Source organism: Streptopelia decaocto (genome assembly GCF_964273445.1).
Source record: "Streptopelia decaocto genome assembly, chromosome: 10".
Lineage (NCBI taxonomy): Eukaryota > Metazoa > Chordata > Aves > Columbiformes > Columbidae > Streptopelia > Streptopelia decaocto.
The window spans coordinates 5632161-5693108 of NC_138665.1; the positions used below are offsets into that span (position 1 = coordinate 5632161).

A 60948-nucleotide genomic window follows, 5' to 3' on the forward strand; every position below is an offset into this window, starting at 1 on the left:
TAAACTCTGAAAAAGCAAAATGTGGGACACTGCATGCAAATTTTTGTTTCACATTAAACATGAAACAAACCTGCTATAAATGGGGAAGAAAAACAAAACAAAACAAACAACCTTGAATTATTCCTGAAGAGGCTTTGGCCATATGTGGTGCAGTGTTCAGAAATTTCTTATTAGGCTGCTATGGCATTGTTCCATTTGTTAAATTATTTTATGTTAGTGAGAATGATTAGGTTTCTTGTGCAGTTATGGGGACCCGAAAGGCACCTTTATTTACCTCATTTATCATGTGCAGCAGCATTCAGCTGAAGTGTAGAGGTAAACAATTTTAAACAGCAATACTCTAGCTAGAACACAGTCGTCTTGACCACAGGAGCTTTGGAAAAATGCAGATTTAAACTGTTCACGTTACTGTTTTATCTGCATTTCAGTCTGAATTACTAACTTATCACCAAGCTCAGCAATAAAACATGGAGGGAAGATATTAAATATTTATGCCTACAGTACCTTACAAGTTTTCATCGAAATATTAATTGTAAAACAAAAGCACAACTGTTCCAGCTACCAGGAGTGGGAAAGGCAATACTCAAAGCCAACCCGAGAGTGCCACAGCCAATTTAGTTTGGAGCACTTCAAGAATTGTTAGCTCAAATTAAATTTGGGTAAGAAAATACTTTGAAAATCTATACTGATAACACTTCTCAAGCACTCTGAAATCAGAATCTGCTAGAACTGTTAAATTGTTAGCATGTTACAGGATAAAAGTAAACTAGGGGTGTATCTCCCTACCTTGACTGCCCAGTGTTACACTGAATTACCATCACAAATTGCCTCGAAATTTAACCCCAGTGACACCCACTTGGCACAGGCTGCACTCCCATGCTGGCTGTACCTCACACACCTGGGTGCACCAAATCCAGGTCCCCACTGTGTCCCCAGCAGGACAAGGAGCTGCTGGCACAGACCGGCAGCAGCACAGCTGGCAGCCCCTGCTGATGGTCATCCCTGTGGAGCAATGAACAACCAGGAAAGACAAGGACCCAACCCCTCCTTGCATTTCATCTCTCTAAGCATCACCGTTACCCCTTATGCTGTGCTCAGGCAAACCTCCACTTTCTTCTACCTCTCCTGCTGATCTATGTGGCATCTCCTGTTTACTTCCAAGACTTCTTGTTATTTTTTCAGCATCATTCAATGTCTTAGGCCTGAACTAGAGAATTACTGGAGAACTGCGCATCCCTGTTCTAGGACTGACTAAAAGCACACTTTGGAAAAAGGGCCTGGGAAAGGGGAATGTTCTAGCACCCCTTTTAGAAATACCAGTTCTGAGGTCTACAACCCCTGTAATTCACGTTGTTATCACTTACAGCTCTCAGACCTTTCCTTGCTCGTACCTGCAACAGTCCACTGGTGTTACTGCATTTACCTTCAGTTTACCTGGTAGAGTAAAACCTACCAGTGCTGAAACCTCTGTGTACTCAGGCACCGGTAAGGGCTCTGACTCAGCAGAGGTCACCAGGACACCTCAGCATCAGGTCTGTCACCCCCAAAATCCCAGGTGCAATTCTGGGTCATTGCCCATCAGCCAGCTTGCTTCCCTTGCATTAAGATAATGAAAGAAAGGGTAAAAAAAACACAAGGTTGTACTTGTAATCAGGAGATTTTTCATAAGCCCCTTCGACCACTGATGAAAAAAGCAGCAGTGGCAATCCAGAGAAGTGACTACCTAAAACAGTGACCCATTGTCTGCCTGTGCTCCTATTAAAGAACACATGCAGAAGGAATTCAGCAATGTTCTTTCTAAATACACTTCCAGTACTTTGGAATGAGATTTCTTTTTTATTATTTCATAATCATATGATCATTCTGAACAATCAGCCCCATTTAATCATTTTTTATGTCTTCCTGTTTATCCTCCACTAACAGTTTTGACCCCCATTGTCCAGTTTCACTCAAATAACAAAGGGTTAGTAGTGAAAGCCCTGTTTTAGACTTGGTTAAGAAATCCCCGAGTGCTTTGCTGATTTGGTTTATCTTGTTTGGGGCAGATCTAGACAAGCTATGCCATCAGAAAGACTATGCCCAGCATAAAGACAGGAGGTTGGTGTATTGCAACAGGTCAGCATGGAGGGGGTGCAGGCCAGGACCTTTGGGTGTCAGCCAGGACCACGGCTGTGTGGCAGACTTGAAAGCGCGGAGCAGAAGCAAACAGCAAATTAACTCACTGTGATTCTCATCAGCTTTGCACATGCACACAGACGTTCTGACACGTTAGCCCAGGTCTCCACAGCCTGGCCTGGGAACGATGGTTATAGCAAAGCAGGTACCACCGCGTACCAGCCCCAGCAGCGCCATCTTGCCACCGTGCCATCTTCTGGTCTGTTCAATCCGAAAATATATTTTACAGTAAGTCACAATTATTTTTTACAATAAAAGCTTAGTGCCATTTGAAAGAAATAAAGCTGGTCTTGACTGGAAGAGCTTATTATAAAAGCAACCTGTATGGTTGAGGAGGGGAGAAAGGGAGAGATGACAGCTAAAATGGGCTGAAGAGAAAAATCAAAGAGTAGTTGGGATAAATGAAGTGCAACCTCTGCTTCACAGAGACTAAATTATTAATTAGTCCTGAAGAAAGCCCTGTGTTTACCTCACGTACGTTCAATGCCTTAACAATGGCCACCATCACCGCTGCATTGTACCAGCTCGCCACACACTGGGCTGGAGCTCAGGCTTATCACATAACAGTGGATTTTAAATACCGCTGCTCCTCAAAGGCAATGATATGGGGTCAAGAACATAATACCCGTTGCAGAGAAATCTAATTCCGAAGCTGGGAAAGTCTCTTCCCACCCCAAAATGGCTTTAGATATTGAAATGAATCCCACATTACAGCTCAGCTTTGGTCAAAGTAGAAATTCTGACAGATTTAGTACTACCTTATCAAGTGACTTCAAGGTTTCAAAAAATACGTACATTCTCCTAAAATCCATTTATCCAGATGGAATTCAATAGTTACATGAAGTATGCTCATTTAATTGAAATTTGCTTCCAGCATGTGACTCCAGGGCTCTCTGGATCCGCAGCGCCCCACTGACGCGTGCGGCCTTTTATTCCCGCCGCCTATCTCCCGCATTCACAGGCCCACTTAAAATCATGTTCAGGCACCTTCCTTTATGCCTTCCCATTCTCAGAAAATTGCTTTTTAACTTGGGTCAGCTTCAATTTTAACTTTATTTTTTAGGAAATGTTTTTAATCTGCAGCAGCCCAGCACTTATATACCTCATTTTACAGTGCTGCTCTTGAAGAAATGAAGCAAGTGCCCAAGGCCTCATCACCCCAAAGCAGCCGCTCTGTTCATGGAACACACTCCGAGACTCTGGGGGAGACACAGCAAATAGGTTGTAATTTCATCCCAGACCCTCCTCAGCCTCCAGCACGAGGCAAAAATGCTGCTTGTTAATGCCGGATTTTAGGACGTGCTCTCCAGCACGCACGTGTCCACGGGCCCATTGGACCAGTTACTATCTCAAAGCATTTTACTGACACAAACCTGCTGATGAATTAAGAAAGCTAAAAGCCCTTCCAAGAGCTAAGGACAGCCCAGGAGAAGGGCAAGCAGAAATCATCACTCAGCTAAAAGCTTTCAGTTATAGTAGTACATGCCTGAAATAACTTGTTCGTTTCAGGTCACCTCAAAACAAGCTGCCGAGGTGCCACAGGAGTGTTGGGCGAGCAGGGACTGCACAAGGGGGTCCCACTCCAGCCACAGGGGCTCTGGAAGCACTCACACACACCACAGCGGGAAGAAGAAGGTCTGGTGGAAGGGAAACCAGAAAGGGAAACTTCAGAGATCCAGACCAAAGTTTCAAGTCACTGTAACTGCTGCACGTCTCAGCTCGTTATCTTCCTTCAAAGGTTTGCGTTAGTATTTACAATACGCTTCTTGGCAAGGGGTATAGCAGGACCATTACAGAAAGAAAAACGCTTGATTTGGAGCAGCTACCTACCATCCCCACGCCTGTCACCACAATACACCAGCAGAGGCCGCGTCCACCTTCTAGCAGAATATATTGAACACGGGTCGCTCTGTGCTAGAGACAGAAGAAAGGAGTCCAGAAGTGGGAACAGGAGAGCAGCCGTGGTTCCCAACCAGCTATTCACACTATAATATATTTCCAGTAAACATTTCATATCAGGATGCAACAGCCAGTGCTCATCTTTGTTTCAGACTCACAACAAGGAGGTATTCATTGCAAAGAAATAGCACAGAATAAGCAGGAATACTAAGAAATCAGTGTTGCATATAAATGAAGGAAGACTCCAAATATAAAACAAAGCTCTGAGTAAACACACATTACTAAAGAAAATCCTGATGGTTCTACAAATGATTGAATATAACTGATCTGAGGGTGTAGGCTACAGAATGAACTTTTAAAAGTTAGCTAAGAAGTGTTTTAAAGACATACTTTACTGGGTTTGGTTCCTATAATATACTACTAATGTAAAGGAGCTGATGCTTCATATTTCTTTTTTGTCCACTTCCAATCACAGTGCCAAGTGCACTTATCTGAAGGACATTATTTTAATGAAGTCATTTATGCCCTTAAAAATTAATATGTCAGAGCAGTTAAAGTCTAGTGACTGTAACCAAACCAAATAACGTATTATGGAGAAACGTAATGAGAAAAAAATACAGCCTGAAGTCAAGGTTAAGTAGTTAACCTCAGGAAAAAAGTGAGAGGGAAAAGAAAAGCCAACACCGATTATATATCCCCTTGACGTGCCATAAAGGATACCATTACATTGTCATCACCCCACTGTATACAGCAGTGAATTGAGATCTTTAACTATCACTGTACTGTACACTGGAGGTACCAGGAGTTTCATCTTCATTTGAGGAGATAAAAAATGATGCTCTTGTGGTCTAGAAACACTCGAGCTAAGAGAAGCCTCTTGAGCTGCACAGGACCAGAACTTCTCTGAGCCATGACTACAACTCTTACTTTTCCAGTGGAGTTTCATGCAAGCTCAATACATTGCAAAAATATGATGAAACATTCACTCTTCCTGTTCTTTAACCTAAGTCATACAGAGATTGCTCTTTAATTCCGTCAGCACATGAAAATATTTCACTCATCACTTGCATAAAGCCATAATAGGCTGTTATTGCAGCAGCTCCTTAAACTAGAACAGCACCAAGACAGTGCTTCCTGCCTGTAAATAATTCAGCTTTTCCCACATTTGGGTAAATCTGAACCAGTTACAACCCTCCAGCCCTAAAATGCCAACAACATGAGTAGCAAGAATACGAAGTGCACATGTTGATATGCTGCTACTAAATCTCCTTTCTTGCCATGAGATTTTTTTCATTGAATGCCATTATGTAATTATTATAATAACAGAAGTAGAGTTCATCCCTTGTGACATGAACGGAAGACTTTACAGCCAGAGCTGAGGTTCCTCCCTGCAAGCTCCAGCAGATGTGCTGCCTATGAATTCACTGGTGACCTCAGGCAGTGGCCGGGGATTCCCAGTTAAACACACAAGAAGTCTAAATAAATCAAGAATTGGAAATCTGGGTCTCTGTCCACGTTTCCTAATATCCAACATCCTCCACCCCACTCCCAATAAACTGACAATATTTTTCTCTCCCACAGTGAAAGATCATGTCCACTGGAACACATGCATAGTCAATAATCTAATACCACAGCAGTTCTCTTAAGCTACTGCTCACACTGGGGTTGATTTCTTCATTATTAGCTGCAAATGCTTCCAGACAAGAAAAGTATAATCAAGTTTGCAGAACCCATCACAGTTATTTACATGTTGTTCTTCTTGGCCCATGGAATTCACTGGTTTGATTAACTTTTTTCTCCTTTTAAAGCAGCTCAGCAGTCTCAGAGGTGCATCTCCAAACTGGGTTAGCGTACATCCAGAACATTCGTAAGGTAAAGGAATGTAATTTAATTTGTGATTGCATAAACCAGTCACGGAAGCCTCCCAAGAAGCCTAAGTTTTCATTTCTTTCATAGTAGACATTTAATTATATGATAATTACTTGCAGCTTGCAGCTCAGCTTCTACTTTTATGAAATATAAATTGCACTTCACTCAAAAGTGCAGGATGAGCATTTAAAAGGCTTCATTAAGTAGGTTTTAAGATTTTCCTGACGACTTTCTTTAAGCCATGGAATGGAAAGCAGATGTACCTGTAAACTGAAATTTGCTTCACAGAAGAACAAAGTACAATTGCTAATGTAATACCAGGACGAATGAGCCTTTACAAGGAAAAAAAAAAATAACTTTTAACAAATACATTTTTTTTAAATAGCAAACAAAATATTTCTGTCAAGCTGCATGATAAAAGGGCCCAGGAAGGAAGCTCTCAGATATGAACAAGGCTCTTTATTCCAAATTCTGAGTGCTTGGAAACCTGAGGTTGTGTCAGACCCACCCTATTATTAAAGCAGACAGACCAAAAAAAATTCAACTCACTGTAGCTTCCTAAAAGCCCAGAAGAACAGGAATTACAAAAGCAGAAAGATAAAGACAAGAAAAATAACTTCACCTGAATTTATGTATTGTTAATTCTGTGACTGTTTTGGCCTTCCTCTTCACTTTGAGCCATTAGAAAATGACGGTGCTGGTAATTCTGCTCTGTCACATCTTTACAGTGCTGCAGGCTTGGATCTAGAAAATAAGGATGAAGACACAAAAATCACCAAAGGGAGAGGCCCCGGCTCCTACAAAACATCCTGCAGTCGTTACTGTTACCTGGTGGCCATGCCGATACCACACAGCGATGGGACAAAGGAACCTTTTGAACCTCCAACAGGTGGGTTTTTTCAGTTTAGTTTAATAGTGTTGACATACCCAACTACTAACTATATGCAGATGCATTAAACATGAATATGCAAAATGGGATAATAAAATTAGCGTACACGACCTGCCTGTAAATTCTTGGAAGAATTAGTCCCTGGAGAAAACAGAATGCACAGAACCACACAAGCCCTCTCTGCAATTGCATCAGGGTGCCATAGGACAAGCAATCTTGTACAGTTGTTAAAATTTGTCACTTTCAAATATTGCCAAAAAAAGAAATAACAAGGATTAAAAAGCCAGAAGGGCTTACAATGGTTTTCACCAGCTAGAACAATCAATCCCAAATAAATGTGGACACAGAGCTTCTTGCTTAACTGAAATCAATCACATTCTGGCATTAAATGTCACTGTTAATGGAATAAGGCACAGGAACAGAAATTTGCACAAGAATTATTAAATGGTGCATCCCCCTCCCTATAATGATGGTCTCCCAGTGACTTTCGCAGGAGCTTTTAATTGATTTGTTTAGAAGCAGATCTAGATAGTGCAACTGTTGAACTGAGACATCAGAGCAAAAACAGACTATCGGCTTCAGCTGACTTGAGTCATCTATAAATACGTACACTATTTCATAGCAGCTAAGTGTGTTAAGTTCTGATATGTTAAACTTAACATTTAACACACTGCCAAAGCAGTTTAGTGCTTTTGTCTATTCTATATTTAAGACTGAAAAACTGCTTAAAGTGTGTTGCCCAGCATCTTACTCTCCACAGCAAACCTGAAGGCTGAGCTCAAGTGACAGCTTATTGCAGATAAGTCTGGTGCAGCCTCTGTCTGCCACGCTCCAGGTCATGCCAGATTGGGGAAGATTAATTCACTCTGAAACAGAGGAACACAAAACTGGGGACTTGCCTAGACCAAAGTACTCTTAAGAAAGCTAACCAAGCCTTTCAATTTGTGTTTTTAGATCTGGTTAAACTGCATTAAGTCCTTCTATTGACACTCGCATTCAGAATTAAAGTACCCTAATTCAATTGAGGTTTCTTAATTTCCAAGGGAAAGCTAAGCTTACCAAAATGTTAGTCACTTAAATTCAGAAGAAACAACTCTATCCAGAACTGGATGATTTGGTTTAAAAGCTACTTTGGAATAATTTTCTTAAGGGCTCCCATCTAGAGCAGCCTTTGCAGAGACTGCAGCACTGAGCACTCACATTACCGCAGAGTCACCTCTGTGCAGTAAGTGAATTCCCTTTACTGTTATACGCTTTTCCTTCCTCTGGAGATGATAAACCCCAAAGAGACACTTTTAAGGGCCACTGTGGGCAAGCAGCCCCACAGATGCTGATCTCTACATACAGTTTGCAAACAGCGCTCCTGACTTGCTGCCATCTGGAGTCAGCCACGATCCAGTGGAAAATACAAGAGCCAACACCCGCAGCAAGGTGTGCTTTGTCTGAAACAAGCAGAGAGGTTCATCTTTATTTTCTATAGTTTACAAAAGGGCATTAAATGCCACACGATTTCATTCTGAACAGCTTCTTCCATTATCTACTGCAGCACATAGCACTTAGCAGCTAAATAACAGCAAAGGAAGGAAATTAGGAAGTACAGAGGAGAGAAAGGAGTTGTATTTCCAGCTGAGATGTGAAGCAAGTTGAGAGACAAGTGCAAGGCTGCTTCACATAGGATTGAAGATATCTTCCGTACCCTTAATCACTCCAACACAGTCTGCTGGGGTCAGGCTCTCGTGCAGATCAGTAACGTCTCAACCTGTGAAAATCAACTTAAAGCTGAAACAAAAGCTGCCTGCTAGGCTGAACCATATAAAAATGTAAAATATTATGTGAGCACAAAAGCTGTGCTGAAGGGCAGTGGCCTTGTGAGCTGCTGGTAGCCTGGAAAGTTCTTTTCCACAGGGAAAAGGCCACCGAGAGCTGCTGTGGCACGTGACACACTTTTGGCTGTACACATTGCCCTGGAAGGGGACAATGACTTGCAAGGGCACCAGTGTGGAGCCTCACATCTCTGGAAGTCCCTAGACACAATGGCAAAGCCGAGCGTTGGTGCATGAGCAGGGACCCCACAGCCACCCCAGGGCCAGAGCTCAGGCTTGAGAAAACAAACACGCTATGGGCACGCACCTCTCCAAAACCTCATCTTACTTTCTCAGGTGAAGCAAATGCCCACATTGTCCTTCACCCAGTGTCATATCTCCCCCCTCACATCTTCCACAGCTGCTTTTCTGGAACATGCCTCATGTCCAGAGAGGTGTACACCAAGGTTGTACACCAAGGTGTACACCAAGGGACATCGCCATCTTCTCTGTCCTGGCCTCTCTGCACCGCTCCTGTTCCATCATACATAGCCCGTGAGCATATAACAAAATTGATCCTTCACCGGAAGGATCATTCAGTGAAACATTTTGAAGACAGTGAGGAGGCAAGGAGAAGGTTTCTTTCGATCTCAGCTGCTGCAGTTCCATTGAATCCAGCTGAAATTTTGCATCTGTGGCAATTGCACAATTGAGACTATAGGAGATAAAGTTGTAATTTAAATCTACAATTAAAACTTCTAAAGAACGATTTTTTATTCTTCCCAATATGTGCTTCTACCGTTTTATCAGTTCAAGGCATTATTAAAGCCCATCGCCAGGCGTGACGCCACACCATTGCCAGGGAGTTCAGTGGCAGGGCCTCGACAACATCTGCATCAGGCAGGTGCACTTTGTGCTCCACTGAAGAACATCCCATTTTTCATAGTTGGATACTGCTGGGGAACCTCATTAGAAACAAAATTACTACCTGCATCAGGTTTACACTAATGTATTGACATCTACAGCACTTGTTAAATGAACCGTAAATCCAATACACTAAAGTCATTTTCAACTGAATCGAATCAGGTTTCAGTCAAAAGAATTACAATTGTTATATACTTAATGCTTGGCACTTTCCTGGTGTCTCCAGCTAGATCATTTTAGACACAGAGAGAAAATTGTAAATCTACGAAACAGCGCAAGCTAAATTGGACACACTACAAGCATACTAAACATGGTGCTAGGAGTTTAAGGATGATAATTGGCTCTAATTGACTAGTTGGTAAAGCCATCCAGGCATCCACAGGCACGCTCCTTACTAATCTGTTTTCAACATGCTGCTTTCTTCTCCTTAGTTAATTTATACTTTCTTATTATAAACCATAATGTTTGCATTTCCTAGAATCTTCGCTTTTTAAATGTTTAACTCTCTGTTCCCCTCAGAAATAATCCTTTATGGGAATATGGTCCCACTGCTGTACATGAGGAAAAGGCCAAGCACAGCACAGACCACATCAGTCTTGATAGGAATCAAAAAGCCTTCCAGGCCTTGGGAAGCAAATACACACTCATGGGTTGTCTCTTACCCTCGCGGCCACAACTGGTCATCTTTTAATACCGATTTAGAAAACCTTGACTCATGTCTGAGGACAGAATTAACCCCATATTTCCTTTTCACTCAGGGATATATGGTTTCCCTATAAATCCAGCACGACCATCCAGTGCCTGGTTGTGGCCGTGTGCACAATAGAAAAGGGGATGGCAGCAGCTAGGACAAAGCCAGCTTCCCTCCGCCCTGCTCCTCCAGCCTACCCCCACAGCTGCGTTACACAAAGATATTTGAAAGACCCAATTCAAATTCTGTACAGCTATGAATTTGAACCAGCAGATTTGTCCAACTACATTTTCATCCAGCCTCACACAAACACTTTCCCTAAGTGGCCTTAGCTCTGCTTAATTCATTTCCCAGAAATGGAAAAGAGCAAAATGGAAATTAAAAAAGGAAAGATGTATGAGCCAGATCCTCTATCAGCATAAATCCATCCTGGTACCAGTGAATTACACTGACACTTGGTGTCTGAGGAACCTGCTCCTGATCAAGAGTTTATAGAGATTAAATTCATTTACTAGGCCAGACTATAAACAACCTTCTCTGGTCTCTGGCTGTCTAAATCCCAGCCAGATTATCTGTGTGTGTTCTCCTCCTCCCCTTTGCTTGGAGCAGTGCTGTCTCCATGGTATTCTCCAGCAATAAAGAGATGCCCCTTGAAGGAAGTAGCCACACAAAAAAATTATAAAAGACCACATTAAATTTATGCAGCCTGGAAACAGTTCTGCTGATCCTGATCAGTCAGAAATCAATTGGTGACCTCCTATTACATGAAGAAGTAACCTCAACAGAAAGGGTGGAAACCACTTGCTTGCATTGATGCACAGAGCTGGTGTGTCTGGGGAGCTCAGCTGTCCAGCTGGACAGTGCTTCACACCTCTGGCCACTTTCCATCCCCATTTACCATTTTCCACAGTGCCTGTGCTGGTCTTGGCAGCCCACTGTGCTGCTCCTGGAGGACTCTAGCAGAAAGTCATCCTGTCAGTGTATTCACCTTTTCAATACACTGATACTCACCTGACACATTCATAGGCTGATGGTGAAAGTGCAGATCGCACACACAGCGCACCCCATTCCCTTGTCATTGCTCAAATGCTGGATCTGCCCCTTGAGTGGTGCTTCTGAACCCCCCACGCCAGCCAACCAGTGGTTGGGCTGTCACCTGAACCAACCAACACCAGAGCAGGGGCCACGTCTTCAACCAGGATGAGCTGAAACGGCTCAGCAGAAGGCAGTGGGCTGTTGCTCAGAATGTTTGCTATCAAGTGCAGCGTCAGCAGCTCTCTGTGGAAAACAAAGAAAACAGCCTCCAGCAGAGTGACAATAGTCAGAGTAGAAGGTGACACTCACAGAATTACAGACTTGGTTGGAGTTGGAAGGCACCTCTGGAGATCACCCAGTCCAACCCACGCTAAAGCAGGTTCAGCAGAGCAGACAGCACAGGAAGGTGTCCAGGCGGGTTTGAATGTCTCCAGAGGAGACTCCACAACCTCTCTGGGCAGCCTGTTCCAGGCTCTGGTACCATGAAAATAAAAAGGTTTCTTCTCATGTTCAGATGGAACCTCCTGTGTTCCAGTCTGTGCCCTCATCCTGTTGTTGGGCACCACTGAAAATTATCTGGTCCATCCTCTTGACACCCACTCACCCTGGAACAGATTTGTTTTCAGCCGCTTCTTCCCTTTTATTTTCAAACTCCTTTTTGTCCCGCTCTGTTTTCCAGCATATTGTTAGTTTCTCCCTCCCCTGCGAACACGTGTCACACACACTAATTTCACATAGTGTAAGTCTTTTATGTTGCTTTCCCGGACAGCTTGCAGCAGTGACAGTCAGGAGGTGGATGAGAATGACACAATGCTGCAGGAGTGGCAGCAATAAACCCCAGCCATGGCTTCAGAGACGAGGTACACGGGAAGGCTGTGCACTCCTCACAGAGCTGTCAACAGGCACTGGTCCACAGTCAACACTCCTACATTTTAACTATAGTGTAAAGTGGGTTTATCCCCACTTCCACCTTGCAAAATAAGAGCGTAGGTGCTGATTTACCAGCTGTACAGCTGCTTGGCACCCTACAGAGCCAGCTACAGTGGGTGCCTACACTGGATGCTCAACAGACAAGCAACACGCTAGTGGGATAACACTCCAGCTACTGCACAAGTTATGAACTGGAGATATTTGCTACTAAATACCTAAGCTGCTATAGCATGAGAAAGAATAAAATCTGGGATTTCAGTGTAGCTGAGTCTATAACACATCATCTGTGAACCTGGACCTGTCTCACATGTTCTCCAGGGGCTCAGGAGCCCAAACAACTACATTGGGCTTCACTTTACAAGCTGCAAGGCAAGTGGGGAACAGAGTTCACAGGAAGCCTGGTCTGATGGGTAAAGAGTTTCAAATTATCTACCAACCAAAGGGCAATACCAAGAAAATGAGGTTAGTTCTGAGCCAGCTACAGAAGCTCAGAACAAGGAGTGGCTACATAAGACTTTAAAAAAATAGTAGCAGATCTAAAAATCAAAGCCAATCTTATAGCAATTTGTAAAGGAAACACATGAAATCCCTATCATAGTGACAGCTCAGGAAGGTTGTTTCAGTGCAAGGATTTCTAAATATAACACAACAAACAAGCTGGCTGATGCTGTCCTGGAAGAGTTGGGATAGTTGTCTTGTAGCAGTGTCTGTACCCAACCACGGTGCAAACCAGCCAGAGCCAACGCACCAAATCACATCATCAGTGCAGGAAGATCAAAACACCTTAATCAAACATGTTTGATAGAGGCTTCTGCCTGTTGAATTAGCCGCTGTGCTTCAATTTATTATTTTTGATGACAGTCTTTTGTCTTCATCCAAACTAATTATGCCTAAATCAATGGTAATGGTAGATTTGGCATTGATTATCCCTGTAGATGCTCTCAACTTAAATTGTCCTTTTGCATGCAGATAATTCCCTTGGCTATCTCCTGCCAGAGCATCGACACCTGAGTATTTATTTAACTAATAATTTTTATATCAAATGCCAGTGATGATGTGTGCATAAACTACAGGCATACAAACAGCTTCTCCCTCCTATATTGCCCAGACCTCCATTAGCAGCGAGCCACTGTCTAATACTCCACTCAGAAACATGCACCAAAACTGGGCTGTGTTCACAAGATCAGGTTCCGCAGCCACAGACCCTGCACCAGACAAGATGTCCAAGCAGATCATTTGTGGAGTCTTACCAGTACAAGATCAAACCTACCCATGTAATAAACCAGTGTGTCTACATTTACCTTACTGGAGTGCCAACAGTTCAAAAAAAGCTGGAAAATGTCAGACTTTTTGGCAGAATAAAAAGACTTTTGCAGTTTTTTCAGCTCCATCTCTAACTGTCTGCCTCTCCAAGTCTTCCCTGGCCAGAAACAGGATATTTCATTTTAAAAAGAAGCAAAGCCCACAGTGATCGGGATGACAGCTGGGTCCAACTGCTGGCATAACTTCCACAAAATTAAGGGGCTAAGGGATGTGTGGCATTTATAGGCACAACTGTTTTCAGCCTGTTCCATCTCTAAATCAGGAAAAAAAGTTGCCTATTGGAAGCAAAAGGCTCCCACACTGTCAGAGGGAATTACTATTGTCCACCTTTTTACTCACGTAGAAGTCCTCTAGGTCAAAAGTACTCACTTGACTTTTTACAGAGAAAAGCATAACCAAATAGATGCAATTTTTTTTTTTTTCTGAGATTTGAAACTCAGAATATAAAAATAGTCTCAAATAGCCCCTCTACCTTTGAAAATCGTGTTTACTTCTGAAACAAACAGGATTAGTCTCAGTGACAGATTAATTTGCTTTTTGATACAGAAGAAGTGCTCTGCAGGATGAACGCGAGCACTCTGCGGGCTCCAGAGGATTGCAGCAGCACATTTCACCTCCAGGTCACTGGTGCAAATTCCATCTGGGGGTAGGGACTGAACATTTTTGACGTCTAATGGTTGTTCAATGGTCCGTGTGAAATGAGTTTTGTGCTTGTGCCTTCACTCCAAGTAACACTACTGAGTGTCTTAGTGGTGGGGCCAAGGACTGGGCAAGTGTAGTGAGCTGCACATCCTCACACTAACTGAGAGTTGCCTTTCCATAAAGCAAAGTTTGCTCTCGAGATGGCTGCAATATAGTTGTGCAATAACAAAGCAGATGATTTCATGGCATTAGAGCCTATCAGCTCATTCCTTGTCACCAGAATTAAATTCATTCTAAGCGAGTATTCAAGGCAGCATTTATAACCCAACGGTGGTGAACAGGCCATTCCCCTCAAAGTTTCTTCTTTTGTGCTATTTGGAGATGTGGGTTTCTCTAAAGAAATACCCACAGTCTTAAAGCCTAGGAGACTGCAGTTTTGGAGCATTTCCAGATTCACCAGATGAAACACATCGCACCTGGAAAGGTCGGCTGTGGGCAGATGGAAAAAAGCAATAAGCCATTTTTCCCATACATAGTCTCACACCGCCAATAACACAGCCCAGAGGCCTCATTCCGTACCAGATATGCATATTAAGTTACTTTTACTCCTGTGAGGTAAGGCACTTACTGGATTGTAAAGGCGGAAGGCTACTTGAGATTTTCCAAATTGGAAAACTGTTTAAGGCCAGAACTTGAGACACTTTGTCTCAGGGAGAAGCCAACTGCCACAGAGGCTGCGGCACGCTCCCGGCTTCGGGGCCTCCCCAGCTCAAGCAGCACTTACCAACGTGATCCTCAAGGAACCAAGAGCTGCGCTGAGGTTTATTCTGATCGTTTTCTCCTGCAAAGCGCATCCTTTTGGCATAGTTCTATGGTTTTTTATCAATGCTGCTACACAGTAACAACAACCTTACAACGAGTGTAAGGCCCAGCAACTGCACAAGCATACAAATGGATTTACCTTAAATCTAGACTGAAGACAAGGACAGAAATAAGATGCATCTTTAAGAGCCAGAATATTATTCCTGGGCTAAAAGTGGTAAATTGCTGTTCCATCCTGCCCCAGCCCTAATGTCGAGCCATCTCAAAGATACTAGTACCCTACTGAAAAGCCATCACTGAGCTGAGGAAGGGACTTTATTCCTCTTTGTTTCTGCTGGGCTGAATAGAAAAGTCATAGTTTTTGAGACAATAAATATTTTCCTGCTGTTAATATTAAAATGCAAAACATGGATAAAAATCCTGGCGCTCACAGCTCCCATGGTCAACACAGTAAGGATCAATGGGACTCAGACAAACGTAAGTTATAGATCTGCAGATACCTATGCCAACCCTTTTCCAGATGTGTGCCCCTTTCCAGGTGTGTGCCCCTTCCCCAATCTATGCATACAACATGGGAGAGGGGAAGGGAAAAGCAATATTACACTTTGCCTGCAATGAGCAGAGGAAGCAAAAAATGAACTCGCACGTTTGCCAGGTGTTGCTCTAACGCTAAATAAAACAAACAGCAGATAGGGAAAGGGTTCTCACCCCAGCTACCCCTCCATAACAATTTATAGCACCTGATTTGGGGGCATTAAACTGCACACACAAAATGTGTCTGTTCTTATTATTCACTGTAAACATGTCATAAGCATGGAAATACACTCAGCAAGGCTACTGAGGCTGGTACTGAAATTGTAAACAGCCCATTAAACAGAAGCAGTAAATACTCTAAAGCACTGTAGATCTTGGTCAGTTAAAAAGCACTAGACAGGCTTTAAACCTGGAAAACTAACTTGTCTCCATGTAAATCCCCTTCTTGCAATCCAATCAAACTCTGCACTGCAAGAAATTGAGGGGAAAAACAACCCGGTAAAATTGACACAAGGGCAGCAAATACACAAGCACTTGAATAACTACTGGTTTCTAGAGCAAACCCCAACAGTCAGTGTGAAAAACAGGCTCCACTAAAAGACAAGAGAGGGATGAAATGCAGGCAGGGGATGTCTATGAGCACACATCCCTGCTCAGAACAAGGGTGTAGCCAAGTCCGTTCAGGCTGTAGAAACACTAAAAATAAGGCTCAATTGGTGGTAACTAGTGATTGTGCACTGAACACAGGAATATGGAGCAGGCAGAAACAAAGATATGCCAGCAAAACAGTGGTAAAAGAAGAAGAAAGCACAACATATATAGAAATATCATCAGATGACTCCAAGTGAAGAGCCAGAAAGAGAACAAGAGCTTTTGGAGAGGTGCTGGGCTGCCAGCAGCAGGCTCAATGGAGCACTGCATAACTGCCTGCCTTGTCCCACCACCCATTTCCCCTTTGAATGGATATAAACCCATCAAAACTTGATTTCTTTGGCTATCAAAAGGAGTAAGAACACTGCTTGTGTCTGAGAGGCATTGTGCTCAGGACAGGTGCAAAACACAACTGCAAACCTGCCATGAATACAACAGCAGGGATCGGCCTCCAAATGCTCAGAGCAGCCACACACAGCCCCACAAAAACAGAGGCAGAAATCTCCTTAGGTCATGCCTGTCCCCGCATTACGCCAAGCGCTTCAGACCAACATGTAGCTTTAAATGACTGGCACACTCAGGCTCTTTCCCTCTCCATTAACCACGTGTACATTCCATCACAGAAGAGCTGTATTGCCTTACAATTTCTTTCTTTAGAGCAATTCTTTTACTATCACAGAAGTAAAAGTGAAGAGTCCCAAAGTCTTGACAGCACATCAAATCAAGCCCAGTAGATCGGGAGATCATGTGGGGGCGCTCAGAGCTTCGCTGCTACACACCCTGTTCGGTACCAGGGCACGGCTGGCACTGACACAGTGCTGCCAGACCCAAACCTACTCCTCTCAGCAATCCCAGATCCATATTAATAAGGACACTACAGAATCTAAGACCGTATAGATGAATGCACTGCTCTTAAATCTTGCATAACTGGTGAAAAGTTAGTTTACTTGAATTTTAAAGTTGAGTAATAGGCTTAAGTTCCAGCCTGTGAGAATGACCTCAAGCTGAGTAACCGAGACATGATTCCCTCTGTGCTTTTTTAGCCTGACTTAAGCACACCTTTGTTTTCCTGAGGTTGAGATGTTTGGTGAATCTGCCCCGTGGAACTGAGAAGTAAATTTTTCATTTCAAGGCTCCCCATCTGATAGAAATAGCATCTCTAAGGGTTTTGTGTCTAGTTCATAGGAATATTTTTGCTAACAAGAAGTCACAAACATGCAATGCAGCTGCCCCGTGTAACCCAGTCCATGGACCAGCGCAGACACGGGGACAGGACGGGGACCTGTGTCTCACCACCACAGAGGAATTACCTGAACTGGTTTTTGTAGGGCTGAAATTCAGCTGTGTCTCATGGTAATTTACACTGCTGTCAAGGATAGAAACCACATGCTGCTTTCTTTACCAAAGACCACAAAACCTCATTTAGTCCCCTGATTGTATTAGCCAATATGAAACAAAGTAACTTTTAATAAAGAGTGCCATGGCAGAGAAAAATTGATACAATCACAGAGCTGTTATAATAGGATTTAATTCTGCTTCAGATGTGCTAGTTTTAATAAAAAAGGATTGAGCAAATCTAAAATAAATTACACTGAAAGGTCAGGCTTATTGCTTGTACAGTTATGTTAACTCTTCCACAGACATTTTTACAGACTGTATTTATGAGACCTTTTGATTTTCAGAAGAGGTATAAAACACATCTGCAATTTTCCCATTATTTGCAGCAGTGTTTCTTCTACAAGTACCATTTCTCGGTGCTTCAATACAGATTTCTTTAACTGACATTTATAAAAAAATGATGAGTTATTTATGGGGGGTTTTGTTCAATTACTGAAACTGTAATTCCCAATGGAAAGTTAAACCTGACTAGAAAAAAAAAAAAAGGGAATGATGACTCCCATTTGTGTGCCAGTGACGATCCTGATTTCTTACTCATTAACTACTCCACTGGCACGTCATTTATTCAATAGGAAGCAAATAAATTACTTATTTTTTTATGTAGCTAAGGCCCTGATACTGTGAACTACTGAGAACAGACACAAATTGGGAAGAACTGTAAACACTGAATCTTATTACAGGGCTCTTATTAATATTACAGCAGCACCTAGAGACTCTCGCCAAGGTCGCAGCCAACTTCACTCAGCACAGCTGTAACACAAATACCCATTCTAACCCTAGAGGAAATACACAGCATCAACAGACCTTAGCAGTGGAGACAGAGCCTGCAGAGAAGGCAGCTGTCGGGATGGCCAAGGAGAGCTGGAACACACGGCAGCACCGCAGACCGCGCTGCCGCCAGCACCCTGAGCACGCTGACCGTGCCCGTCCTGCCAGCACAACCAGGGGCCTTGCAAACACACCAACAAGCTGAAATTACACCGATCCCAGGCTTACAGAGTTCTTGCCATGGCTGTGGCTGCACAAGTCAGGTGAACGCTGATGTCCTCATTCCTATGTGGTTTTGCCCAGCTCACGTGTGCATGAGACCTCAACACTCAAAAAAGGAACTACAGGTTCTGCATCAATCTGGAGATGACATCTTGACACAACAGCTCAGTTCTCTATGGCTACCACCAGAGAAATTCTGCCGAATTTGATCAAAGGCACTATTGGAAAGAACAGAAAATCCAATCCACTCCTGGTGTCCGCCTGCACCCACACTTTCAGAGAACCTAGGTACATCCCACCAGCAGCAAACAGAGGCAAAGGAGGCTGGGCTGTGTCGTGGCGCTTAAAAGTAAAATTAAGTCTTGGGTTCACTGTGGAGTGCTGCTCAATGATCTCAAGCCAGCTACGAGTAGCTCCAGAGGCAGGACCACACTGCAACCACCGTAATAAGGACTTGCCACAGAAGCCAAGGAGGTTTAAGAATCACTTAAGAATTCCACTTAAACTCAGGGGGTTTAAGAATCACTTCCATTCCAAAAAACTGATTTTTATTTCATTCTGGTGAAATCAACATGAAACAATTCCCAGCCACTACTATTGAGGAGCAGAGGTGATCACTTGCTTTTTTGTGCAGCACAGAGAATTCAACTAGAAATCTGGCTAAATCTCTAAAAGGCAGGACTCATTTCTATGTGGTGTGTTAATAGGTGTTATTAGCTCTGTATTACTTTTTGTTTCTCCACTGATAAAGACTTTCTGAGCACATGAAGACAGACTACATCCAACACCGCACTGAGCCCTTTGTCCAGAAAAAATGCCAATTGCTGAAGAGTGATGCAGTCAGCCTATGTGCAATATTCAAAAGGCAGATATAAGGAGCAAGTTAAAGGTAAGTATTCAGTAGATGAGGTAGACTTTAAGCCACTTGAATACCAGCATACATAATTTTCCAAAGAGTTTTGCATCTCAGAAAATAGCAATGTAGTAGATGCTATTTACTGATTCATTTTTTTTCCACCTACTACAACTCAGTAGCATTGTGCTCCTGTTTACAGTGAGCTATTGCCTATAATCCCTATTTTCTGCCTCTGCACCCAAGATTAAGGTAGGACTTGAACACTCCTTACTTTGTACACAAAGCACACAAATGCTCATAGGGCTCTGCAAATGGTAAAAATGAAACAGCGAGCAACATGCAGTAAAGCATCTGATGCAGAACTATGGGACCCGTACAAAAACGTCAGCAACACTCTGCTTTAGGTTACATCTGACTCTAGAGTCCTTAGGAGAGACATTTAGTACATATATCAGAGAAGGAGTATTAACATTGTTGGTTTTAAACACAAAGCAACTGTGGCAATTGGTCAGTACAGAAAAAAGGCCTTTAGGGTTGGAGGCAGTTCTGCAGCTGGAAAATTTAAAATAAAAAAGCACCACCACCAATGCACAGAATATTATAAACCAACTTACAGCAATCGAATTAATGTCTGTGTTCTACCTCCTGCCAGAGATTGTCTCCTCATAAAACCATTACACATCTTTCCAATTCAAATCAGCTCTATTATTTAAATGAAACACTGAGCATCAGGAGAGAACAAGCTCTGCCACATTGTACAAGAACCTTGTGCTTTTAACATCAGAAAAAACGATTATGCAACCATGTCCTATTTTTCAGTTGGCTTTGGCCGATTTCTTACTCAACCATCAAGCTACTTTCTTTAAGGATCCATGGAAAGAAAAGGCCACGCTCACCTGTTGGTACGAGGGTTGCAAAGTGCCTGACACCACGGGCACAGAGGAACCTGCACTTCAGAGCCACATCAGCCACTCACCTGAAACAGGCTCCACCGCTACCTGACTTGCCCAGTCTCACCGCTACGGCACTTTAAGGGATTGTGGAAATAGACGACTCCTCCAGCCAGTATCAAGTTGAAATATCATTGTCCAGAGGATGAGTGAGAACCTGAAATCAGCCCTGAACTGCTGAATGGGCACAGCACGGTCATGGCTCAACCAGCACCTGTAATTGAGCAAATTTACACAAAAGGCACAAAACCACAGTTAAAAGGATTGTCCACAAGGTTCAGCCAGTCCCTCAGAAGATCAGATGGGCTTCAGGGCCTCTCATCAGAGAGCAAACCCCTACACCCCAGGTTTCTAAATAAACTTGTAGAATAGGATGCCGGTCAGTCAGCATTTTAAGAAAATCCTATCAGCATCCAAGAGATAGACAGACTAACATTTTTCTTGAGTTTCTGATTCCACCTCAGGCTCACTACAAAGTAACTTGCAGCTCAATAAACCTTGACATGTTTTCATGTTATAAAAACAAAGACAAAAAATGTATTCACTTTTTACCTCATGCATCCTAAATCAATAATTGCACCTATTGATCAATGACATAAATTCAAAACATTCATTTACATTGAGTACCGTAACCTAATAAGAAGGTAACAACTGAATTTGTTGAAATTGATTTTCCTTTTGTTTCTAACAGAAAATCTTCAGACCTTCAGAAGTCTTACTGGACTGTAAACCCTCGCTGTGAAGCGGCCTCCTGAGCAATATCCACCTGTCAAGCTAGAGAAAGAAGAGACACCGTGAATGCCATTTACCAAACTGCTCAGTGGAATTCAAGATCTTGTGGCCTTCAGCGGTGTCCACCCAATTAACAAATGAGAAGATAAATGAAGGTGACTTTTCAGCCTGTTTTCTTATGGCAAGAAACTGCCATGTAGAAATAAAAATGTCTGTTCGCTAAAAAAACATGTCTAGAGCTTGACCTTCCCAAAACCACTGAATGTAAACAGCAAGAGCCATCATCCTGTGACAATACCAGACAGGATCGCTGCTCCCATTAAAAGTCCTGACCTTTGAAGAGAGCATCTTCTCCAGAAGAGCTGGCAGGTACTGCGCCTTCCAAGAAAATCTTGAAAATAGACTTTGGTGCTGGCCAAACACCACAGAGAACATGAAGCAGTAGAAACCAGCTGTGGGCTCATGCTCCAGCACCACGCAAAGCAGTCGGAAGCACTAGAGTTTTGTAGCGAACCCAACAACTGTTCTGCACTACTACTGAGGACAAGGTAAAGCGATCCACATCTCTACTCCCAGATCCTTCTTCCTGGTCTAGGTGCCTCACCGGAAAAAGTCTGAGGTCTATCAAAAGGCGCTGTGGGGCAGACAGAATTGTTACCAGTCAATGCCAGGGCAAACCGGTCTTCCACAGCTCCTAACTGCATCTCCTTTTTATTAGGGGGTCATCCTGAGAAAAAAGTGGAAAACTGAACATCCATTTAGGACATGCACCTCTCCGAGCAGAATATCCAGCATGCCCACTAGTGATGAACAGCTGCAACAACAAAACTCCTGATCCCTACCATTCTGCATCTCCAAGACTTAAGCTCCAAAGTATTTTATTTTAGTAACACGCCAGAGGTATAGAATAACAGAAAAACAGTAATATACTTTAATACATGATCAACATACATTGTATCATACCATACTAAGAGACAACACAGGCAAGGCTGTCATAAAAACACAGGCACTACTAGTACTTTATTTTAGATTACAGATAATTAGAAAGTTTGAAAGCAGATATGGAACAGGCACACACCCCCCTTACATTCAGCTACCACAGCTTGAAGGTTACGAGAGGCATAAGAGCAACGAAAACAAGTCAGATTATTCTGAACAGTCCCCAAGTCTGTGCCAGAAGTATAATTACCAGAAGACATCAGGTTCATATTAATTTTTATTTTCATATATGTACAACTTAATAAACAAACGTCAGTTTTTAAAAGTTCAGAAGTTATCTTTCAACAACACAATGTAGACATACCTTTGAGGCAGCAAATATTACTCCTATTAAGGCTCTTATGAAAGGATGGATATCATGCAAATGGAATTAAAAAGTACAATGCATTTCAAAATATGCAAACCAAGTTCAACTTTAACTCTCTCAGAAAAAGAACATATCAAACATTGTAACTGTGACCCACCAAAGCATTTACATACATGCTTGAAGCTAAGTACACAGACTAGATAAACTTAAGTAAAACGTAACAACTGTCAAATTATCTTAACCAGATCAGAACTAGTCAGTGAACAATCCTTCCAGCATCACAAGGGCCCACGTCTAAACCAATCACGTCATTTTACATCCACATAGATCGCTGCCGACTACAAAATTCCATACGCTTTTCCAACCTGTAAGGCCCACCCACATTTTTCAGCTTTGGCATTGATGTGCGACCACTGAACGCCCTAAATGCCCCCGCTGAGGCTGAGGAAGAGGCGTGCGCAGGGAGCGCCGGCACCACAGCACAACTGCTGACGCTGCACAACACAAGTTACTTCCACCAGGCATCTAGAAAGGTTCTGATTCATTTCCATATACTGCACCCCTTGCTTATGATCTCAAAGAATGAAAGTTGGGTTTTTTTTTTTTTTTAAACCATAACCAGGCATTAGCACTAAATCAAACAAGCAATGCTAATCTACAAGAAAAAATTCTTACTTGGTATTTCAGTACAGTAATGCTACCTATGCAGAGTATCTAAGGATGGTGTAGTATTACCAGCAGGGATAAAGCTTCATTCCTTATGTCATTATAGTCAATTGAAATTAGATGTAATGAGGACGGTCAGCTGTGTGAGTTTTTATTATTGTCACCACTAACTGATAATTCGAAAGCAATGAATATGTGAAAAGGAAAAGAACACAACAACTGTTGTGACCTCTCCCAGGACGTTCCGTGCACTGCCCAATGCGTGAAGGTGCCAGTGACAGCTTTGTCTTTCTTCAACCCTAATGCTAACACAATCAAATTTTAGGTGTCTATGCAAAGGAAACAAATTATTTTCTAAATTTTATATTATGTCATTTTTTGGCAACTACCACATTGCCTAAAGGCCCAGACTTTTCATAAGTTTTGTATAACATTACATTCAGTGCTTACAAACTTCTTACAAACAGGATTCCTCACCTAAGAAAACAGTAGTTAAAAAAGAGGAAGGTTTCTTTACTTCAGTCCACCTAATTTTGAGTCACAGCAGCATATAAGTTAGATAGTGCTAGGCACATACTGTGTATCTGCAACTAGAAGAACAAAAAAGGAAAAGAAAGATCCATTTGACTTTAACCCTGACCAGCAGCTGTTCGCAATTTTCTTTAGTTATCACTGTGGGATGTGATGGATGAGAAGACCCAATATGCTGAGGAACTAGTATAGAGGGTACAAGTGCTCTCAAGGACTGTTGTTCAACAGCACATTCAGTTTAACTGGGAACTACAGGCTGTAAGAGAGAACAGATAGTTCCTGGGAGCATCTGTCATTCTTCAGAGAAGCTGTCTGATCAAGAGGATAATATCTGGAAGAACAATTGCATGATCTTTTGCTGTGCAGCTAGTATATCATGTCATTGAAGGAGGAGAAAAGTGAACATTAACTCAAGTGGTAACTCAGGAAATCTGCATGAAAGAACAAGTTGAGATATTACCATTTGAAGACTTTCCATACACTTTGTAACACAGAGAAACGGAATACACAAAAACATGCAAATCAAACCAAACTAATCTACGATAAACAAAACCAGAATACACTTCAAGACTTAACATTAATATTCACCTAAAGCTAAACAGAAGCACTAGAATAAGGTCTAGACCTAGCCATGTAATTCAATAAAAATTCAACTGGCTCTTCCAGCCTTTTTTTCCCCTCCTCATTGTACTTAACAGTTTCGGCCCATAAATTTACATGGGAGCCAAAAAGCACATGTAAATAAGGCATCTTCCTCTCTCTCTTAATAGTAATGCTCCAGGGATTTGTGATTATGCTGCACAGCCTTCTTCCAGCCCATAATTACATGGGATGTCCTTGTCCCCAGGATAAATCAGGATGTCAACTGCTCCATTACCAAAAATATTTTTTGAAAAGACAGGCTTCTTTTCTGAGCAGACCTATCCCATCTGGGCTGCATTTTCATTTAAAAGCACGCATTGACACCCGTCACTAATCTTCTGTCTGAAAACCATGCCCCACCGTTATTAGATGTAGCTCTCAACTCAGATGAATCTCAACCTTTTTCACACTACAAGTCTTACAAACAAAAGCCCAGTGAAATAATTAATAACCTGGTCCTCAAACAACAGCTCCATTCCAAAATATCAAAACAAATTACTGATCTTCCAAAATGCTCAAGCAAGTCACACACCCATTTTGCCCTAAATCTTAAACACTATCAAGAAAGATTCAAAATTATTCATCGAGCTTACAGAGATCAATCCCAGAAAACTTCAAAGACATTCCAATATATTTTAAGTGACAGAAAAGAATACAGGCAGAACTCCATCCTAAGACTCAAGAACATTATAAAAATTCCTAAATTTTATAAATACAGAAGGCAGCCGATGCAAAGCATGAAATACAAAGAGTTTGAAGAGATTTTTTTCATCTCAAAACAACTCAAGCCGCAGAAGGAAGCAAACTGCACTAGAAGACATTTACAAGTAGCCTTCAAGGGAAGCAGCACATAAAGCACACTGCATTAATCTAGGCTTGACACGACGAGGGCATGTCTCACTGCAGCAAGGTCCATACCAAACACCCGATGAGAGACACAAGATTAAAGTAAAACATTAGATGTCACACTCGCTGTTCTACTGATCTGGGAAAGGCAGAGACTCCAAAGTGAGCAGAAACTATGAACCTGCTTAAAAAAGGCCATTCTTGCAAAGTCAAAAAAAATCATAGATCCAACACTTTCATCCCTTCATTAAAACAGCAATACTAAAAAGGAGCACTCCGTAACATATCCCCATTTTTTCCGACTGACACGGCGAATCAAAGGTAAAAGCAGAAAGTCAGCAGAGATCATTAGAGCAACAAAGGTCCTGCAGCACAAGGCAGCACAGCCAAGCGGCCCACCAGACACAAGAGGAATTAGTTTGCGTTATTTAAAAAAGCTGTTAGCTGACTACTTCAGTTTATTAGGCATAGAAACGTTTTCATCTAGAGACCATTCTGAAAAACACCTCACCTTGTGTATAAGCATGTATGAAGCCCAGCAGAAACCAGTGATAAAAAAATAACAATAATTATTTGCTGGCTTTCCTTCCAAACATTTCAGAGAAAAACGTCAATTGAATGCTGACAGCAAACAAGGATGCCAGTCTAGTTACATTTTTTTGTTCTGTCATGCTCCTGATCCTAGCTAAGCACTCCTCTGGAAAACAAAATAAATCTGATCAATGATGAAGGCACAATTATACAAACCTTAACATTCACTCAGTGTAGCTATGCAAAGAAGGGAGAGAGGGTGGGGAAAACAAAGGTGAAGTATATTTCTCTTCAAATCATTAAGTCAGTTTATTTTCCAGCCGCCATATAAATTTAAAATATGAACCAACAATAATACAGCTATAGAATCTAGGTTTTCTTTCAAAGCAGCAGCATATAAAACATATAAAAGCTAAAACCTCAGCACAAGCTTCAAAAAAACAAGGACTGAGTGAATTTTGCTGAAGACGTGAAACTCACAAAATACGGTACACAAAAATACTGGAATGCATAAGATATAAAGCTACATATTTTAGGTAAAGAAAGACATCGTAAAGTATACAAAATCTGCAAAATTCGACCATGGGGTTTGGGGAAGAGTACCATGAATACAAAGAAGTTGGCAATTAATACTTGAAGATGGAGAGAAGAAAGTGGCAGTTTTACAGTCAGCATTCCGTTTCCAGGTTCACGACTTCACTTTCTTAGCATCTTTTTTTCCAGAGTTCTCAGTGGCCAAATCTGCTTTTCTCTTCTGTGACTAAAAAGGGGAAAAAAATATATATATATATTCAAGAAAAAAAGTTGGCATTATAAAAAAATATTAAGTCAACTACTAATTATTCAAAAAGAAGATAAGTGACCCCCCATGTATTATATATTTTAATTTGGCTCTGTATAATGTGAACACAAACAAAACCATTTAATTCTGCTGCCCTTTTTCTCTTCTTGAAATCATTACATGGTCTCAATGGTACAGGTGCCACACATACCAAAACTGGGTGAAAACATCAGGACCTTGACTTATACCCAATGCTGTTCTAAAGATGACAACTCTTCAAAATAAAAGAAGTACTTATTATTTCTTCTTCCAGAAACTACTACATAGGGGAGGAACAACAATCTGAGATTAACTTAAGGCAAATATACAATGCTAATATGTAGGTAGAAAGGAATCTACCTCTGCTAAACAAGAGAGTCTCCTCAAAAAGAAAAGCCCCAAAATACTATGAACTGAGAATGCCTACGTAAAATCTAGACAAGCTGTGAATAAACAAATATTTCCGTTTCGTCTCTCAACTAATGGTTTATACTTAAACAACCAGTGGCTACAATTCTCTTTTTCTAAAAAGATATAATGGAATTCCACCCCCCTAGAAATCAAGTAGGTGCTGCTAAACATACTGCTGTGACTTTTGCTCCTCTTTTCTTCTTTTCAGCTCTTTCTTTTTCCTCAATTTCCATATTTTCTTTTTCTATTAATGATATGAGAGTATTGCAGCGTCTCTGAAACTCCTAAGGAAAAAGAAAACATCACATTCCCTACATAAATTATACAAATCTCTCATTTACATAAACATGTTCAAAATTCTTGAATTCCAAAACACTTAAGTCTTCCAAAAACATTCAATATTCATGTACTAATAAGATTAGCTTAGTTATTGTTCATCTGTTTTTACCTCACTGTAACCTTCTTTATAAACAGTGAGAGCTGTATTGAAATACTCAGCTTCCTGACAGGGAGTTTTCAGGATTGTCTGTATCTTCCAAACTGACACCCCAAAAGACTGATGTGATCTTTCATCTTGCTTAGATGAAGCAAATTCTAGCCTGCCTGCATACTGTGCCAGACTTGAGGAAAACAGCTCTTGGAGCATATCTTTGAAGCAGAGAGAAAAGGAATCAAAGCTACCTTAAGCAACACTCCTCTGTGGCACATGGACAAGGGTTTTGTGACAAGACACTATAGAGCTCCAAACAGGCAAAAATCTCTCCAGTCCCAAATCATTAACTTGCTGCTGTATATTTAGTCAAACAGCAGCCAAAAAGTAGCAGGCCCTAAATGCTTTTAACGTCAAGGTTTCCACACCATCTCAAAGTGATCAAGATTAAATGCTGAAAGGTCATTTATACAATTAAATATTTCCAATACAGTTCTACAAGTATCTGCATTGCAGCTAATAAGAGCTGGCTCGGTTAACAGAACTCATCTCACTTGGACAGTTTATTGTATTCCATCTCAAAAAAAAAATCTCTTACCCAATACATAACAGTACTCATTTTTATTGCAATTATTCAATATGTTGTAGCTATACTGAAAACAGCGATTCCATGGGCTTTTCTTTCCCACTCAAAGCAGGAAGCTTTCTTCTGAGGGGAAAGAAAAAGGCCAGAAAAATGTCTTATCTCCATTAAATTCAATGAAGGCATTTTTGAACCACAAGCTATCCTAGAATTACCTAGTAATATAAATCTCAATGTACAACTGGTCTATTTGCAATGAAGGGAACAGGTGACCTTTTCATCCAGGGATTAGTCTCTGTTTCCTCAGCACCTGTAACCCGCATATTGCCTCAGTCATCATGTTACATGATGGAAGAAGACACAACCTGCACGCTTTCTTGATCCTGAACGTTCTGAACCAGTCAGAAATATGACTCATCTTCGAGACATTAAGACCCTCAAGCTTAACCACATTCCTTAAGTTCTATAGTTTCCACAGATCCCCCAATGAAGGGTGCACCAAGGCCCTGGGTGAAAGGTGTGTGATTCAGAACAGACACAGAGAATCCTGCCACTACATGAATTTTTTTTGCTTAAAAAAAAAAGTCTCCAGGACATTTTTCTCTACAACTCCCTGCTGGAAACACTCCAGCCTCATGCATGTAGTTTTGTAGATAGATTATTATAATGAGTAATCTCTACCACATCCACGTAAAAGAAACCCCACACCACCTGGTACAGGTTCAATCATAAATGAGGGTGCCACATTTGCACCCTAGAACGTGACAGTCCTGCTGGAGCTAAAATACTCTCACTTCAACCCATAAAAACTCTCAAATTCCACCTGCACAACAGGCTTTAGATAAAAAGGCAACAAGTCCAAGAAAACTTGAGTGCAAGACATCCCAAGATACCTTGCATCCCCAACACAGAGCAAAAGAGAGCCTCTGTCCCAAAAACCTACGCTCCATAGATGAAAAGAGATGCTAAAAAGACTGAAGTAGAATGATGATTGTCAATACATCAGAAGCAGTTTCCATCATTTAAGTTTGTGTACATGGCACTCAAAGACTTAAGAGCTGTAAGTAAAGGCTGATGACAAACTGTTCCACAATAACCATCAGCTAAATCTTTTCTAGTATATGAAAAACCAGTTTGTGTTGAATTCAAGACAAGCAATAAATCAGAAAGGGCTAAGAAATAACCTTGATCCTTTTGCCTAAGGCACTAAGAAAAATCCTTGTCTTTCCTGAGGAAAAATGCTTGCTTGAAGTGCACAGGTTCACACTTAGGCTCTGCAGGTGGACCGCTACTCCAGAACAACATGCTGTGGACAGAGCATGGACTCAAAAGACAGAGAACCACAGAAGCAGTTGGCAGTAAGATGTGACATGCAAACAGGTTTCTTCTACACCTACCACCAGAAAGAATCCGCATGATAAATCCCGCTTTTGAGCTACTGCAATTTCTATACGGACTGATCCATGCCTTTTTATTACCATAGAAATGCCTTGCACCTTTAGAGATAAGATTTTATTCAGCGTGGCCTGATACTATTCTCTTTAGGATGGAAAGAGATAAGATGTACTTTGCTCACCCCTTCACAGCTATAAAGACTAGGATTGCACTAAATAAGATGGGAGCACTGAACCATCACCTTCTGCATGACTGACGGCGGAGATGCTGACTTGGGAGGGAATGCAGTCCTAAGCTCTGTCAACAGGGCTGTGGATTCCTGTATTTACAAAGGAGCCATTTGTCTTACGCTGGGTAGGGTTTGCAGAAAGGTAAGAGAGAATATGCATGATTTATGACTTCAGAAAACAAATACATGATTCACTACTGCCATGCTATTTTGCATTCTTCCTGCATGGACAGAAATACAAGAACAACAACAACTCAACTTAAAAATCTGAACCTCTATGCCCAGTTTAAAAAAAAAAAAAACACACTACAATTTTAGGCACTCTCAGTCTCTTTGAAAACTTATATTTGGGGTAAACCATCTGGTTTTGGAATAAATAAATGAAGCAGAATTTTTGTTTTCCAAAGAGAAATCTTCAGAAGGACAAGGAACAGAAATCGGAAGATGGAAGATAAATTGGCTATTTACATGGAATTCAAGAGACATCTAGTGGTTAGTAGAACACAAAGTTCCCTCGAAGAGCCTTTTCAGAATTATGATGCTCTTTCTATCTTGTTTCATATCAGCTTGAATGTAATCAGGGGTAATTGAGAGCACATGTGAATTTCAGCATTGCAAGAAGTTTTATCCACTTTCACTGAACTTACTATTTAGCCCTTCATAAAGATTTGTACTTATACTTCATTCATTATTCTTCGTATCAAGTGACTTTCCAGCACATTTTTTCATAAAAACTGCCTAGCTAGTGCAAAATGAGCCCACAGGAATTAATACTTCCACAAGTGTCAGATTATTTGAAAACATAACATGTATCAGCAATTAGCAGTTATAAACTACTAACCCACGGGTGTCAAACTCATTTCAGCCTCGCGGTTGGAGTAGTTACATTTAAACAGTCTCAAAAACCACACGGGGCCCTTTGAAGGCAACTACAAGGCTGATGTGGCCCCCAGTGAAAATGAGTTTGACACCCCTGTACCAAACACCATGCATTTCATGGCAATTTCAAACATTTAGGAAAATTAAATGCATGTTGAAAGCAAAAATCTTATTTTAGCTTTGTATTTTTTGTATCATTCTTTTTCAACCGCGTAATAGCAGAAATAATATTCTATCTATTCATATTTTTAGTAAGACAAAACATAAGTCAAAATATTTACTATATTCCCAGTGCCTCAATTTCAGCATTAGACACCACAGAACATATTTCTACACTTTAGCATATGATTCTTATCCCCTTTAAAAAGAAAATTACTCTGAACATAAGGATCTGCAAGAAGATTTAAGTTGTATATTCAACTTTACTCCGACTTAACTATATGTCAACTAATATTAAAAGTTGAACTACACTTTTAGTTTCTAGTACTCATTTCTATGATTTACTTGAATGGATTCCTCCACAGACAACTTAAAAGGAACTTCATAATAGACTAAATATTGGAAGTTTCTCTTTATGGACATAATTTTAAAATCTACTATTACTTCAAATAGCCATTTTAGCAAGTAAAGCTCATAATTCTTTTTACCTAAGGGCTAAGTGCTGCACTATCCAGAACCACTTTAATGGCTGAAATATCGAGGAGAAATTGTATCGCATAATTATAAGTAGCACTGGGAAAAGCAAATATTGTCACCTGTTCAAATACACATTTTAACAATTTTATGTTTTACTTATTCTTAGTACAGTACCCAGAACTCTGAAAGAACATTTTATAAACAAATCCTGATGCCAGGAAATGAAGACAGTAAATAATAATGCACAGTGGTTCTGCAATTGCCAGACTGAACTACCAAAACAATCCAGATCTGTATACAAAGTTACATTTAAGTTACATGACTGCAGCATAGCATTTAATTAGAAATTTGCTTACAAGACAATGGGGAGAATCTATGACAGCTGGGTAAAGGACCACATGCTCCACTCTTTTCTAACACTCATGAGCAATATGGTTTTGTATTCAAGCAGACAAAAAAGGGTCCCAGCTCTCGCTCATCACGAGTAAGATAAAGTTACTTCTGGTATTACAAAAAAAAAAAATGGAAGTACATTTTTCCCATATAAATATGCTCATATGGAAATGGACACAGGTATTTCTTATATACGGTGCAGAGACTTACAAATTTTACTCATAGGAAAAAGGAACTGAATCTGGGGAGATCTGAACAAAAGTTCCAGGGCAGAGCTAACAGCTTTTTATCATTACAAGTCCCATGCTCTGAGGTTGGTACCTACATCAGTTATTATTTGCAACCACCAAAGCTTCTGTTAGTGTCACCACTTCCCACTTAAGGACTAGATTTAAAAAGCATGGCTCTGCTCATCAGACAGAGAAAGAAAAACAATAATACAGCTAAAATTCAGAGTACCAGTCTACTTGCTACCAAACTCGTATTATATTCTCTAAGTATGAAAAGAATCTTCAGAAAAGTATAACTAAAAAAGAATTAAACACTTGTATGTGATAATCCTTTTTCACAACTATGAACTGCATTTTAAACCAATTATTTCAACGATTAATTCTTACATTAATCACTGAATTTCCTCATGCTTTTACAAATGAAGTACCAATATTGAAAAGTGTTCTTTTCTCAAAGTTTATAATTCAAATGTTTTCAGTCTTTAATACTGTCCAATAACTCTGGAAAGCAGTCATATTTTAATACGTTGTTTGGGAAAACTTTTAGTTTGCAATAAAAGTACCAGGGTATTTATAAGCATAGTCTACCCCTCCATTAATCCCTTTGGGTAACATGGGACTTCAGCCTGGCAGGTTTTCTAATCTGTTTGTTTCAGCTGTATTGTGTTTGCTGTACGAAGCGAAAAGGTTATTTTATTAAAAACTATAAATGAGAATAAAAACCTAAGTTATTCTTTCAGCACTTGTTTCCTAGACTCCAATAATCTGGCACAAATCCAAATTTTATGCGACGGTGCCTAAAAAAAAAGGAACAAGATACTTCATATAACAACTTAGTCCCCGTAACTGATACCTACCATGGCAGTTCTGGATTTGATGAACCAGTCGAATCTGAACTGCGGAGCGTTGCGCACACACTGCCGCAGCTCCTCGTACACGTTTTCCTTGTCAAAGCCCATCTTGTGTAACATGCATATCAAAAATCTGTCTTCCTCTTCTGTGTAATTTTTCCCTTTGTTTGTTCCATACTGAATACGTAACTGATGAAAAGGTGCTTTATACCGTGCAATCTGAATGCAAAACAAAAATAGGGACTATCAAGCATACAATACCACACCAAGGATTTATTACATATTAGTGTAGATTACTGATATATAGTTTTCTACATAGGCTACATAAAAAAATAGAACTCCCATCCCCAACTATTCCTCTTCTGAAAGAATCTGGAAGAAGTCAGCTGCCGAGAATAAAAAACTTGTAATTACTTTGGCATCAAGGGCTTTCTTGATACTGATCCTCCGTTGAATCCTTGCCTCTCCTCGTTCAATTTGAGCCATAATCCTCTCAATGTCCTGTAGTTCATTACAACGTTCCCAAAAAACAGCTAAAAATGCAAAGCAGAATTTTTAATGACAGCTTTTTTTCACAATGGTGAAACAGGTTAGAGCTGCTAGTTAAGCAGTGAAACATTCATATTCCAGTTTTCGCTGGCTATCTCTGAGGTCAGAGATTACTTAGTCTATCTGTTATAAAAGCTACTAATTTGTGCCTTCTCCAGTGACATCTTTTAACCAACCTAAAATAAATACAACACTTCAAAGGGAATTTTTGTGCAGCTCTTCCGTTTTAAGCTACAGGAAGAACATTGCAAAGGTAATTTTACGAAGGCATTTAGTAAAATTAAATCCAAGGATGAAAGAGGAAGAATCCTGTACAAATTTAAAAGTACTGCATAAATACAAAAGACAAAGATACAACATACTAGCTAAAACAGCATATATACTCACTGAATTAACAATCGTGTTGCCACCATAAGGCAACTTCATGATTCCACAAGACCATGTTGTCAATGTAAATTAATTATGCCAAGTTCTAAATTTTGACCAAGGAGGGACAAAAGCAGCTGAAGGCATATTTAGATGCAGTACATTAAACCTTTTTAACATAATTAAGTCTTCTGAATAGAACCATCATGCACTTCTTATACACATTCAAATTTTACATCTTCTAATTTTTAAAGAAAATGTAGCAAAAAATGACAGTGATATCATATGATTAAGAAATACATTTCAAAATTTCACACCTGAATATTCAATGACCTCCTCAGGTGACTTTCCCTCCACCTCTCGGGCAATATTGTCTATATCATCACGACCGTATTTCTCATTAGCTTTAATAAACTGGTTAAAATCTCTTTTATTCCAGTTGGTAAAACCCTGTAAGCAGCAAGACATGGAGAAAGCATTACTAGGTAGAAGGGAATCATTTTGCAAAATTTTGTCTCATGCATGTATCACTTGCTGCAACTGACAATAGCTCTGCAATGTCACATCGTTGCAGCGGTTAATGGTATTTCAGGATTTCCATAAACTTCTGCTATTCAGTGTTTATTACTGAACCATTAAAAGTCTAAAGAGTCACTTTGGTGCATCACTCTAGATGCATTAGTAAGAGCTTTTTACTCTTCCTTCTTTACAAACTTTTTACATGGTATTTCTCCAGAGAAAGCAGCTCAGTGACAGGTTACCGTAATTTTATGTAAGTCACCCTTCAGCAGATAAAAGCAACAAATGCATTAGGAATACAGGGTGCACCAATGCAAGCGTCATTACAAGGTCTTAGAGTAGTGCAAGTACCTAAAGCCAGAGCTCCTACTTTGGACACTTACAAACCTTGAACCAGACAAACAGTTGGATGAAAGTATAAATGTGTCAAGAAATGATCTCCAGTCCAAAAAGATGAAAAAGGAAACTCTATAGCACTGTCACACAGAAAATTTGTTATGTACTCAAGAAATTAATCCAAAACTGAACAACAGTTAAAGGGATGCACAAAAACATCATCCAAGAATGAGACATTACAATTTAAAGACAGAATTGAGAAAACATCAAGAACAAACAAGAAAATCACAGGCCTGAACAGCAATTTGTAGTGCATTGAGTGTCCTTCATCACAGAAATACATTTACATGGAACTCTTGCCAGTTCTCCAGCTGAATAAGCTCACTCCGCAATCAGATAGCATCCTTACAAGAAGCCAAACATGCACAATACAAATATTTACTTTTAATCTTTAATAGCAGTACTGACATGCATGTCAGCACCTGTTACAAAGAGGTGAAATGAACAGTCAGATTGTGACCTTGCGTATTGCTTCTCCAGGTCCATTACATCCAATTATTTCACAGAAAATCTTCTGAATCAAAAAACCTGTTACTTTTTGAGTCACACCTTTTTCCTTAACAACTAGCTTTTAATAAGCCTACTCAGCAGGGTAACAGTCCAAAAAGGCACGAAAGTAGCCAGTGATAGAGATTCAGTCCGAGTATAAAAGGAACATGCCCAACAACCCAAGGGGCTCAAAAATCAATGCATGAGACATCTTGTCCACCTGTGTAAATACCATATATATGTCAACAGAGGCCTGTCCTCTCTGATACAAACTCTTTTGGATGAAAAAAACATGCAAGGTAGATGCATACACGAGAAACCCACTGGCTGGATTTCTGCAGGTATTGCTGGGTGGTGCATCTGCTACACGAGGCCTTGTCTCAGAAACAGCGCAGGCATTCAGGGTAATAGCAGGTGACTAAGACAAACTTGCTCAAGAACAGGGAAGGTCCCTCAAAGCAAAACCAAGAAAAGTTATTACACGTTGTACGCTTTCTTCTTTCTATAACATCGGTGTATTTTTCCTGTGCATATTTGCCATTATTAGTATTTATATTCCATACTAGCGAAAAAAATCATACAGTGAAATACTTCAGCTGGTTTTATTTTACCTGTGTTAGAAGCTTTTCCTTCTCTTCAGTTTCCTCAGTATTCAGAGGCATAGACTCATCTATCTTCTTTTGCTCCTCTTTTTGTACCTGAGCTGCATTCGGGAGGTCAGGATTCCTGGGGACCTAAAATCAGGGGTGTCAATGAGCAGTAGTGCAGCCATGTTATTAAAAAGACTAAACTTTTCAATCAGCCTTGGTTTACAACTTATAAGCACACATTAGATCCCACAGGACTGATAAGAGTCCACAGCATTTGTCATCACGGAACACACAAAAAAAGCTCCACCCCACTTCCTATTTAAAATAACTAAAAATAACTATCAGAATATTTTCATCAGTGTCTACAAAACTGTTGCAAAATGTAAGCAACTATCCTCCAAGACAAGGTGATGTATCAAAGACTGTCATTTGTCTGTGCTAGTTCCTTCCTGTCTCACAAGCTCCTAATGTAAAGTTCATCTTCATCTGTAAGTAACAAAAGGGCCCTATTCACTTTTTGTTAAGAAATTTCAGTGAAAAACACTGCAGAACACGTGTAAATGGTAAAATATATTTTTCCAACCATTAAATATTGAAGCACTGATCTGTACAACATTTACCAAATGTGTTTCACCTCGATTTGAATCTTACTGCTTTAACCCTTCCTCCCAAAAAGAGGACTAGCTTGTCAAATGTACGTTATAATTTTGCTATGCCCTGTACCCCCCACTTGTACACACAGAGTCCTGGGGATACTGCAAGAGGCAGAGGCGCACCCAGTGTGAGCCTCACAGGCCACCAATTTCAGTGGCACTTTTCATTAGCAAGGGTTCTGCTCTCTTATATCCAACAGCTTATAGTGTTTTGTAACTACAGGGAAATGCTGAGTTCTGCCAGGTTTACTATAAAGATACACACACTGCCAAAGGACAGAGCAGACAGACAACATTATGTAAACAAGGCCAAGCAACACGTTCCCTGTCCTTCTCCGCACTGACACCTATTTAATATTTGGGACCATTAAACTGTGTATTCCAATTCCACACTGCACAACAGCAAAACACTCAGAAACCAGGATCCAGTAAAGATTTTGTAGGCTTTACATTTTTCTACCACAAAATGCAAAGGAAGATACGAGCTGTTTTAACATCTGGCTAAGAAATTGGCGGTTGAAGTTAAGACTGACACAAAGCGTGGTCTCTACCTATTCCATACCTCTGATATTATTTATGGCAGCCTTCAGTTTTACTAATAAACTCTCTTCAGGTGCAAAGTTATACTCCCATTCCAAAGCAGAACAAACAATCATATTCATGATTTTAACCACCAGTAAACCGTTGTAAGTTTTTAGGATAACAAGCATTCATTTTTAACCTATCCAATCTGACAGATTTCATTAACAGGACTGAAACACCTCTTTTTACATGCATATTGTCAACATCAGCAATTCTCTCATCCTTATTTGTTGGAGCACTAATTGAATAATTTCTTTCCCTAAGCTAATTACACGTCCTTAAATTCTTATCTTAATTCTACCCTACCATCCACGTAAAATTACTTCTGCTTCAAACAAGAATCTAAGACACCTTCTGCTTTTTCTTAAAAATATATTTTGCTAATATTAATTCTACTCTTTTTACAACACCAATTTCCTATTCATTGTTTTGTTTGACAAGTTTATGTTCCCCAACACATTTTACACACGATTTCTTCTTGCTGCAACCTGTCATGAAACATGGGGCTTTTTAAAGTAAGTTACATGTCTGGGAGTTGGGGATCCATTTGATTTACTGAGCCAACACTGATGCAAGTAACGAAAATCAACATCAAAACAGAATCTGTGTTCAATGCTTGCCCAGTAATGTCAGCAGAGAAGAGGCAGAAATTCAGCTAAGGCATAGTAGGCAATAAAGGTAAGTCTACTGACTAGGTTTCTTTTTGAAATAGTAATACACTCAGACTTCTCCACACCTTTAGGCATTTTATATCCCAGCAAAATGCAAGGAAAATTGGTGTCACTTTGCTTATTGTCATATCAACACAAAGTCAACTTCAGTATTTCCTTAAGTTACTTTCTGCACAACATATACAAAAGCTATAACAAAAAAAAATATCATACCCTGGAAGGTGATATTTTGTTCGCCAAAAATTATTTTCTCACCTTAGACCGCATATCACACCTCTGGTTTTGAGGAGAAGTATATGAAGTATCAGAACTGTCTTTTTTCTACTCTACTTTATTGTTAGGAACCCATCACAAAGCTACAGAGATATGAAATTGTTAACAAACAAAGGAATTACAGGTTACTTTTTCTGTTCCACAGTGGAACAGAAAGAGGGGGAATAAAGGGCTTAAGCCAGTTCTTTTACAACGATAAGCACTTTGCAAAAAGCATGACCAGAATGATACGGTTTTTAGTTGCAATCTCGTTTGCTTCATTTAGCTCTTGATAAGGTTGCAATAATCTGCAAAGAGGAATACAAATACAATTCACTCATTTGAAGAGAAAAAAAAAAGCATTACCTTATATCCTATAGTCTTACGATAATACAGAATTTCTTTTTCCAGAAGTTCAAATAACCGTGGTGGGAAAAACTGGAAATCCTGAATATTTGGTTGTTTTGGAGGTCGTGGAGCCTTCAAAAATACACAGGTCTATTAACATCATATAAGCCTGATTTCTGTGCAATTAAACTGCTATAATTCAGCAGCAGTGACAACCTATCACTTACATCCCTTTTATTACCAGTCCAGGGTAGAAGCAGGGGATGCAGTTTGGGAGAGGAGAAGGGCAAAAGAACAAGAACCTCTCCATACTTGCCAACTCCTTACCTTTGGCACTTTTGGCTCACTAACACGCAGGGCTTCTCTAAAATAAGCATCAACTGCGTAATTAGCTTTGCGTTCTCGTTTTGGCGGCTCTATCCATTCCATCATGCTCAGCTACATGCAGAATAGAAAATAAAAAAATAAATTAACTGGATGCTTTCCTAAAGTAGCAAAAATAACGACTAATGTGGCACCACAAAACAGGAATGTATTTTTGTGTGGCAAGTCCTCAATAATTCAGATACTACAAAAGAGCTCAAAAATAAGCTAGAAATTACAGCTGATTATAACATGTATTTAAACACACAAAAGATAATATACAAGTAAGGGAGTGCAGTGACATGGATAGATCCCTTTATAGTATTCTACTTATTTCAGACACCCAAGTAAGGTTATGAGTCCATCCATCAAATGAGAACGGAAGGACTGGGGCTCTGAATTCTGTAATACCTTGTGATACAAATTAATTGTTTCTCCTCTAAATGTCATAATAAATAAACTCCACGAAGGCTACAACACTGGCAAAAAAAAAATCCACTAGCAGCAAATAATCTCAACTAAATTACTTGAATTAAGTATACTTCAAGACTATGCTGTATTTAGCTGCCTTCCTGAAATAGAATTATCGACAAGAAAAGTCTTAGTTATATACACACACACCCCCAACTCTGTTTTCATTAAATAGTTTATTTTTCTAAATGTTTCTTCAAAACTGATAAGAAAGCTGGGTTAGAAGTGCATTCTGTAGTTAACAAATAGGAGTTCACATATCCGATTCCAGATAAGACTTTAATGATATCTTGACTATACACCCCGTACAAAACACAGACACGCAGGGGTGACCTTGTCGGACCCCAGGCAACACCTCTTTGTTTGGATGAGCCTTCTGTGATTAGGTAAATCATTGTACAAACAGTTCACACTAATGCTTGTGACTAAAGGCTTCAGTGCAAAAGAGACTTAAGTCCAGGTTTCACATACAAAATAATTATCAGGCCTGGTTTTTGACTCTAGGTTATGTAGCAATAAAATATCACTGACTGTAGCAGTATAGGAGGGTGCAACATAGTATTTTAGCTGCAGAAAGGAAGGAAAAAAAATCTGAGCAATATTATCAGATTTTACCATTAAGTAGAACAGTAGGGCTGAAAGCTAATTCAACAAAACTTCAGAAAACCGATGCTTCTGCAGAGCTAAGTGAATTTTTCAGTGGCTTCTCACTTCTCTAGAATAACGTTTACAGTCATAACATTTCTATTATTGTATGGCCTTTATGGTGGCACCTCTAACGAAGTCTGAAAGACTTCAAGAAAATTACCTTTTGTTTTTCTCTATAATCTTCACCTTCAAAGTTGTATAAGCTCATTTCTGTGTCCATGGTGAAATTTCGTAAGGAGCTCTCCCCCATCTTCTGCAATCGCTCATTCATTTCAGCTGTCTAAAATACAGGAAGATACTTTTAGGCTTACTCAAGCCTATCTTTTCTGATAAAAAATAGCTCTCAGCATTATTGAAACATTCTCAATGTCTTCTGCTTTAAACTTTTACTTACCCTTTCCTTGGAAGGAGAGATGCACACAATGCTTTTCAGTTTTGAACAATCTGACTCCAAGACTTTCCATTAAACTGAATTTATTATGCTCTGACATAGCCCAACAACTCTATGATTTAACTTCTAAATTTAAATGAAATTTATGCCCAACACTTTGGAGCTGAAATGGTAGTTCATTTTTCCAACAGCTACCTATTCCCTAATAAAGTTCCATAAAGGTTTTGTGTCTATTAGGCATAAAATTTATATCTGTCTAAAAACGCACAAAATAAACCACGTTTAAGATACGGCACACAGAGTATGTACTCTAAACGCAGTTATAACTCACTAATTCTACTCCTTCAAAACTTTCATAGGCTTTAAAATATCTATGAACAGTAACGCAGTAGTTGGTCATATAAATAGGTTTCCATAATCAATTTATATTCTGTGCAAATATATCTAATGTTTGACATGTTTCAAATTCTGTATGAAATTGTTCTCTAACCTTCTTTTCACCTCGTTCTAAAATAGTGGTTATATCTTCTTCTGTCAGCTCACTGTCTTTAGAAGCAAAAACATGCGTGGCTCCATGCCGGATCATCTGCAACATTTCATCTTTTGCCAGTTTGTTAGACTGTTGGTCTATGAGCCTTCCTAAAATTGGGAAAAACATGTTGAAAGTTATAATATAAACGTACTAGTAGGATCCTGCAAACAGTGGATTTTTTTAGTTCACTGTCAGAACAAGGAAGGAAAAACAAAAGCACCACACAGAAAAAAAAAAACAAAACAAAACAAAACACATTTCACTTGAGCTGAAAATAAACAGAAATCTGGAAATTCAGGGAAAAAAAATAATTTTGGATCAAGCCATAACAAAGAAGGTTTCTCAGATAATCCAAATTTTGTCTAAGATCTTATTCCTACAAAATTAACTCAACTTTTAAATCAAAATCCTATTTCAAAATGAAAAATGGCAAAATATTCTGTAATTTAGTACTTAAGATTTTTAACACCCACTTCACTGACTTCAACCCAAACCTCTGAGTATTTTTCCCAGAGTTCTAATTTCTGTCCTAAAATCTCACTCAGCCCATCTCATCTCTTCAGGGACCACCAAAATTGTGACCATCATCCTTTCAGTAGCCCACCCTTTTGGAAATACAACCAACCTCCAAAACTTAGCTTGAGAGCCTTAGTTTTTGACAAACTATTCTTCCAAGAGCTTCTAAACAAATACACACAAAGCAGTTTTAATGTTCAGTAAATTCATATGTGGTTCTAAGCAGCACATCTATATAATTATTTCTATCTGTCATGGAACATATCTTTTTTTTCCTTTTTAATATGACAAAAAACAAGTAACATCTATTCAGCTGTGGTTTGCTTTCCTCATTTAGAGTCTCAGCAAAAGTTTATGTCCACATTACTTAAGAAAATATTGGTTTTTTTCAAAAACTTCAGCTGAACAAGGAAATAACACATTAAGAGTTTCTTAGGTTGTTTTATTGTACTGCTATTATACACAAGGCCTGCTTTCTCTCATACTGTACATTCGTACAGTTATTTAACCCATACTTTAAGGGACTGAACAATTCTGTTGCAGACAAACATATATAGCAGTTGATACCTTGTTGTATAACTATAGAGTCCAGTCTCAGTTTTATTTCAGCTCTTTCTACAATCCTCTCTTCAACAGTATTATCAGTGATTAGTCGAAACACCCGTACTGGTTTCTTTTGACCAATACGATGCGCACGATCCTAACAAACATAAATCAGTGAGTGTTCAGCAACAAAAGCTCACAAGCAACAGACAGTTAGCTTGCTATATAGCAGAAACAGCAGACTGAAACTACCATATATTTCATGGTTCCTTGCTTATTCAGAGTATAAAAAAAAGTAAAACCAATATAGTAATAATTACTTATCTCTGGCTATTACACCTTTAATTTTTGCATCATTCTATAACAATAAATGCATCTACCTCATTGTAAATGAAGATAATGTCTGTCTAGACTGCAAATGGCAAGTGGAGATAAAACAGGATGTAAGTAACACACATCTGCTCTGCTTTCAAACTAATTCTCCACCTTGACATAGGCACCGAAACTTTGGCACCCCTGGCACGAGCATATTGATTCCATAGGCAAAGTCCACATAGCCACAGGTTCAATACCATACATGGCATCAATATGCAGCTCACATAGTAACGCAGCAAATGGGGTTATCTGACTAACATGCTAAACGTGTGTTTAGTGTCTCTGGAAAACATTAATAAAATTATTATTTTGTCCTCTTAAATAAAAGAAGTTAAACAATTGGCCTTCAAGCTGTTAGTACCAGGATGTTCCACCTGTCCTTTAAACATGAATTGTTTAATCTTTTACTCCCCGGCATAATATTAGTTTCTTTCTGATAATCCCACTAAACCTCACAAATCGCACTCATCAGCTTTCCAGGGGGTCAGTGCGCTATTGGCAGTCAGCACACATACCATGAGGATGCAATATTTACAGTAAAGATTTGATATTTTTAAGGGGATTAAAAACAAACCCAAACAAACACCACACAAATCACAGAACACCCCACCCCGCTCCAATCGTGCAAGAAGCTTCATGTGACTTTTATTCCTCACGAAACAACTTACAGACTTGATTTTTTGATATTCAGCACTTGGAAGACTTTAGTATGTTTAACCCAAAGATACTTTTTTTTTTTCCCTTGGTGTCATCACTGAATGATTTTACACTTATACAGAAACAAGGTGGATGGCAAAAGCATGAGCTTCCCAAAAGGAAGGAATATAAATCCACATGCTTTTAATTCTTTGCTATTATTTTGGCAACAGCCCTCTGTTATTCATTTTTTCTGGGAAGACAGAATTAAGAATCATTCTTTGGATAAACAATATTGATACAGTATTTTGAGAGAAGTAATCATATTCAATTATGAAAATAACTAAAACAGATATTTAGAGAAAAATCTACAGTTTCTTCCACAATTCTGTTCACGTCCTTTTTATTTACTTCCCTAGTTTCTTGGTTATTAATACAAAAAATAAAGAAAAATAACAAAAATGCCAGTTCTGGAAACACTTATACAAAATAGAACAACGACGACTTTAATAAATGAATGTGTATTAGGGAGTTAACTCACCATGGCTTGCAGATCTACTTGAGGGTTCCAATCTGAATCATAGAGAATAACCACATCAGCCGTTGCCAAATTGATTCCAAGACCTCCAGCTCTGGTACTCAGCATGAAAATAAATTTACTGCTGTTGGGAGCATTAAATGTGTCTATTGCTTCCTAAAAGAAAAAAAAGCATCATTTAAGTCTCAGAGTTTTCAAACACGCTTCTAATACATTGGTGGTTTTTCAATAAAATTTCTTTGAAATTTACAGAATTTTCATAACAAAACCAATTTTTTTATAGAAGAAACTGTAGGTCTGCACAGGTAGAAAAAAACATTCCGAGTCCACAAAATATTACATTTTTCATTTAGTTGAGGAGCAAATTAAATGTATTTTACTGTGGGCTTTTGTTAGGAAAAACATATACCCTTAACAGCTTTTTAAGCTGTAGCATTTTTGCCTAACTTTAAACAATTACATAGCTACTTACATATAAATATAAATAATAACAGTCTGTCAACCAAAGAAATTTCTTGTTAACATACAACTTTCTCACCTCTCTTTCTTCATGTGGCGTCTGTCCATCCAGTCGGCAGTATTCGTACCCGCGCCACATGCAATAGTCTTCCAAAATATCCAGTAAGCGAGTCATCTGACTAAAAAGTAGAACTCTGGAACCTGACAGAACAACACAAAAGGTTTGTCATTGGTTTTATGTTTTCACATTAATCTTATCACAGGGTCTACTACAGAGCACGAGTTAGAATTCACCTGAAATATTCTGTACTATGCCTAACTTACTCAAATAAGTCTCTCGTCTGAAGTTACTTTTCAGGTATTGATTTAACTTCGCTCCTGTTGCTGAACAGTACTCACCTTGCTCTCTGAGTTTTGCAAGCAGTTTGTCCAGCACCAACATTTTTCCGCTGTTGGTGATGAGATGCGTGTCAGTGGTGTAAGGAGGGCCCGGCTCAGCACCATCAAACAGGTAGGGGTGGTTACAGCATTTCCGCAGCTGCATCAGAATATTCAGCAGACGCATCTTATCCATTTTCCCAGCTGAATTGAGGATATCAATATCTTTCATCAGGATCCTTGTGTACCTGAAGTTTTATAGGCAATTTTGAACAACTCTCAGTTTTTATTTTATATTTAAAACATTAAGTAAACCCTGCAATATCGCAATTATTTATTTCTGGATGTTGGAGCTTGCTTTGGTTTTATAACAATGAGCTATACTTCTATGAAACTTCGTTAAAAGTCTGACCGATAATAAGGATTTATAAATCCATACCTAAACATAAAAGGCAATTTGTCTGTGAGTGACAATGATCTGTCATTTACAGGTTATCTTACACTTCTATTACAGGACTACGAAGTAGATTAAAGATATGATTTGACTCAAACTGCTATGCTGACCTGGCTCCTTTTCTCACATCTCTTCTGATGTGAGAAAACCTCAAGGTTTTATTTTAATTTCAGTTCAGACTTCTACTGGTGCATATACACTTGGAGCAAAGGAGGAAACCTGGCATATGTTCTTTCAAATAAAAATAAGGAAAGAAGTTTCTGCTTTCTTGCTCTCAACCCTTTTCACTATCCTTCCTGAGCTCTTTGTAAATTTTGCAACTTTAAAAAAAAGCCCCAATGACAGCTACAAATACACTACTCCATCTGACTAGCTCAATATGCAACTACTAGGAAAAACAAGTGTGAAGAGCTGCAGTGTTCTTTATGAGAAAAGAATCTTAGAGTGATGTAAATAACTTACCATTCCCTCTGCATTTTGCTGAGCCCAAGATAAATTTTTACTTCCTTCTTTGGAGGCAAACTCTTTTCTACTTCAGCTTTTATGCGACGTAATAAAAATGGCTTCAAAACCTACAAAAATTAGGAGTTTTTCCAGAGAAAAATTTATAAAATTGACTGCCTCAAATACAAAATTACCAGATTCAGTTATCTGGTATTTATTCAGAACCAATCAATATCTATTTCTGAAGGAGTTGCTATGACAGCAAACTCTGCAAAATGAAGCTGTCCACTAATAAGCTAAGTTCACACATAGATATGTAACACTACATAAGCCATAAACATATGTAACACCCATAAACCTATAAAAATCTATTTATTACCTTTGACATAAGCTCTGTTTCATTTCCACTAGCCGCATATATAAAATACACCAACATTTCAAAGATAAACAATGTATCTTACACTTCCTTCTGATTTGTTTTGTACGTGATGAAAAACGTCTTATCTCCCACACAGTAAAACACAGGTAAAGGCATGCCTTCACTGCGACTAGCCTGCCATGTGTATCACTATACTATTCACAATAATAAATGGTTTCAAAAAGATCTCAAAATTCTTCATTTTCACATTTCATGTATACATTTTTGTCTGCTTCAAACAGTAATGTTACAAAAAGCAGCATCCATAATAGTAAGCTCCAATATTTATCCTGGGCATTACTGTAACTAAATACCTTCACATTCATCTTCTCAACTTTAAGATGAAGGGGAAAATACTCTGGTTTTGGTTTTTTACACTATGCATGCTAACGATGACACATGATTACAGCTTTATTTACTTACAGCATGAAGTCTTTCTACAAGTTTCTGATCACCCAGACAATTCTTAGTGTCAAACCATGAGTCAAAATCCTGTGGTGAGAAACAGCACGATTGGTATGAACAGTTTATCATCTGTAGTTTTAACAGACACATATTGACTCTCTTTCACTCCAGCTGAGAGCGGCATAAATCCTGAGACAAATAACTTCTACGAGTGAAAGACAAATCAGTCTGCAACTCTGTGGCAGCTCCCCAGCATGTTATAACATTCAAGTCAACTGAGTAACTCCACAGACAAAATACTATTACTCTGCTTAATTTACAATGGTTTTCCATGCTCATCACTGCAGTGTCCAAGAAATGATGGGACAAGAAGCTAAAAAAAGGAAAAAAAAATCCTTAAGTAAATAAAATGGACAACAGAGCAAAAATAAGGGAAGCAAGCAATAGAAGTACAAGAAACATTAACAGTAAAAGAGGAGAAAAAGGACTCAAATTCCAAATGAAAAAAAAAAAAAAAGGTGTATGCCTATTTGGATGCATCATATTCTTAATTCTACATTGCTTTCCCAAATTTTGTTCCACTTTGCATAATTCTTTATCTATTCAGAGTATGGCGTTTGCTATTACTGGCCTAAGGCTTTATCTGCACAGAATGCACTGGTTTAACTAGGCAGAGCAAAAATGTAGTCTACAGTCAGGTAAGGCACAGAGCTTCTCCTGAATGCAGGCCTTCCACATCATACATGTCTTGTTAGACTGGTCATTCTTCTCTTCTGCAGAAAGTAGCCCCGGAATCAAAACAAGAACAGGACTGTACTTCCAAACCTCAACTTACATCTGCAGAATTGAAGACATCAGGTAAAAGAAAATTGAGCAATGCCCACAGCTCGTGGAGGTTATTCTGTAAAGGAGTTCCTGTAAGCAGCAACCGATTTGTCGTCTTGAACTCCCGTACGATCTCTGACAGCTAGAAATACAACAAATAGTTACCATCATCATGTACGTTTAAGCATAATGAATTTTCATCATTTTCTGAAACCTGAGACAATGTCAACTAAATTTAAAGACAGTGAGCTACCTATGAAATCCATATTTACCACTCAAAACCACTACAGCTAACACCTAAAATCTGCTAAAATCAGATGGAATCTGTTATGTTAAACGCTCTTCAAAGTATCAAATAATTTTGAGTTTACCTTAGACTTCTCATTCTTTATTCTGTGAGCTTCATCAATTACCAGGTATCTCCAGTTAAATTTTTTGAAGACTGACTTCTCTTTGATTACCATTTCATATGATGTAACACAAACATCCCATTCACCAGGCATCATAACATCACGGATAAAAGCAGCCTAAAGCAGAACAGATGAATTAATAAACATTTATAAATACGAACAATATATATGGAATTCAGTGAAACCTATCTCTGCCAACATTACTGATGCAGTAAGCTAGCATACAAAAGAAGAATCTGAAACATACTTTCAGTAACTGAAAGTTACTGTAACAAAAGCTTTCCATCCTTCGTGCCTTAGGCACAGACAGCTCATCATCTGGGGTTAAGCAAAACACTTGTGCTCCAGATCCCTCACCAGCTTCCTTGCCCTTTTCTGAACCCACTCCAGCACCTCAAGGTCTTTCTTGTAGTGAGGGGCCCAAAACTGACCCCAGGATTTGAGGTGCAGCCTCACCAGCACTGAGTACAGGGGGATGATCACTGCTCTGGTCCTGCTGGCCACACTATTCCTGATACAAGCAGGATGCTGGTGGCCTTTTTGGCCACCTGGGCACACTGCTGGCTCATGTTCAGCTGCTGTCAACCAACATCCCCAGATACTTTTCAATCAGGGGGCTTTTCCAGCCACTCTTCCCTGACCCTGTATTGCTGCCTGAGGTTGTTGTGACCCAAGTGCAGGACCTGGCACTTGGCCTTTGTGCACCTGATACAACTGGCCTCAGCCCAATGATCCAGCCAGTTCAGATCCCTCTGTATGGCCTTCCTACCCTGAAGCAGTAACAGGCAGTTATGCAATAAATATGAGGAGCCACAGAACTCACAGGAACATCCAGCTCGTTGACCCTCCTCAAGTTAGAAAACCATCCTACATCTAATTTAAGGCCTTCACTGTGAAAGATCAAAACCTCTAAAACAGAATCCTAGTTACAAGGCAAGGCAGTGACACTAGACAAAAGTAGAGTGGAAGAAGCCACCTAAAGAAGGTAGAGAAAGAGGTAACAAAGTGAGGGGGAAAAAAAAAAAAAAGAAAAATGAATAAACACTGTCACAACATAAACACAGAAGAGATCAAAAACAAAAAATAGGCACAAAAAATCAAAGAGGAAGACAACAGTAAAAGAGGAAAGTCAGCTGTACTGTGATCCCAGGCTATTACTTCACCTACTGATTTGCACTTTTCCTCATAGCTACAAGCATATCATTTTGCATTTTCAATGTTAATATATTTAAAGGTTACTAAAAAATATTATAATTAAGTAGCTTAGGGAGAATTCCATGTCCCCAAATGCTAGTTTTTGACAAACAACGTATACAACTTTGAAATGTAGAGCACTTACTCTGGCATCTTTATCTCCAATAAGGCAAACGGCACGTAGTGATGGAACCCAGCGTTTGAATTCATTCATCCAATTGTGCAAAGTCGATTTTGGAACCAGGACCATGTGAGGCCCAGGAATGTTTCGGTAATGCTTCAGATAGCCTAACAACGCTATTGTTTGCAGAGTCTTACCAAGACCCTGCATTGACAAAGAAGGGGGGGAAAGGAATCTACTGATATTAAATGCCATACAGAAACAGTTTCAAACAACTTTCCCACTATACAATTCTGCCACTTAAGTTGTTTTAGTGCAAACTGCACAGCAAATGCTTGCAATACAATTTCTTTCATTACATTACAATTCCAGTTGTGAAAAATCTAACTGTTGAAGAATGATGCATATACGTTAAATACTATAGGCACTTTAATGCTGAATTTTGCTCAGTAATTGCCACAAAAATTCCAAAAGATTACTGCTTACCATTTCATCTGCCAGAATGCCATTAACACCATTTTCATACAATGAGATCATCCAGTTCAAACCTCTAACCTGATAATCTCTTAGTGTTCCTCCTTTCACATCTGTAAATGTAAGATTCCTCTAAGTAGAGAAATAATAATTCTAAGTAGAAAATTTTAATTGCAATCTGCTCAGATTTTAATTACATCAAAGCAATCAGAAAACTGCCAATACGATACTTACATGAAGGAGACTCCTCAAATCGAATACACACATTAGATGTTTTTCGACTCTCTGACAACAGTTCTTCATCTTCTTCTTGTTCTGTGCGCCTGTGGCGATAACTGAAAAAAGAATTCAAGATTCCTGTTCATATGAAATAATTTCAAAACACTGACTATAAAATCAAGAGACAAATTACAACAGAAACAATCGTTGATCTATAATGTGCATGATCTGGTACCCTGACCAAAATCATATCCTGTTAATAAGTTATTCCTTGTGCTTCATTTCAGCTTTAATTAGAACAGCTGACATGAAGCCCCCACCTCCAGAGCCATAACTACACTCTGACAGCAAGTATTGTGAGTTCTCTAAGGTACTTGTTAATGAGGAACACAAAAATACAGTGCACGCATCAGTAGTGGCCTTAAAATCAATTACTTGATGACTATAGCATTCAGAAGAGTCACATATTCAATTAAAAAAAGTTCCAAAAGTTATCAATCAGAAAATGCGATTTTGTAAAGGTTCCAAAAACTAGTTGCTTGCTATGACAAGACCCCTCAGAAACACAACATGCAGGCTATGCCTGCGTTACTGACTAGTATAGACAGACTGGTGAAATCAGACAACCGGTGCTGAGGATCCACCACCACACAATGTCCACATTGTCTTGTTTCACCTTGCTCTAGCTCCACTGTCCCACTGACATGTCCACGGAAAGATGGAGCACATCAGGTGCATTTCTGGAGTGCATCTTCTAATTCAAGGTCATGCAAAAGAAATCCAATTCATATGCTCCAAAAGCACTGCACAAGGACCAAAGCACGGTTAGGGGCAAGAATCAGGGAATTCACTTTAAAAGGTCAGACTAATGCTCATGGATGAGCATGCATACACCAACCAGCTTTTACAGAAATTACCATACACCATTAATAGGAAAAGCCCAGGACTCACTTCAAGCACAATATCTATGCTGCTAACTAAACAGGTATGTTAAAACACGTAATTAGTTTGAAAGCATAAAAAGTCAGAAATAAAACATACTCCCCAGCTGAAATCAAAGTCTGTTTTTCATCTTTCTTCATCCGTGGCCGTCCCAACTTGACTTTCAATGGAGATGTGGGTGATTTTTGTGCTGCAGGCTGAATAAAGTGTGCAAAAAGTTCTGTCTGCTTCAGGAGGAATTCAAATCTTTTTGCTCGATCTGCTTTCTAGTTTCCAAAGTGGGGAAAGAATTAAAAAAAGAAAAATAACTTTTTTCATTAAAAATGTATTTGTATTAAGAAACAAAATTTAGACACTCCCGAGAGCAATTCATATGAAGAAAGACTGACAACACCATTTGCCTACTGTTTGCCAACTCAGAGGGCTACAAGCATCATGAAATAGCTCAAGCTGCTTCAGCTCACAGCTAAGCATGAATTGCTTTAGAGCAGCCAATTGTAACATGTGATGGTTCAAATGATCCACAATCTGGAAGACATGGGAGGACTTGATAACCTCATCCCAGCAACTCGTCCCCATTCAAAACTCAAAGTTTAGTAAAACAAATCCCAACCAGTTTACTCATGCAGATTGTTTAAGTCTGCATGGCACACCAGCAACTGTGAAGTGATGTTTCAAAGTACAGTCTGTAAAAAAATAAAGAAAACACTACGGTTCTGACTTAAAGGAAAGGATGAAATCCTAACCTCGCTCAAGTCAGTAGCAAAACTTCCATCAGGTTCGAGGCTATCAGGATTTGATCCAAGACAACAACGTGGTAGCTCTGCTTTTACGACTAAAGTAATGGATGCATCAGCTCAATGCTGCCTTCAGTCAAGTTTGTGAATTTTGCTGTCAGATTTCAAATTTCTAACATTTCAGTTTTGCCATCTTGATGGGGCATATGCACTTCACTATATAAACACAGCAAGACATACATCCTTCTCTACATTTAAAACACATATTACATAATTAAGAAAAATATTATAAAAATAAAATGCTATCTGTCAGAATGCTATTGTTATCAGTTTCTCTATGCCATTTCTAAACACCATGTAACACGGTACCACTTCAAGTAATTTTATTGTGATCTCATTATATATCTTGATATAAACTACAGAAGTGAAACTGTAGTTCTGTAAGACAGCTTTTCTAAGAAATATACAAAAAACAGAATGCTTTTCTGAAGGTAATTTATATGCAAGTAAAAGTGCTCTAACAGCAATTACACAAAACAAAGAAAAAGGCAATAAAAATGAACCTGATGTGCAATGCACCATCTTGCCACATGAGGGCAATGCATTTCTTTAATAGTGAACCACTTAGAGCAAACATCTTTACTAGATTTTCCGGAAAAAAAACTACTATTATCCCTTGCATTCCTTATTGGACCATTTCAGTAAATAACCTGAAAAACAAATAAACTGTAAATATCAAGGAAAACTTTTAGGAAAAAAGAAATCTAAAAGGGGGAGTAAAGATGTGGATGTTTATGCTCCAATAGGATAAGAGTAAATCCATTCAGAGGATTTGTATGAAACTAATACTACATGGTGGTTTTGGCAACCTAACCATAACTGGTAAGGTTCTATACTGAATGCTACTATATACTTTTTTGCCTGCAAAATTACTGGCAGGGTGTAAGCAGCATGCCTTGATAAATAGTGACGGTCTTGCTCACAACTGCACAATTGATCAAAGGTAGATTTTTTTGGGATCTATTTAGAACAACTGAACTGACATTCGATTTAGGAAAGATGCAAGTTACCCATGTATTGCTGTGAAATCAAGTTTGTTTATTTATTTAATTCCGTTTTCAACAAACAAAACTTCATTTGTCTTCTCTTTGACTAAGAAGTAAATATTCATGTAAGTTGGTATCAATTTTTCTAACAGCAATATTCTTCCTTTGCTTCTATGGTATTCAAACCTTTCAGACTCTACTGTAATTTTAGGCATCTATTTAGCGTTAAAGCTTTTAAGAAAAATGCAGCAAGACACAGAGACCAGCTTCAACCAACAACTTACTGTAAGTGTCATTCAAGAACAAGTCTTGCAGTGTCCTCCTGGTTTCTGCCTCTTTGTAACAGATAAGTTACCCTGTTACCTGTCCTCTCCAGCACTATGAGCTCTCTTCATTTGTGTCACTGGCAGATCCGCTTCCGCACTGTTATGGCACATATATTATGGGGCATATCAACATTTAAAACCTTTATATTTTTATATGATGAGAAACTGGCAGCTTCCGTACTCTAAGAATTAACTTAAGGATGCCTCTGACATGACTCAAGGGGTCATCAAACAAAACTAACACAGACAGATTCAAAAGCAAAAGGGGAGAGTTCTAAATATAAAATGCAATTGAATAGAAATTCCTTATCACAGGAGGGTGTGGGCAAGTAAACCTACATGAGGGGGAAAAAAGCAAGCTGAAAATTCATGAGGGAAAAAAAAAAAAAAAAACACACTGATGAGTACTGAGTATAAAACCCAGAGCTTTCAACTCCAGAAATCATGCAGACAAAAACACTTGGAAGAGCTTTAACAGAACTACCACTCTCTGCTTCCTCTGTTCTCATCATCTTCACTAAGTATCTATGGTCAGCCACTGTGAGAAACACCACACTGCACTAGACATTTAAAGGAACCTTGATTCGTTTTTCTTTTCTGACACATCCAGTCTGCAATAATTCCTTGTAACTGTGTTGATCTAGTTCAAGCAAACAACAAATGTCATAAAAAGCTGCAGTATATTTTGTCATGAAAACACTTACCATCTTCTCTTCATATTCTGGGTCAACTTCTTTTTCAGGTCTAGCTGCCTTTGGAGGAAGTTTGAGTTGAAACGGGGGATCATTTTTCTGGAATTCAAATTTTAAACACTTTATAAATAACAGCTTATTTATTTACTAAAACAAATATATAGCAAACTGAATAAACCTACACACTGCAAGATAAGCATGCTGCTGTTTAAAAATAATTATTTGAAAATGAAGTGACTGCATTAATCATATTATTTCACCCAGAGCAGAACCTTATATCCATGACGAAACTAAACTGGAGATGTGACCAGATAAAATGTAAGTTGAAGATCTCCCTCATCCTCATGCTTCATACCTCTACAAATAGGATCCAAGTTGAAAGCATTGAAAGAAAGTACTAAAAGAGGATGAAGTTTAATCTTTCACAGAGATCATGCTTTAAATGCGTGATTAAATTTAATATCTTCATAAGATATTTTTTGAAATTAAATGTGATTTCTAAACGTTAAATTCCTAACTGTAAATTTCTGTCACTTGCATCTTGGTTGGGTTCTGTTTGTTTGTTTTCACTCCTAGATTAACAGTCAGAGTTCACTTGCGAACGCAGGTTTAACTACACTAAGCCATATGCCTACAAAGAGACACAAACTGAACAACCAAATCAATCCACGTAGCAACCCCTGCATGGTATGCTCTTCGACAGTTAACAACGAACTACCTCATTTACCATAGATGACAGAAATTTAAGAAACTGTAACAAAAATGTCTGACTCTTATACTTTACAAGATTCATTTCTGTCTTCAATCAGGAAGCTCAAAGCAGTTTCCACAAATTAAGCTGCTACATTGCTATACTGGCAAAATATCCTTTCAAAAAGAGAATCATACGAGAAATGTTTGGTGGAATTTTTTTCCCCCCCAATTCAGTTTTTAAAGTAAAAAAAAAAAAAATATATATATATATATACATACACACACTTATTTTTCGAGATGCATTAAATTACAAAAATGTTTTTGAAAAGCACTGAATAATCTGAAAGGCACTCCCAAAGCACATCTCTATATAACATGTAAGAGTCCTAATCTGACAAGCACTTTAAGTATCAACCTACTATAACTGCATTAAAATAACAATGATAATTAGTCTAAACTATACAGGCTCAAGTAGCAAAACCAGACCAAAATGGGACTAAATCTGTAAGTCTGTCAAGAAACATTGCGCTTAAATTCCAGAACTGTTACTGATAAATACATGTGCCAACTTACTCTCTAACTTCAAGTACAATCATGCAAATGGAAGGAATATTTTCTCAAGTCAGAGACCACCTTTTCAAATTTTGGCCCAAAGGCAAAATTCTCTGCAAAGGTGAACACTACTAAGTGTATAATGAAGTTATTTGACAAATTATAATTATTTTATAAATGCATTGAGTTTGGCTTTGCAAGGCCAAATTACTATATTGCAAATAGAAATGTTCTATTCACTTACAGCTTCTTCAATCAGAAAGTAATGTTAGGAGGGGACTGCTACACCAACATGCTAAAGAGCAGGTCATATGTGTATATTCACACCTCCGTTATATTCCTACATACCATAAACTGCAGCAAGAGAGACTGTCAAACTAACATCAGGCCAAATCCTTGTTATTAGTGACAAAATACTCCTCCTTAGAGGAAAACAAAACTGACAGTAGGCCATTTCAGATGTCACTCTCACTTCCCTTAGAAATAAATTACATAGATATATGCTACTGGAAAAAAGTTGTCTGTCTACCTCAGGTAAGTATGAAGTTTCTCCTGGACAAGTAGAATGACTCAATATTATAATAATCCCTTTCAAGTACATGTTTTCCAAGTAAAATGTAACAATATTATCTTTCTAAGCCCCAAGGCAGATGGCTCTAATGCCTGTTGTTACTCAGATTTCACTAGAAAAACTCATGGTCACATACAAATTGAGTTTATTCATAAATAAGTATTTGTGAATAACACACTCTGAGTTAAAGAAGTAAATGAACTGATGTGTAAAGTTACTGCAGCCACAGCACCATGAAATCAAATCCTACATCTTACCTTTCCAGAGGAAAGCTTCCTTGCCCCCTACTCCTCACTGCAGTGTTTCTGTTGAACATTGATGCCCCAAAATATTAGAAATAATGAACAGAACACTATAAAAAACTGATGAAAGAAACAACTCAAGACACATGCATACCAATACCCTTTCTCTTCCTCACAACTTACAATCTGCCTCTACCCTAAGTAAGATTTCTATTACAGATTAAACCCAAGACAAGAGCAGCCCCTGAAAACCTGTGTCATTGGGTAGGTCAGGTGAACACCTAATAAATGACAGCTGCTTCAGCTGACTTCACTCATATCACCTGTGCTATCGAGAACTTTAAACAGATGCATTAAGAATAATTAAAAGGACTCCTTTTGTGTTTAACTTGTACATAAAGAGTGGAAATACATCCCAAATAGCCGCTAAATTAAGACACTGTTGTGGTACTACTGCAACAAGACAGACTATTCACAGTGCAGCAATCCAGTGAGAGAGGAACAGAACACATCACATTGCACTATATGCCATTATTATGGTGATGGTATGACTAACTGTATAGCTGTGTAACAGACCTGCGGCCACACGTGAAATGAAACTCCACAGCCTGAATTAAAGCTCAAACAACAAAATCCTTTTTTTTCCTTCCTTTAAGAAATATATTGACCAGTATGGCACAGTAATACAATGTTGATAATATTTGAAACTATTCACTGCTTTCAAATTACTTCTCCAGGCAGGCATTCTGGCATTCTCTAAACCTTTAGCGTGAACTTTTTAACAGTTGACATGCATAAAATTTTGTAGAATAAGTTGTATCCAATACAGAAACCTTTTCCCCAAATAATGAGGTAATGTTCAGAATTACATTATACTGTATCTCATACCTGTTTGCATAAACAAGCAATGAAATAAAAAAATCAAGTGCTCTTTTCAGGCAAAAATTGACTTTCATTAATTGGAATTATAATTCTGATTGCACTAATATCAGCATTTCTGCAATTTTCTCCAATAGCAATGATATGGTACATGATCAACCTTCTTACTAAGTTTTTATAAGCTTCATTCTTCAGGTTAAGTCTCATTCCGTTTCCAAGGATACCCAAATACGTCACTTTCCACGTTCCTCATACCTTAGCTTGTCTTTTTTTCTTTTTTTTTTTTTTTTTCAAACAAGGAAACCTGAAGGAGAAGGCTGGCGGGCTGCGCTCCGCGGAGGGCTTGTTCTGCCCCAGGGCCGCAGCTCAGCTGGGCAGAGGGAAGGGCTGGGACAGGCGGTTCAGCCGCTCCGGGCCCTCACCCCGAGGGGCTCCCCAGCTCCCGCTGCCCCCCGCCCGTCCAGGACAGCTTCCCCCGGGCAGGGAGCCAGCAGCGCGGGGGGCGGCAGCGGCCGGGCCCCGCGGGAGCGCACGGGCTGCGGGCTGGCGGGTGGCACAGCCGGCCGCACGGCACTGGAGCCCGGGCTGAAGGGCCAGCACCGCCGTGCCGGGCTGCGTGGCAGGGAACGGGGCACCCGGGCCGTGCGGGCGGCAGTGGCTGGAGGGCAGACCGGGAGGCGAGGGCTGTGTCCGGCCTGCAGGGCCGCCGCGCAGGCCGGGCTCCGGCTGTGGCCCGGCCGGGCCCCCGCGGGCTGCGGCAGAGAGGCGGGCGCTTTGCCAGCGGCCCGGGCAGCCTCAGGGTCGGGCGGCGGCCTCGGGGCCAGGGCGGCGCGGCTGCAGGAGGCGGCAGCGGGGCCAGACACGATCGTTCCCGGAGACTCCGCCGCCCGCCGGATCCCCCCACCCGCCCCTGGAGCGGTACCTCCTCGGCGCCGGGCTCCTGCGCAGAGGCCGCGGCGGCAGAGGTGCACGGCTCCTCAGCAGAGCCGCACGGCTCCGCGGGGCCCGGGTCCATCCTGCGCGGCGGGACCTTGAGCCAGCGGGGGGCGGCCCCACCGCCCCAAACACTCCGCGGCCCCGCCCCTCCCGCCCGGCCCGCCCCGCGCGTCTCGCGATACTTCTGCGGGCGGGCCGCGGGAGGTTAACGGCGGCGCGAGAACGGGGTCCTGCTCGGGAGCAGCGCCCGGCTGCGACCCGGCGGTGCGGGGCCACAGATCCACGGAATGTCGGGGGTTGGAAGGGACCTGGGAAGCTCATCCAGTGCAATCCCCCCATGGAGCAGGAACACCCAGATGAGGTTACACAGGAAGGTGTCCAGGCGGGTTGGAATGTCTGCACAGAAGGAGACTCCACAACCTCCCTGGGCAGCCTGGGCCAGTGTCTGTTACCCTCACTGAGAAGAAGTTTCTTCTCAAATTTAAATGGAACCTCCTGTGCTCTAGTTTGTACCCATTGCCCCTTGTCCTATCTGTGTGGGGAATATGGTGAGAGAGAAGGGAGTAAAATGTGCTCTGCTCCCATGTCTTTCCAGACAGGAGCCCCCATGGTCCTGGCACAGGCAGGTGAAGCAGGGGGGCTCCAGACCTCTTGTGAGAGGACACCTGGCTGAGGCCATGGGGAGCTGCCAAAAGGATGAGGTGCTGCAGGAGCCAGATGGTGGTACAAGGCAGGAAACTTCATACTTGCAGTTTGTTCTCCTTGGCTTCAAATACTCTTGTAAATAGCAAGTGTGTTTTCCTAAATGTTGTGGGCTTTATTTGAGAGATGAAATAATCTCTAAACATCTGCAGGGCTAAGAGGTACAACTGGAGTTCCCAAAGCAAGAGAAGCTTATGAGAATTTTTTTTTTCCTTAATCCATTCCAAATTCAGCAGTGGTTGTGTTTTTCATGTTGACAATTGCAGTAATGGAGGCATTCAGTGTAGTTACTGTCAATACAGGTTTTTCACTGGCTGTGCAAGACATTCAGATGTTTAATTGCTGAGCTGTATCTTTGCTCATACTGCTAAAGGATTCCAAAACAATACTGGAGATGGCAGTTTTAAAAAATGAAGAGCTCCAAATCAGCCATTTTACCTGGTGATTACTTAAAAAGGCCATATTGTGAGCACTCTGTCCAGATGAATAGGTGAAACCCTACCCTTGTTGGCGGAATGAGCAATAAAAGCTTTTTCATTCCAGTAAAAAGCTCAGTAGCCGTTATCAAGATCTTTTTGCATAACTCAACAACTAAGCCAAGCAAATGGGTTATTGCTGCTCACATATACTGCATTTAGAAATACCTCTGAGACCTTTTTTCCATCTGTGCATTGACCATTTTTGTGAGCAAAAATAACTATGAACTGCTTCCATGACTGCCTGATTACTCTGAAATTCAGTATCTAAATTGTGGTCCAACATAGAAGATTTAAGCTCTGTACTCCCCTTTCCATGTTGTGAAACAACCCCAAAGCAGTAACAATGCTGTTCCGAATTATTTAGCACCCTGTTGCCTTCTGCATCTATTGCACAGTTTGCAACAGAGCAAGGCCCACAGTGTCTGCAGTAGCCCTTCTACATGATTTGCTTTTAAAAGCTTTGGGAAGTACATTTTTCATAGCACAACTGAGAGGAGTGACATGTCTGGTTTTGAAGGAGCGTTCCAGAGCTTTTCCTAGCAGGGCTCTCTAGAAAACTGAGCTTACCGTTAGCGATGTAAAAACTCTAAAAGGTGGGAAAATTCCAGTCTATGACGCATTTGTTCTTAGTCTTTACGGAAAATAGCTCACTAACCATTTTTAATATTTGACTTTCCTACTCCTGTTTCAAATGCTTGTAGCTTCTGTTTATGCAAAACACTCTAGTGTTTGTCGCAGCTTGCTTTTTACTTGAAATTCACAGGAACATTACATGCTGTACAAAACATTCAAGCTGCTGCTTTCTTGAAAGATCCCTTTTGGATATTTTTTGCTTGTATGCTTAACATTTGCATTTGGCACTTTGAATAGATGTTCTTAGTTGTTTCTTTTAGACTATGTTGTGCATTCCTGTGGATCCACAGGCTATTGGCTGAAAAAATCACTTAGTCATGCAACAGTATTATCATATGCTAATCTAATTAACTACAAAAAAAACTTCATTAAGTGCTTTTTTGTACTTACTTCATATACTATTATTTTATTCCTATCTCTTCTAATATATTTGCAAAAATCCACAGATTTTCTCTACTTGTTCTTTCTTATTTTTTTTCTGTGTTTGGGAGGCAAGGAGCTAGCTGTCATGTTGAAGTTGTAGATTTAGGTATTAGTTCTTTGTTTACACAGGTTTATTACCCCTTCATTTGCAGTCTGCCATACACAATTACCACAGCTAAATGTGTAGTCTCCCACACCCTAAGACTTCAAAGCAATTAGGAAAGCCTCCTCTGCCTAACTCAGAAAGATGGTACATGTAATATTTTATGATGAGAATTATGTGTACTTGTCAGACACAAAAAGATAAATTGCATATACTTAGGCTGGCTGTTAACCGCTTTTATGTTTCAGACACCGCTGAAGAGTGTTCAGAGTTGATGAGATACGGATCCAGGAACATTTTCATTACTATCAAGGACTGTGACTACTCAGCCTTTCACAAACAGGGGGCTAATTGTAGTGGTCTTAATTTATCTAGCAGAGATATGCTGGGTTTGAGTAACTTTTAAAAAGAAATCTTAGTATTCTCTGGAATTATTTTATAGGCCAAGTTGTTATAAAAGCCTTTTTTGTGTCTGTTTGTGTGGATGAGTTGTATAGGTACCTACCTATGGGTATGGATGCAAAAATGTTGCCAAAAAGCAGGCTGAAAAAATAAATAGTACACGCTGAGAGATTGCCTGTGAAAATCTCCCAAGAGCTGATAAGCTTTAGAGACCAGTAGACCTGTTGAATTCACAAGAGCAGATAAACTCAGTGCACCCCGTCTGCCAAATCCATAAGGGGCCACCAGCATGTGCAAGCATCAACAGGTTGGGTCACTTGGACCACAACCAAAAAGCAATGGCTATGGCTGCAAAATACAAGTGAAGCTGACAGGGCTGTGTATACACCTGCTGAAAAAAGAGGAGCCCTCAAGGACTTTCTGAGCACCTTAAGTGGGGTTGGCCTCCCAACTGTTGCACAAACCAAGTAACACAGCGTATGTATGTGTAATCGAGCCGTGTGAATGCTCTGTGTGGATAATTATCTGCTGTTAGCAGTAAAAAAACTTGATTCGGTGGATAAGAACGGCTTAAATAATAAAATATGTCATAAATAGCGGTTGCGATTTGTGTCTTCCCGGCTGAAAATCCAATTGACAAGTGACGGTACCGCTGTCGGTACCACTAGGTGGCAACACCGACCTGCGCTCGCCTGAGGCCGCCTGGTGGGGTCCTGGCTTTGGGGAGATCCTTAATGTGCCACCTGATGTGAATACTGCTCGGTCTAAAAGCTGACTCGATCAAGAATAAGAAAAAAATATATATAAATTAGATTTGTAAAGCATCTTGTACCCTCCGTTGTTTGATTACTTCTAGAACTGTATCATGTCTATTCCCCCAGGACGGCAAGAGCGTCTGGTTAAGGTCCTTGGCTAGGTACGGTGCTCTGACTTTGGGATCTGATCACTCCCTTGTGCACACGCAGGAGACTCTCCATCAAATGCCACAGTCCGAAGTCCACATGTGCTAGGCTAGTCATTTCTAGCTTAAATGCACTAGTGATAAACCACAACTGTGTGAAACATGTTAGCTGTAAGCAATAAACAGCTTTATAGCTCAGAAACAAACAGGATTTGGGAGTAACAAAAGCACTATCTCTGAGGTGTTTATGAGTTGACTTGCACAGTTGCCACCCTTATACCTACATTAGCCTAAACCCAGTGTGAGCAACCACACTGCACTAACCTCACGTTACCCTGACTGCAGTGTTACAATGTTGCCTAAAATGCTTATTTCAAGTGTTGCTATTTAAATACTGCTTATATTAAATACTTCTCTTTTCATCTCAGTTGTTAACTGGTTCGGAGTTTCATGGTGACAGGGCCAAGGAATCAAAAAGCAATCTAAAATGAGCTCTTGGATTATGCATCACTCATTTGTAACCCGGGTTTTGCGGCAGATGTCATTTCTGAGGATGTCCATTGCTGCAGAGCTTTGTGGCAGTTGAGCAGATAAGAGCAGTCCAGCCCCCGCATGATGTAGTTCATGGCTACAAACAAGTGATTACCCAATTCTACCTCGGTTACAGGCACAAGGACATCCAAGCAATGCACTCTAATAGGTTTGGCACTAAGTATTTTTATAGAAAGGGGAAATATTCATTCATTTATTTATTTATTGTGGTGCAGGCTTTATATTCGTGCATCAGTTTTCTGCATGGAGTTTTCATTTTACCCAACTGACAGTCTCTGTGGTTGCCAATAGGGTTCGCAAATATAAGACCTCACAGAATGGTTTCACAGAATGGTTTGTATTGGAAGGGACCCTTGAAGATCATTTAGTCCAACCACATTCAGCATTGAAAACTCTAACAAAATAGCTAATGTATCC

The 60948-nt window shown here is 39.9% G+C and overlaps 1 protein-coding gene across 2 annotated transcripts; it reads right to left on the reverse strand.

The window, feature by feature from the left end:
* Positions 1-22310: 22310 nt before the first annotated feature.
* Positions 22311-56476, reverse strand: SMARCA1 (SNF2 related chromatin remodeling ATPase 1). Of its 2 annotated transcripts, XR_014185022.1 has the most exons (25): positions 56323-56476; positions 52476-52562; positions 49762-49928; positions 48736-48836; positions 48514-48614; positions 48052-48231; positions 46674-46829; positions 46313-46444; positions 45496-45564; positions 44673-44782; positions 43778-44004; positions 43458-43579; positions 42923-43075; positions 41395-41527; positions 40270-40418; positions 39549-39668; positions 38234-38344; positions 37925-38038; positions 35422-35544; positions 33724-33856; positions 32906-33024; positions 32498-32710; positions 27039-27149; positions 25615-26394; positions 22311-24046 (listed from the first exon to the last, which is right to left on the reverse strand). XR_014185022.1 is itself a non-coding variant. In XM_082062224.1 (24 exons), the coding sequence occupies exons 1-24, from the start codon at positions 56413-56415 to the stop codon at positions 26323-26325; spliced, it is 3096 nt and encodes a 1031-aa protein (XP_081918350.1). In that variant the 5' UTR covers positions 56416-56476; the 3' UTR covers positions 22311-26322. The 2 variants fall into 2 exon arrangements, 1 of the variants encoding a protein (XP_081918350.1); XM_082062224.1 differs by having other exon boundaries at positions 22311-26394.
* Between the last annotated feature and the right edge of the window lie 4472 nt (positions 56477-60948).

Coding starts and splice junctions, on each gene's coding strand:
- SMARCA1 (XM_082062224.1), bottom strand. CDS start 56,415: ATGGACCCGGGCCCCGCGGAGCCGTGCGGCTCTGCTGAGGAGCCGTGC. Junction 39,669..40,269: donor TAGAACGAGGTGAAAAGAAG/GTTAGAGAACAA, acceptor CCTGTATTTTAG/ACAGCTGAAATGAATGAGCG. Junction 32,711..32,905: donor AGAAAGCCCTTGATGCCAAA/GTAATTACAAGT, acceptor TTTTGCATTCAG/ATTGCACGGTATAAAGCACC.